At 44.9% G+C, this 72,089-nt stretch overlaps 1 long non-coding RNA gene across 1 annotated transcript; it reads right to left on the reverse strand.

Annotated features, from left to right (window-relative positions):
- Positions 1-21,011: 21,011 nt before the first annotated feature.
- On the reverse strand, positions 21,012-40,722 carry LOC115460193. The gene is made up of 4 exons (XR_003940404.1): positions 40,711-40,722; positions 35,755-35,759; positions 32,945-32,949; positions 21,012-21,095 (listed from the first exon to the last, which is right to left on the reverse strand). It is a non-coding gene; the product is annotated as an uncharacterized LOC115460193 (long non-coding RNA).
- Positions 40,723-72,089: the final 31,367 nt, after the last annotated feature.

The following is a 72,089-nucleotide window of genomic DNA, read 5'->3' on the forward strand; positions in this document are numbered from 1 at the left end:
TGCTTACCTCGTGTAATGGAGCCGGCTCGCCCCGAAGAACAACCGGCTTGCAAGATCTGTCAAAATTTAACAAGCGGCTCTTGCGAGCCGGTGTGAGCCGGCTCCAGCACACCACTGAGGATAACGCAATTAAGGATCTGTACAAAAACATTGCCCTGCATAGGCACAAAAGTGGCAGGTGGACACATACTGCCCTTGGCACCTTGCCAGTGTCTTCGCCATGGCTGAAAGTAGATCACAACAGTGTGAAGGTGTTAGTGAGTAAGTTATAGTGCTCAGCAGCTATGGCACTCATTTTCAAAGCAAATAGACATCTGAAAATGCCAAAAAAGGTCTATTTGCTCAAAACATCAAAATTGCAATTTTGGAACTGCAGAATTTGAATTCCCTACACTGCAGTGCATCCAAATAGCAAGTGGGCATGTTGTGGGTGTGTTTTGGGAGGGACTAGGGAGGGCCCAAATTTAGGGCAACTAACAAAAAAAAAACAGGAAGAAATGTCCATGGCTAAAAAGAAGGATATTTTTATTTAGACCTGTTTCAAGCACATCTGGGGTACAAAATGTTGCTCTGATTGAGCAGCTGACCAATGGAGGGATAAAAGCATGACCCTTCATGAATTCCCCTGTGGTTATTGACCCCTCCCTCACCCCTGAAAGTGACACCCGAAAAGGAAACTAGGCTTTCTGACAACATCAGGTATTATGGGCATTCTGAATACAGCAGCAAGCAGGTCTGAAGGGTAGTCTAGTGGTCAGTGCAATAGACTGTAAACTTGGACACCCAGGTTCAAATTCCATTTTGATTTTTTTTTTTTTTTTTACCTTTATATTGAGATCCCTCCAGAGCCAGAGATACAACTACTGTACTTAAATATTAAAGACACCTGAAAGCCTGCGGGCTACTGAGGTGATGTACATTGAGGTACAGTTGGTATTTCCCTGGAGGGCTCACCATTTAACATAACAGTTGCAGTGGAATATGAACCTGGGTGCACTGGATGAAAGTCCACTGCACTGATCACTAGGCTGCCCTTCTGCTCTGCAAGGATGTCTGTATGGCCATTTCTGTACAAATGCTGCCAGACAGACATCCTTGCCCCTGATTTTTTGGCATTCATAATTTGAACGTTTTATTTTGGAAAATGGCTGCTCATTTTGGATGTTCTTACATATTTTCAAGCAGGAAACCTCAACATTTTTCCTGTTCAAAATGGCTGTAAAATAGATGTTCTTTTTGGGACATTATGAATGGAATGACTCTATTCTGACTTGGATGTCCTTGTTGAAAATGCCCCTTCATTTGAGGATCTACTAAGTGCTGGAAAAAGGTGATAAAGGGAATGGGACTTAATATACCACCTTTCTGTGGTTTTTGCAACTGCATTCAAAGCAGGGGCGTATCTGAACTGCGGCGGTAGGGGGGGCCAGGGCCAGAGTGAGGGGCACATTATAGCCCCCCCGCCGCCGCCGCCACCGCCGCCATTGCCGATCCCCCTCCCCCTCCCGCTGCTGCCATTGCCAACCCCCCCCCCCCCCGCCGTTGCCGTCGCTGTCGCCTACCTTTGCTGGTGGGGGACCCCAACCCCCGCCAGCCGAGGTCCGCTTCCTCCTGCCGCTGCCGACTGCCTTTAAAAGAATTCCTTCAGCTGGCGGGGGACCCCCAACCCCCACCAGCCAAGCCAAGGTCCTTTCATTTCTTCCACTGTAGTCTGCAAAGCTGGCGCCGAAAGTTTCTTCTTCTGAGTCTGACGTGGCTGCACCCTAGAGGTCAGTGTGGTGGACTTCAGACAACGCTCCCACATGCATTGCTCCCTTACCACGGGTGCTGAGCACCAAACCCCCCTCCCCCAAAACCCACTACCCACAAATGTACAACACTACCATAGCTCTTAGGGGTGAAGGGGGCACCTATATGTGGGTACAGTGGGTTTTGGAGACCTCCCATTTATCAGCACAAGTGTTACAGGTGGGGGGGATGGGCCTGGGTCCACCTGGCTGAAGTGCACTGCGGTACCCACTAAAGGTGTTCCAGGGACCTGCATACACGCAGGCCTCTAGGACTTGTTGCTGCTATATAACATTGGCACACCAGTTGACACCTGAAGACTAATCTCTCCGAAAACATCCTTTATTGGAATAAGCACGCTTACTCACAGTTAACTGCAGATCAGAGGTTGTGCCCCACTGGCAACGAGTCTCCCTGGTACTGAGATGAGCAGTAGGTCAGAGCTGGCAGAATGCTGTACAATGCCCTCTTTCAGCCACATTCAAGGTAAGAACTAAGTTCTGTAACGTGGCTAACACGTGAAAGGGATCTAAAACTGGCTTACAAAAATGGCCACTACCTCATGGACTACCGGAAACAAAACAGGGCACACTCTGACCCAGTAAGCAGGGGGAAAAAACACCATGGGAGTAGAGCCTACCAACTACCAACATCGTGAGCATGTGGCACAAGCTAGTGGAATCACAGAGCCCAATACCCTACACCCACTACAATGCATTGCTGATGTGACTCTGCAGTGCGCATAACAGAAAAGGTGTCACACTCAACCAAGAGCCACATCAGAACCAGGGAAAGGCTGTCACTGGATAGAACACATTCTGCTGTCATGGAGGTGGGTACGGCATTTGAGGCTGGCATAGAGGCTGGAAAAAAAGTTTGTAAAGTGGAGTTTTTTGGTGGGAGGGGGTTAGTGACCACTGGGGGAGTCTGAGGAGGTCATCCCCGATTCCCTCCAGTGGTCATCTGGTCAGTTGGAGCACTTTTTGGGGACTTGTTTGTGAAAAAAAGGGTCCACAAAAAGTGACCCAAAATTGCGGTAAAATGCCTTTTTTTTTTATTATCAGCTAAAGATACCCATCTCTCCTCGGCCGATAACCACGCCCCAGTTCCGCCTTCACTACGCCTCCGACACACCCCGTCAACTTTACCCGTTTCCGCGATGGATTGAGTTGGAAACGCCCAAAATCGGCTTTCGATTATACCGATTTGGGCGCCCATCTCCCGATTTGGGTCGCAATATAGGCATTTTTCTCTTTCAATTATAAGCAGGTTAGTCTTCCAGTAAAAGCTAGTTTATTATTAAGCTTTTCCAGTAAATACTAATCAACGCATTACCATAATCAATCAGTGTTAACCATTACATTAGCATATATCCAATAAATGGGATTATTGTCAGAATGACCTGTTATGTTAATGAGCGTATATAAGTGATTGTACTTCCTATTTCTTTGGAGTGAGACAGTCACAGCCAGCACCTTTGTGCAAGCAGGGCTGCTCTCTCACATGAGAAACCAATCAATTGGGAAGTAATCCTATTGCATCTGAATTGGCAAATAACCTTATTGCTTTCTCATAAGTATCCTTGAGTCTTTCATATCTGTAAATTGGCTTTAGCTGGTAATTTGGGGTGAGGGTGGAAAAAAAACATAAAGTAAAGCATTATAAACTCAGACACAGAGAACACCTATGTGTAGCTGTGGTACTGTATTCCCATAAGCAATTGATTGTACAAGTTGCTTGTATATTCTTTGGAGTCTCAGATATAGAGGTAAATTTTGTGTAGCGATGTTCTGTACTCCCAGTGAGATATCACTGATCTGCTAATTGTACAAATACTTGATAAGAAATAAGGTATCTAATAAAAAGCAAACTGATGCAGCCTTGGGTGATTTATTTCTTCCTAGGTATTGGTGGGTGAAACATCTTATTTGGGAGGATAAACTCACCCTAAAAATACAGTAGTTGCCCATCATCAGCATAGATGTAGAATTTTGTGTCCATTGACCGAAGCAGCTCAGGCAGAGGCTTGAGGTAGATATTAAGTAAAATTGGAGACAGTATGGATCCCTGTGGCACCCCACAGTCCAGTGCCCAAGGTAATGATGTGCTGTTGCTGAAAGGAACTGATTGTTGTCTATCTGACAGATAGAATTTGAACCAAGTTAATACTGTGCCACTGATACCTATTTCTGCCAGTCTTGTAAGCATGTCAAAGGCTGCTGAAAAATCAAGCAACACTAGTATCGAGGCACATCCCCTGTCATGGTTTCTGTACAGATCATCAAGAAGGGGACAAAAGAACTGTCTCTGTTCCATACCCAAGTCTGAAGCCAGATTGACATGGGTCTAAACAATTACTTTCAATTAGCCAGTCGTTGAGTTGACTGCAGACTGTCCTTTCCAGTGGCGTACCAAGGGGGGGGGGGCGGTCCGCCCCGGGTGCACGCCGCTGGGGGGGATGCCGCGGCGTGCGCCTGTCGGCTCCGAGTTCGCTAACTTCGCTCGTTCGCTGCAGCTCCCTCTGCTCCGGAACAGGTTACTTCCTGTTCCGGGGCAGAGGGAGCTGCAGCGAACGAGTGAAGTTAGCGAACTTGGAGCCGACAGGCATGCGCCGCGGCACCCCCCCCCCCCCCCAGCGGCATGCACCCGGGGAGGGTGTCATTTCGCTGGGGGGGTGTCATTTTGCAGGGGGGGGGCGCATTGGCGATCCGCCCCGGGTGCCATCCAGGCTAGGAACGCCACTGGTCCTTTCTATAAGTTTTGCCAGGAAAGGAATGTTAAAGACTGGTTGGTAGTTTTGGAGCTTTTTTCAGAGCTCTTTTTCAGAAGGGGGCACACCACAGCTCATTTTAGTGTTGTTGGCAGCTGTCCTTTCATAAGAGAGGAGTTAACAATTTTAGTGGTCCCTTCAATGAGGCCTGTGCGTGCTCACTGTACAATCTCTGCTGGGCAGGGATCAAGAGGGTAAGTTGTAGGCCATAGACCTTTCAGGATATTTTCAAGAGCTTCATCTGTGACCTGGTTGAATGAGTCCAAGATGGCTGTGTATAGTGGGAAAGAGGGAGTGTTCTCTTTAGTAGCTGGTAGGAGCTTTGATGGGACTGTCTGTAGGTCCTAATGGAGACCATTAATTTTGTTAGCAAATAAGTGGCAAAATATAGATCAATGCTAAAAAAAAAAATCAAATGATCTCAAATAATAACTATAACTAACAAATGATTAGAAAAAAATAGTTCTATGTTAAAAATTATGAAATGGCAAATGTTAACATATAAACAAACAACCTGGACATTTATCAAAACTTGATATCAAAAATAATAAATAAATAGACTACTACTACTACTACTTGACATTTCTAAAGCGCTACTAGGGTTACGCAGTGCTGTACAATTTAACATAGAAGGACAGTCCCTGCTCAAAGGAGCTTACAATCTAAAGGACAAATGTACAGTCAGTCAAATAGGGGCAGTCTAGACTTCCTGAAAGGTATAAAGGTTAGGTGCCGAAAGCAACATTGAAGAGGTGGGCTTTGAGCAAGGATTTGAAGATGGGTAGGGAGGGGGCTTGGTGTAAGGGCTCAGGAAGTTTTTCCAAGCATAGGACGAGGCGAGGCAAAATGAGCGGAGCCTGGAGTTGGTGATGGTGGAGAAGGGTACTGAGAGGACGGATTTGTCCTGTGAGCGGAGGTTACGGGCGGGAACGTAAGGGGAAATGAGGGTAGAGAGGTAATGAGGGGCTGCAGACTGAATGCATTTGTAGGTAAGAAGGAGAAGCTTGAACTGTATGCGGTATCTGATTGGAAGCCAGTGAAGTGACCTGAGAAGAGGGGTGATATGAGTATATTGGTTCAGGCGGAATATAAGACGTGCAGCAGAGTTCTGAACAGATTGAAGGGGGGATAGATGGCTAAGTGGGAGGCCAGTAAGGAGTAGGTTGCAGTAGTCAAGGCGAGAGGTAATGAGAGCGTGGACGAGAGTACAGGTGGTGTGCTCAGAGAGGAAAGGGCGAATTTTGCTGATGTTAAAGAGAAAGAAGCGACAGGTCTTGGCTATCTGCTGGATATGTGCAGAGAAGGAGAGGGAGGAGTCGAAGATGACTCCGAGGTTGCGGGCAGATGAAACGGGGAGGATGAGGGTGCCATCAACTGAGACAGAGAGTGGAGGAAGAGGAGAAGTGGGTTTTGGTGGAAAGACGATAAGCTCGGTCTTGGACTGCACTTTTTGTCCTTTAGATTGTAAGCTCCTTTGAGCAGGGATTGTCCTTCTTTGTTAAATTGTACAGCGCTGCGTAACCCTGGTAGCACTTTAGAAATGTTAAATAGTAGTAGTAGTACTAAATACACATAAAGGCACATTTAAAATCCCCAAAAGACTGTTATACATACCCAGAATGGTGTTTAAAAGGGATTCACCACTAAGGTGAAAGCATTAAAAACTGTAGGAGATGAAAGTAAACAACTGGCAGACTTAACCAATCTCTCTTGCTTCAAGCAGTGAGCGTTGTCATAGTAATCAAGTTTAGGTGATGAAGCACCTTGCTTTTGAGCCAGAAGTCATATGACAAAACAGCTTGAAACATAAATATCAAAAAACATAATGAAACCATTCTAGAAGACACATAAAATAATGGGAATATTGCTAAAAGTGAGATGGCAGTCTGTTCTGTTTTAAAAATCTGAAAAATAGTAAAAATGAATGAAAATGCATTAAATACTGACTAGATGCTAAAAACACAAAGGGTCAAAGTTTTCACATGTTCTTTGCCCGGTCTGCTTCTTTTCACCTTCTGCCAGTTATGGCCAGGGTACACAGGCAAAGGCATGCCAAACTGGCAAGGGTCTAGAGCAGGCAAGCAAGATGGGACTAGGGTTCACTTCATGGTCTAAAGGACCTACTTTAATTAAAGATCTGGTATTTAAGCCCTGTCCAGTGCATCCCAGGATGCACCAGTCACGGTGGGGTGCCACCATTTTCAGGAGGCACCCACAGGAGAAGGGATCAGGACTTTGTCCCTCCTCCTCCAACTTTGAGGTAGGCAATGGTGGGGGGGAGCAGGGCCACTGCTAGGCCACCGGAGATATTCTTCAGGATGGGGGGTGGGCATGGCTGGGGTCCCACTGGACCACCAGGGTTAAAGTCCTTTAGGGGGTGGGGAGATCCCACTGGACCACCAGGTTTAGATGTTATTTTGTGGAGCAGGTGGGGCCCTGAGGTCCAGGCCCTCACATCCTTGGGGGTGGGGGCTGGAAGCATGCAAATGCAATGACCTCACAAACCTTAACACCAGCTCCAAGCTATTGTAGGGTTTGCTGCGGGAGCAGTGCCCTTGTTTGGAGCACTACCCACTGATCATTGAGGAGGAATATAAATGGCCTTGTTTAGCATGCATTTGCATGCTATTAGCGTTCAGAGCCAGAAAGCACGTTATTTCACGCGCTCGCCAGCTCTGAACATTTTTTGGCAGCAAATGCGGGTGCTAGTCCTGAGCTAATGGCCTCTAGTGCCCGCATTTGCTTCTAAGCATCTGGGCCTGAATTACTAGTCTCTGCCTAGAATAAGCCAACACTGAAACAAGCAGGCTTGAAAGTGTGCAGTCTGTAGGTAAAAATGAAAAGCTGATGCACAGCCAAATGTAAATCTAGTTGGTTGTGATACTAGGCAGAAAAACACTAAGCTTACGGTACACAGTGGTAGGTTTGAACTCTTCCTGGGAAATCCATGCTGCCCTGAAGGCCCATAAACATTGAACACAGCCCATAGTGCTGTACTAATAAGATTAACACATATACCACTCAAGCCAGGTTTGAACAGATATATATCCAGAGAGAAATTTAGGGAACAAAGTTCATAAGTTAGCATGTGTTAAAATTAGAATGCAAAATTATATAATGGGAGTAAAAATATTTCAACCCTAACCGAATGGTATATCAAATTTAATTTACCACTATAATTTCTGCTGTTGTAGCATGTGGTATGTTATTTTATAAGCAATGCCATCTGCTAGATCATTTACCAAATAATTGTTTATTTTTAGATCTTCCACAAATCTAATATCTGAATACTGTCAAAATCTAGTAAATATTTCATCTGTAGCTGGAAAATCTGACATGCAGCAATGCCCAGTTGAATAAACTGTATGAGAAAAAGACAGGTAGATGTAAAGTAATTTTATCTATGTTCTGTGACTTTAAAGTCTAGTATCTTCCGCATTCAATTGGGTAATATGTGAAATAACTAAAGTAGGTGGAATAAATTGGACATTAGCAAGATATATCTAAAATTATGCAGAGGACTTAGATAATGTTCCATTATTGTTAAAGTTAAAGCATTTTCCAAAGTTATTTGGATATGAGAAACATCTTAGCAGTTGAATATATTGAATGTTGGCAGAGTATTTTTAGAAGTATTCAGAGCTCTTGGATACATTTTCGCTTATTGCAAAGTAAAAGAAAGATTTTTCTATTTCTGATAAAAAACCAGATCATTTTGGATAAGAATGAGTGTTTGGATAATGTGGGTATTAATCAGAGGATTTCCTTAAAATGATCATTTCATTCGCTCTCTCCACTTGTCCTGTGATCTGAGAGTGATAGGATAATGACCTGTGAAATTTACTTTTCACACCTAAGAGCTTCCATATGTCCTTAATTACCTGCGTTGAAAAGTGACTCTTGGAGCCAGATGCACTAACTCCACGGAAAGAGCCCTTCCCTTACCGATCCCTTAGTGAATTGGTAAAAAACGGGCATGCATGAAGGAAATCGCATGCAAATGAGCTGCTCGCTGTTAGCTCATTTGCACGCGATTTCCTTCCTAAGGAGAGGAAGCCAGTCGGCCAGCTGAGCATGCGCAGAGCAGCCAAGCGCTATGCTGGCTGCTCTGCACATGTCAAAGATGGCCTGATACACGTCCTTCACTCAAAAAAAAAAAAAAAGGACGTCCCTGACAAGCACTTGGACATTTTTCCCTTCAGATTTTGTGATGGGCGTCCTTCTCTTGGACGTGTTTTTCTTACATGCCCGAAATGACCACGCCGGAGAGAATCGGGGATCGGGATGTCCCTTTCGATTATGCCCCTCCAGGTCACTCTCAACCAATCACAGCGTGTTTAGCTGTCACTGGTGTTAGGCACTTGAAAGGACGCCCCTGACGAGCACTTGGATGTTTTTTTTCTTCCGATTTTTGTGATGGGCGTCTTCTTCTGTATGGGTCCCACACAGCCCCAACGAGAGGTGCAGACCTCCTGTTAGGTTTTCCACGGTGCATGAGGTCGGAAAACGGCTGTGCGTCTGCCCTGCATACACATTATAATACTAATTAGCTCATTATAATGACCTGTAGATCATTTGCATTCCGTTTTCGTTAGCTGCTACCATGACAGGAAAATGGCTCAGAGAACCGTTTTTGCATGTCTTGTTTTACTACTTGCTCGCTAAACTGGCTTGAACTGGTTTAAAAACCACGTTGCTGGCTCGTTAAATTTAGTGCATCTGGCCCTTGGTCTGAATCCACTTATGGAGGGAAGCCCCAGTGACTGAAAAGTGTAATTTAAAAGCGAGGTGACTGTTGTCTCAGCAGTATTATTAGATTCTGTGCATGTTATAAAAGGACTTGAACATGTAGAATAGCATTTTAAATGCTCAAGTGTGATCTTATAAAATTGGTTAAGGGTATATGCATGTACAAAGTAGGCACACAGATATATAATGGAGGTCATTTTCTAAGGAGTCACCTAAAGTAAAGCAGCAAATATGCAAATAAATGCCTGAACTTTGGTCTTTTAGGTACATATGTGAACACATACAAGCATAAATGGCAATAATCCATGCTATGTGCTGCTCTGTAAGGGGGGAATTCAGAAAATGGTGCCCAAAATCAGGCACTAGGTTGATACATGCTAAGGGCTAGATTCTATATATGGCACCTGAATAATCCACGCGGAAAAAAATTACACCTAGGTGCAGGGGCGTAGCCAGACCTCAATGTTTGGGAAGTCTGGAGCCCAAAAGTGGAGGGGGGCACAGTTTGGCCCACCTCCCTGCCACAACCCCACATACCTTGGCTGGCGGGGGTCCCCAACCCCTGCCAGCTGAAGCCTTTCTCCAGCATTGTTCTCTGTGCATTACATAGTAATGTGGAGGGGAATAATCGAACGGCGCCAGCGAAATACATGGCAGGCGATGTATTTTGGCGGCGCCGCAAACAGCTGGCCAGACCCGTATTTTCGAAAAAGATGGCCGGCCATCTTTTTTTTCGATAATACGGTTCCGGCCAGCCAAATGCCTTGGAATTGGCCGGGGTTTGAGATGGCCGGCTTCATTTTTTAGCGATAATGGAAAGTTATGTCGGCCATCTCAAACCCTGGCCAAATTCAAGATATTTGGCCGTGGGAGGAGCCAGCATTTTTAGTGCACTGGCCCCGTGACATGCCAGGACACCAACCGGGCTCCCTAGGGGTCACTGCAGTGGACTTCAGAAAAGCTCCCACGTGCATAGCTCCCTTACTTTGGGAGCTGAGCCCCCCAACCCCCCCCCCCCAAAACCCACTACCCACAAATGTACTGCACCCACTAAAACTGCTCCAGGGATCTGCATACAGCCTCTAGGACTTATTGCTGCTGTATAACTTTGGCACACCAGTTGACACCTGAAGACTAATCTCTTTGAAAAAGTCCTTTATTTGAATAAGCACGCTTACTCACAGTTAACTGCAGATCAGAGGTTGTGCCCCACTGGCAAAGAGTCCCCTGGTACTAAGATGAGCAGTAGGTCAGAGCTGGCAGAATGATGTACAATGCCCTCTTTCAGCACCATTCAAGGTAAGAACTACGTTCTCTAACGTGGGTAACACAGGAAATGGAACTAAAACTGGCTTACAAAAATGGTCACTACCGCATGGACTACAACAGGAAACAAAACAGGACACACTCTGACCCAGTAAGCAGGGGGAAAGCACCAGGGGAGTAGAGCCTACCAACTACCAATACCTACACCCACCACAATGCATTGCTCATGTGACTCTGCAGTGCAAATAACAGAAAAGGTGTCACACTCACCCCATACAGAGCCACATCACAAGCAGGAAAAGGCTGTCAGAGGACAGAACACATTCTGCTGTCATGGAGGTGGGTACGGCATTTGAGGCTGGCATACAGGCTGGAAAAAAAAGTGTTTAAAGTGGGGGTTTTTGGTGGGAGGGGGTTAGTGACCACTGGGGGAGTACGGGGAGGTCATCCCCATTCCCTCCAGTGGTCATCTGGTGAGTTGGGGCACCTTTTTGAGGCTTGGTCATGAAAATAAAAGGACCAAGTAAACCCGGCAAAATACTGCTTAACACCGTTTTTTTTCCATTATCGGCGAAAGCCGGCTATCTGGTAGCCATGCCCATACCCGCCTATGTCCCACCTTTGCTTCACCGCCGACACGCCCCTTTGAAGTTTCGCCGGCGAGGCGACGGGAAAGCGGTGATGCTGTCAAAAAAAGCAGCTTTTGATTATACCGATTTCGCTGCTTTTCCGAGATCGCCGGCCATCTCTTGATTTGTGTCGGGAAATGGCCGGCGATCACTTTCGATTATGAGCTGGATAGTAACATAGTAGATGACGGCAGAAAAAGACCTGCACGGTCCATCCAGTCTGCCCAACAAGATAACTCATATGTGCTACTTTTGTGTATACCTTACCTTGATTTGTATCTGTCTTTTTCAGGGCACAGACTGTATAAGTCTGCCCAGCACTAGCCCCGCCTCCCAACCACCAGCCCTGTTTCCCCTCACATTGCCTAAATTTTATAGAATAGACAAATTTCCACACGGAATATAGAATGTGCCAAGTGGCTCGCCATGGAACTAACATTTGCTCATGTCCATTTAGACCATGATTTACTTGGTGTAAATTCCAACACCTAAATTAGGCGCAGATCGGGTATATTCTATAATAATGCGCATAGATTTTAGAAACACCCACGCTCTACCCATGGCCATGCCCCTTTTTCAACTATGCAACTTAGAATTCATGTACACCATGTTATAGAATATTAACGAGTTGTGCGCATAAATATCAATTAATGCCGATTAGTGCTGATAATTGCTTGTTAATATCCAATTAACAGCGCTGATTAGCTAGTTAACCAATTAAGTTATGTGCATTGCTATAGAATATGCCTCGGTTTCTGCACAGATTTTCGGGCACCATATATAGAATCCAGGGGTAAATGTGAATTCTGTAAAGGCAGGTCCACATGGAACTGCTTCAATAGAATACTACCTTAAGTGATTTTCACACCTACCTATAGGTACGAGCATTTATATCTGCCAAATGTTGGTGTAAAAGCTTGTGCCTAACTATTGTCAGTTAGGCACGGAAATGGAAATATTCTATAATTCAGTGCCTAAATTGTGGGAACACCTATGATTCACCCATACCCCTCCCTTGGCCATGCCATCTTTGAATGTGCAATCAAGAAGAATTAGGCACACAGGCTATAGAATAGGGGGACAGAGAGCAGATATGCTCGTAACCAGTAATTAGTGCTGGTTAAGGCCAGTTATTGATAATTATCATCAATTAAGACCCTATTCTAGAGCTGCATGCCCAATTGTGCTTCTAACTTTGGACACCATTTATAGAATTTTGGGGTACTTTGCAGATGGTTGTTCACATGGGCAGAGTCTGGGTACAGAGGAAAACAAAAAAAAAATAAACGGGAAAAATCCCTAATTAGAGAACAAAAAGAAAAACAAAACAGTACAGGTAGGCCACAAATCTCCAGCAGCCAAATATAAGTTTACAAGACTTTATTATCGAAGCACCTCACATAAAAAGACCCAACACAGGACCATGTTTCGGCAGAAAACTGCCTGCCTCAGGGATCATATACACTGTCAACTTGTTATGATTCTGCTGGATAGGCAGGGGAATGTTTGGGACTCGCTACTGATTGGCTTGTCAGGGGCTCAGCCAGCAGACGTCAGAAGCTTGATCCATTTAAGGCTGCCTTTCCCTGCAATCCTTGCTTTAGCGTTGATTGCTTTGTTTGCTCAGCTGAAGCCAGCCTGTGCTTGGGCGCTTGTGTTCACATTGGAGTTTAGCCTTTCTCCTCGGTGCTTGTTTATTCTGTGTGTGTGTGCTGGGTATTGCCAGCATGAGCTTGATTGCCTCACTCCCCTACATCTGGTCTGTTTTCTTCTGCTCTAACGCTGTGCTGTCTGTGGTAAGCTTGTGCCTTGTATTGTTCCAGTTTGTTTAGTTTTCTCTCTCTCTCTGTGTTTCCTTTGTTGTGCTGAGCTGTTGCTCTGCTTCCTGTGGTTCTGCCTCCGTTTGGTAGTCCCCCTGTCCTTGTATATTGCTCCTGTTTGTTGGTTTTAGTTCTCTTTGTTTGCTGAATCTGTCTCCTGTTTCCGGTCAGCAGTGCTCCTTTTCTGGTCTGTGTGTGTCAAGGCAGCTTCCTCTGTTTGCTTACTGTTCCCTTTTCCCTTGAATGTTGTGGGGCCAGCTTTATGTATTCTTATAGGTAGTTTTCCTTTTCCTTTGTGCGCTATATGGTACAGCCTAGTGTGTTCCTTGTAGGGCTTCCTGTATCTTTGTATGCTGTAAAGTAATGGTGACTTACCAAAAATGCAAGGAAGTTAAGGGTCCATCAAAGAAACAGCGTCTGTGGGACTCGAGCTTGGTTCCACCCCCAGTTGTTCCTGCTGCTTCCTTCTATTGGCCGGCTGACATCCTAGAACACCCATCTCCTTGAAGATGGACTCTGATTGGCTGGCTGCTGTCCCAACTCCTCCTCCCTGCAGGGCTTCCCTGATGACATCACTTTAGAGCTGTGAACTGATTGGATCCGAACTTCCTGGTGTCCCCCTCCACAGAAAGGGGCTAAACCAATTGGACAGCATCAGCCTGGGATGTCCCGCCCACTCACTACTGGAGGGGGACACCAGGAAGTTCAGATCCAATCAGTTCACAGCTCTAAAGTGATGTCATCATGGAAGTCCTACAGGGAGGAGGAGTTGGGACAGCAGCCAGCCAATGAGAGTCCATCTTCAAGGAGATGGGCATTCTAGGATGTTAGTCAGCCAATAGAAGGAAGCAGCAGGAACAGCTGGGGGTGGAACCAAGCCCTGATGCTGCTGATTCCTCAAAGAAGAGCGGAGAGCAGCAGAGCGAGGTTTTTCTCACTTTTTCCAAGCAGCCAGAGGCAGGAATCTGCAATACAGGTATGCCCATACAAAAAAAGCTCTTTTGTGTCTGCCAAAAAAAAAAGGGTAAATCTACTGCTATCATAGACGCAGCTTGTCTGCGTGTATGAGAGCCATCTGTAGCATGCGCAGAGCAGCCACGCATAGCGATTGACTGTTCTGCACATGCTCAGCTCACCGACTTGCTTCCCCCATATCGCATGCAAATGAGCTGGGTCGCAAAAGCAACAAGCAGCTCATTTGCATACGATCTTAGTGAATCCCTCTGTGTTTCTAAATCGGTAAATTTTTACCGATTTGGAAACGCAGACGGATCCTTAACGGGACCTTTGTGCATCTGGCTCTGAATGCTCTATCTCCAATTTTCTGGTGGTGCCTGTTAGCTGTTGTGTGTGTGCGGGACTTGGTGGCTGGGGTGGTGCATAGGGCCTCTTCAGTCTACCCTAGGCCTTGGCCAAAATCCTATACTAGGCCTCGGCCTGGTCTCAAGGGCTCACGTCCAGAATAACACAACTGCAGTAAAAATTAATGCTGGTGATTAAACACTACTGTAAAACATCAATGAAGATTCTCACCACGTTTGAAAGAAGATCTCCTAATCGTGGTCCAACTAGCACACGGGGGAAAGTAAAAAACCTATTGCACAGTTCTTGTGGGCATGCACCAGGCACGTTCCTTCCCCTTTAACTTCCAATGCTCAACACTAACAGCATGCATATAATTTGCATGTTAGTGTTGAGCATTGTACCGTAATTTTTCTTCAGTGTTTGGGTCGGTATTTTCCGGCTCTGTTCCCCATAGCACAAGAGTTCTGAGCATCTGGGCTCAGGTGCTTAAATGTAGACGCCCTTTTATAGAAGTGCCCTCCACATAACTGCTTTTACACAGTATAAGAATAATTTTATTAAGGCTTTTCCAAATATAAAGCCAATTTTATGAATAGAATAGGTCAGTGGTCTTTGCTAATTTCAATACGGAGGCCATTTGGGGTCCAAAAGGACTGAAGGAAGGAGAGCATTGTTCAGGAAGAAATGCATTTCTTTGTATTTCTCTGGTGTTGTACTGCATACAGACTCAGCATCTTAGGATTTTGTTTGTGGTCCTATATTTTAAGAGGGTTTATCTGTTTCTGCCTGTGTGACTGAAGCCAGGTGTTCTGGTGGGGATTGATAGGAAAGAACCTGCTTGAATCACTGCCAGGAAGAAGATTAATTTTGTAAGATGCCAGACTCGGAGAAGGAGGGCAGGCCAGAATGAGCGATTTCAGACCATGAGAATGAGCGAGAGAGAGAGATGGCAGTGTTCTTCAATGGAAAGCCTGCAGCCTGTATCCAGCAGTAAAAAAAAAAAAAAATTTAGGACTGTGTGGGCCACTCAAGAGGTCCCCAAGCACCACCACTGGCTCACAGGTCTTGCATTGAAGAATACTGGAATAGGTGTTTCATATAACTAAATGTCCATTTAATATAATTTAAACATGAGCATTTATATTCTGCTTTATTTTTCAGCTCAAGACGGATTTCAGTAAAAATGTAAATATATTTGCACACATATTTGTGTCTGCATCTAAAAGATCACATGTACTTATACACTTGATGCACACAGATGATCCTGGGACATAATTTGGGCAGATCAGAGGTGGAGTTGCAATGTACATATGTAGTTTATCAACTATGTGGATACATGCATAGAATACATGCACACATTTTGCATCAAATTTGAAGGAGATGTAACTATGTGGATCTGCTATTGATGATGGTTCTGGGATGCTGGTATATAAAGGCACATTGGTGCCTATGATACATTTATTAAGTGGCTTACATTAAGCACCTTTTTGGACTCCTCAGATAGGCAATATAAAATCAAATCATATATACGTAGGCACTCCTGGGGGTAGGGAATAGCTGGAGCAGGCATAGGATTGGCACTGCTCTGGTCAATATTCGGTCCAGCATTTTCTTAAACTCTGACCACCGTCCATGTGCAGAATTAGGCCTGGATATTCAATGCTGGTCCACGTCCGGCATCAGCACTTACTATCCAACGCTAATTCCAAACGAATTGGCTGCCTAAACTTATGCTTATTTGTACAATCCCAGTGAACATCAGCTGGGACCCACAAAATGGAATATCCAGGTAGAACCGGGGGGGGGGGGGGCTACAGGGGTGTAGGGGGTATGCTGTCATCTTGCTTCAGGGAGAGAGGGTATTAGGATGGTGGAGGGTGGTGATGTTCTGGGAAATTGGAACGGCGGGGTTGGGAGAGGGTTGTGAAGTTCTGGGAGATCAAGATGGGGGGAGGGAGATCCAACGGGTGGAAGGCAGGATCGAAAGGAGGCCAGCCAGAATTTCTCTGCTGCCACCCAGAGACTGACCAGGCAACAGCCAGTATTCAGACCGGTGCCCAGTTACCTCCACAGCTAAAGTTAGGATAGCCTCTTTGCTTAACTGGTTAGAGATCTGAATATGGTTGGTAACTGGTTAAGTCCCAGCTCCTCCCTGGCTCTGCCCAAACTCCACCCACAGGATGTGGTAACAGCAGTTAGTGTATCTGAGTTTAAAAAAGGTTTGTACAAATTCCTGAAGGAAGAGTCCATAGTCTGCTATTGAGATAGACATGGGAAGCAACTGCATGCTCTGGGATTTATAGTATGGAGTGTTTCCACAATTTGGGTTTCTGCCAGGTACTTGTGACCTGGCTTTGCCACTGATTGGAAAACAGGACACTGGGCTACATGGACCATTGGTCTGACCCAGTATGACTACTCTTATGTACCACCCCGCAATAACAAGGCAGTGCAGCAACAGTCTGTGGTGATTCAGCGGCCGTCTCCAGTTAAGTATGACTGAATATCAGTGCTCAGGCAGACATAGGCGATTTAACTGGACAGGAGCCTCTCTTGCCCGGTTAAATTGCTTTGAATATCAGGCAGTCTACCTCTACTTTATAAAAAATTCACATATAAAACTATTCTAACCAGTACATACATACACTAAATTACTCCTGTCTGAGAGCATATCAACCTGTAAAGGACAGAATTAGAGGGCCAATCCAGCCTTTATGAATGCTTGACTAGGGTATTGTGATTCCTTTCTTTGTAAAGAAACTGTATGACAGGGAAATAGGTTGCAGTCTGCAATAGCTTAGATTCTTTTGTGTATGGCTTCTCATCCTGATACATATGGAGTAAATCTGCTATTTGCTGTAATGCAGTAAAAGTAATTCTGTCATTTCTCTGTTCTGACCAGGGGTTTTCATGTTGTCACATGATTCCTTGATGGGACCAAGGCACTATTCAGTGTGTGTAATACTATGTTTATTTACTCAAATCAAACAATTCTTTGAAATTAGAACTTCTTGAAGCACAAAGGCTGTAGCTGACACTCCACCATTATTAAATGTTTTCACTGGGATTCTGCATATAAATATAACATTTTCCAGTTACAGGGTCCTATTTTTCTGCAATAACCCCTTAATTCTAGAAAGTTGAGCACCCAGATTTCTGTCTAGCACGTGCAATTTATAGAATTTATAGAAGAAGGTCAATTGCACACATAACTTATATAGGGGCCCTTTTACAAAGTGTCAGTAAGCCCAATGTGGGCTTACCACACACTAACCCAGAACTACTGCCAGCCCAAGGCGGCCACTGGCGGTAGTTCCACCATGAGTGAGCACCATTTCCGGCATGCAGGAAAAAAGTGTGGCGCTAACCCAGTATAAGCAATTTTTTTAGGGGCTTTTTACCCACTGTGGTAAAAAGGGCCCTGTTGCGTGGGAAAAATGGCCCCTGCCACTACCACAGGGCCCTTTTTCCAACAGCTTAGTAAAAGAACCTCATAATAATTAGCTGTTGATTGGCCTTAACAACCAATTATTTGCTATAATTGGTGCTAATTGGCAGTTATACGCATAAACTGCCCTTAGTATTCTATAAGTTACCTACTTATATTACAGAGTGCACAAAGGGGTGTAGGCCTGGGAGAGACATGGGTGTGTTGGGGGTGTATCTGGCAGCTACACACATGGATTATAGAATATTAACATCCACTTAACTGTCTACAGTTAGGTTCATGCATTGACGCCAACCACTGAGCTAATGTTAAGTGCTCATGCCTAAAGTTAACTGTGTAAGTGCAAACTTACTCTATTATTCTATAATGGCATTACACACACAACTGTCCTTATAGAATTTGCACTTCACTTGCATCATCTTGGTACTTAATTAGGCAATGTATGGAGGATCATCCCCTTAAGGGACAATTCTGCGATGACCCACCTCTATTTAGGTGCCCTGAGGACATATGCTAAGAGTTTAATCTATAATGGCATCTGAGTATCCTGTATAATCTGGTATTGGCACACCTTACATTTTTGCACCTAGCTATAGACCTGGTGTAAGTGTGGGCCCTAAATGTGCCAGGGACGCAGATGAAATTTAATGTGGACAAATGCAAGGTGATGCACATTGGAAAAAATAATCCAAATCATAATTACCTGATTCTAGGGTCCACCTTGGGGGTCAGCACTCAAGAAAAAGATCTGAGTGTCTTTGTAGATAATACACTAAAATCTTTTGCTCAGTGTGCGGTAGTGGCCAAAAAAGTAAACAGGATGCTAGGAATTATTAGAAAAGGGATGGTGAATAAGACCAAAAATACTATAATGCCTTTGTATCACTCTACGGTGCGTCCGCACCTTGAATATTGCATTCAGTTCTGGTTGCCATATCCAGTGCTTTTTTTGTAGAAAAAAAGGTGCCGGTACTCATTATGGGCGGGGTCACCACATATGGCTCCACCCCTATGATAGCCACACCCACATTAACCACACCCCCTATACCAGCCATGGCGCATATAAACAGACATCATTGAAAATATTATAGTACTATAGGAGAAAAAAATAACGTGATTTTCTTTTCATGATAAATAATCTCTGTAAGCTCTTACAGCTCCAGTATACCCAGTGCAAAATAAGACAACCAATGTAAATTCTCAAATTGGACATATTACAAACACTAAAATGAAAATAAAATGATTTTTTTCTACCTTTGTTGTCTGGTGACTGTTTTTCTTTCCATATTGGTCCCAGTCTGTGATTCTGCTTTCCTTTGTTTTCGCTTAACTCTTCTGTGCCATTTGTCATTTTTGTCTCCTTTTTCTTTGCTTTCTTCAATATTTTTCAGGCTCTCTCTCTGTCCAGATTTAATTCATTCTTACTATCCATTCTTTAATTTCCTTCATCTACCTGTGGCTTTTCATCTTTTCCTCACCCTTGTTCTCCCCATGCCCCTTCCTCTTATTCTCCAGTCTTTCTCTATTCCCCTTTTCCATCCAGCAGCTCTGCTTTCTCTCCCCATCCTTCCAGTGTCTCCCCTATTTCTTTCTGCATTCTTCCATCCAGCGTCTTCCCTCTTTCTCTCCCCATCCTTCCGTTTTCCCTCTCTCTCTCCCCATCCTTCCATCTGTTTTTCCCCCTCTCTCTCCCCATCCTTCCATCTGTTTTCCCTCTCTCTCCCCATCCTTCCATCTGTTTTTCTCCTCTCTCCCCATCCTTCCATCTGTTTTTCCCCCTCTCCCCAATCCTTCCATCTGTTTTTCCCTCTCTCTCCCCATCCTTCCCTCTGTTGGTTTCCCTCTCTCTCCCCAATCCTTCCCTCTGTTGGTTTCCCTCTCTCCCCAATCCTTCCTTCTGTTGGTTTCCCTCTGTTGGTTTCCCTCTCTCCCCAATCCTTCCCTCTGTTGGTTTCCCTCTTTCCCTCTCTCCCCAATCCTTCCCTCTGTTGGTTTCCCTCTTTCTCTCTCTCCCCAATCCTTCCCTCTGTTGGTTTCCCTCTTTCTCTCTCTCCCCAATCCTTCCCTCTGTTGGTTTCCCTCTTTCTCTCTCTCCCCAATCCTTCCCTCTGTTGGTTTTCCTCTTTCTCTCTCTCCCCAATCCTTCCCTCTGTTTTTTCCCTCTTTCTCTCTCTCCCCAATCTTTCCCTCTGTTGGTTTCCCTCTTTCCCTCTCTCCCCAATCCTTCCCTCTGTTGGTTTCCCTCTTTCTCTCTCTCCCCAATCCTTCCCTCTGTTGGTTTCCCTCTTTCTCTCTCTCCCCAATCCTTCCCTCTGTTGGTTTCCCTCTTTCTCTCCCCAATCGTTCCCCCCCCCCCCCCCCCAGCGACACTCCGGGCGAGTCCTGCACTTAGTTTTTTTTTTTTAAGACTCAGAACATGCAAACGATGCAGCCGGCAGCGATTGAAAGAGGCTGTCTGGGCTGGCGTCTGCGTCGGAGCTTCCCTCACCCTCTGCGAGTCCCGCCTTCGTTGTTACAACTTCCTGTTTCACGGGACTCGCAGAGGGTGAGGGAAGCTCCGACGCAGACGCCAGCCCAGACAGCCTCTTTCAATCGCTGCCGGCTGCATCGTTCGCACGTTCTGAGTCTTAAAAAAAAAACTAAGTGCAGGACTCGCCCGGAGTGTCGCGGGGGGGGGGGGGGCAAAAAAAGGTGCCGTACCGTTGCATACCGGCACAAAAAAAGCACTGGCCATATCTCAAAAAAGATATAGCAGACTTAGAACAGGTTCAAAGAAAGGCATCCAAAATGATAAAGGGGATAGAACTCCTCTTGCATGAGGAAAGGCTAAAGAGGTTAGGGCTCTTCAGCTTTGGAAAGAGATGGATGAGGGGAGATATGATTGAGGTCTACAAAATCCTGAGTGGTGTAGAACGAGTAGAAGTAAATCAATTTTTTACTTGTTCTAACAGTACAAAGACTAGGAGACACTTGAGGAAGTTACATGGAAATACTTTTAAAACAAATAGGAGGAAATATTTTTTCACTCAACGAATAGTTAAGCTCTGGAACTCTTTGCCAGAGGATGTGGTAACAGCAGTTAGCATATCTGGGTTTAAAAAAGGTTTGTACAAATTCATGGAGGAAAAGTCCATAGTGTGCTATTGACACAGACATGGGAAGCAACTGCTTGCCCTGGGATTTGTAGTATAGAGTGTTGCCACAATTTGGGTTTCTGCCACGTACTTGTGACCTTACTTGGACACTGTTTGGAAAACAGGATACTGGGCTAGATGGACCATTGGTCTGACCAAGTATGGCTACCCTTAAGTTCTTATGTACTTAGAGTATGTAAAATGTGTCTCTTTTATACATGTTTCCTGTTGATCTTGTAGTTCTCCCTTTTGATTGAATGTTTTTTTCACAGTCTGTACATTTAAGTAGTGTCTGTTCAGTGTCACATCTCTCTGGTAATATCTCTGCTAGGAGGACAGCTATGGGTTCACTATCCTGACACTCTTCTGGTAGGCTACATACAGTTAGTACCATGGCTGTGTGATCTGCATAGACTTTTAACATATTTACATGAAAGGTACGCTGCTTTCAATCTTGAGAGTCCATAGGTATATCACAGTTTGTATCATTCTGGCGCCTTATAACCTTGTAAGGTCCTGCCCAATTAATCTGAAGTTTATTCTGACAAACTGGGATTAAAACAAGTACCTGCTGGCCCTCATAAAACTCTCGGTTTTGGGACTTATGATCATACCAGGTCTTTTGCTTAGTCTGCTTCCAAGTTATCTCTGACAAAGCCCATAAGGTCTTCTAATCTCTGCCACATATTAACTACATATTCAATTACAGGGGTGTCCCAATGTTCTCTTATTAGGTCAAGGGGCCCTCTTAACCACCAGCCATAAAGAAGTTCAAATGGAGAGAACTCAGTGGATTCCTGAGGTACCTCTCTGTATACAAACAGTAGGTAGGGTATTTTTTCCAATCTCAGTCTGCTTTCTCCACAAAAGCTTTTAACATATGCTTTAATGTCCCATTAAATGTATCCACCAACCCACTAGTTTCAGGGTGTTATGGTGTGGTACATATAGATTTTACTCCACTGTGTACCCACAGATTTTGGATCAGCTCAGACATAAACTGTGTCCCTTGGTCTGAGAGTATTTCTCATGGATTTCCTACCGGGGAAAATATTTCTAGCAGAGCAGTGACAATTTTCTCTAATTCTATGGAGGATAAGGCTACCATTTCACGGCATCTGGTAGCAAAGTCCACCACTGTCAATATATATCTTTTCCCAGACTGGCTAGGGACAGCTAGAGGACCCACTATATCCATAGCTATTCTTTCAAAAGGCTCACTGATAATGGGTAAAGGTTTCAGGGGAGCTCGGGGGTGATCTTAGGTCTTACCCACTCTTTGGCATGTATCACAGGTTTGACAATAGTCAGCTATGGCTCAAGATACTCTTGGCCAATAGACGTTCTGTGTCAATCTAATGCATTTGCGTGTCACCTCCTGATGTCCTGCTAGTGGAATATCATGTGCAATCTGTAGGAGTTGTTTTCTGTATGCCGTGGGCACTATAAGCTGCCTGCCTACTGTCCAGAGCCTATTAGGATCAACAGGATCAGTCTCTCTATACAACAAGCCCCCTTTCCACAGGATACAATCTTTACAAGTCTCACTGATTGGTTGACCAGCCCTCTGCCTCAGGGCTTCCAGGTCAGGGTCAGAGCTCTGTACTTCCTGATAAGTATGTCTCTTTTCTATATCAGTAACTATATTTGGAAGGCTCTCTGCTGGTGACTCTGACAAATCAGGATCAACAGTCTGATCAATAGGTTTGTCAGTTAAGTCAGGCTGTTCCCATACTTATGGCTCCGGTCACCTCAGGAACTGATGTTGCTGGAAGCACTGGCGCGCCTCCACCTGACACTTGGTCAGCTGGTTCCACTTGGACTGGCTCAGGATCCGGAACTGAAGAGGTTATCTCTGCTGCTTCTGCTTATTGGGCCACCCGGGCCTGACTACGGGTCACCATAGTGGAAACGCTGACTCCATGTCGACCCATGTCGGTCCCACACTGCATTGGTACCGACATGTTTTTCATTATCCCTACTTCTCTGTATCCAGGCTTGCTACCCCAATCCAGGAATACTCGAACAATGGGTACAGTCTCTCTGGATCCATTGGCTAACACTATCTCTGCAGTGCACCCTGAAAGAATTGCATCTTCCTGCACTAGCTCTGGTCGTAATAAAGTCATGCTAGAGCCAGTGTCCACAAGCCCAGCCACATGGCTCTGATTCACAGTTACTGGGGTGCTGTAGTGTTGTGGAGACCCATCTGCTTCCTTGCTTGTTGAATGACCAGTAACTTTCTGTGCTGCAGCAACTGTGTGGGCCTCCTTCGTGGGACTGGAGCCACCACAAAAGCTACCAGCTTTGGTGCAGGACCTGAACTATTTTTTAGTGCAGGCTTGGGATTATCTGGGCAATCCGCTTTGAAATGTCTTGTATGCCTAAAGTCTTTTAAGTTTTTGAGGAACACTGGAGGGTTTGCTGACAGTCTCCAAGGTAACATGGATATTTAGCTTAGGGCCCTGGCTGCCCTTAAATCCTGGCTGCTGTGGATAAAGATGGCTTCTCTTTGCCATCCAGGTACGGTTAGCCAAAAAAGATATCAGCCAACTCAGCCGCTTTCTCTGGAGTATGGGGCTGGTGATCTTGAACATGTTCCATCACCTCTGGACTACAACGCTAAAGAAACTGCTCCAGGACCATCAGGTTTTGGCAGTCTTCCAAGGTTTTAACCTCAGCTCCACTGAGCCACCACTGATGCTGGTATCGTAGCTGAATCACAAGCTCGCTGTGAGTATCATCCATCCCCTTTTGCAAAGTCTGGAACTTTAGTCTGCAGGTCTCAGGGGTAATGGCTTTGCACACTTCCTCAAACTGGGAGCATGTCTCCATGGACAGTCCTTGAAATGCCTCAAGTACTCTACTAGTGAGATTTTGTAATATCTTTTTTCCCTCCCCAAGTAATAAATTACTAATTACCCATCGGCTAGAGTGTCCACCACTCCAGATAGCGCACCCAGTCTTTCTGAGGAATCTCATTGAGGTGGCACATTTTTCAAAGGTAGTTAGATATCCATCAATGTCACCTCGGGTATCATCAACTGTGCAAACAAGTTGAGTCCGATGAGGTCTGTGGATCATGCCTTGGGCCTTGGCATAGGGGTTGGGCTGGAACTATGGATACGAGTCACTTCCATCTCCATCTTTAGTTTCTGCAGCTAGAACTCCTACTCCTCACGCTGCTAATCCCGCTCTTCTCACCACTATCACTCTTCCTGTTCCTCTCACCACTGTCACTCTTCCCGTTCCTCTCGCTACTGCTGGAATTCAAGGTCTTCACACTTTTGTTCCTATTCCTGTCACTGCAGTTGGTCTAGCCACTGTCGCTCTAGCATGTAGATCTGCCAGATTTCAACTGCTGTGGCACCCTGCCCTGCCAACTCACGGGCTTCTGCCCACAAGTGGTCTGTTCTCCCCCAGGAGAACTCTGCGCAGGCTGGTCTTGCAGCTCCTCCCCGCTGAGGTTATCCGGTTGCTCTTGTGTTAAACAGGCATCTCCAGTGTCTTCTGGCTGCTGCTGCCAGTCACCATCAGCACACTGCTAATCTCCTAACACTACCCCCCCCCCCCCCAAAAAAAAAAAAACTGAACAGAAAAGGGACCCTGTTACTGCTGCATTCATTCACTGTGCTCTGTGTCTGGAGGTTACAGGTTAAAAAAACCTCTGAACCACTCAGTGGATGGTGACCCTCACGCCACACATGGAGCGTGACAATTCCACTACATTGTCACAAAAAAAGAAGGACAAAGGTCTGTCACAAAATGCCTAGCCACCCACCTGGGGATACTCCGCGGCCACTTAGAAGGTCTATCCCCAGTATAGCTCAGGTCTGCCTGCACCTGTCACTTATGCTCTACCTTAGCACCCTCCTCCCACCAGCTGTGTCACAACTGCCTCTGGGTGACTCTCCCACTCTCAAATTATCCCAATTGATTTCTAGGTTACTGGGGCCACATGCCCTGTGCTTCCACAGTTCCTAGAAAGCACTCACAGACCCAACACACAAAACATCAAGATTCTTAATCAGTCCAGACAAGCAGAGCCAATAAACTAAAAGAAATGTTTATTGTCTGAAAAATTAGAACAATGAACAGAAAAGGTGTGATCAGCAAAACAATAACAGGTAACTGAAATATGGATCAATTATAACACTAACTAAACATTTGTTTACTATCTAAATAGTACCTGGGAAGATCAGGACATATAGCTGTTCACAAGTTATCAAATTTAAGTTCTAACAGGGCTTCAGCAAAAAGACCTCTCTCTCTCTCTTCTCACTGACTGAAAGTGGAGCAAAAGCCAGTACCTCCTGGGTAACTTCAAACTCCAGGTCAATCAGAGCCCAGAACAACAACAGTTGAAAATATCTAGCCACATCACTGCAGGCACTTCCTCTTCTTTGCAACAGCTTAAAACATTCACCATCTGCTGGCGAAACTAGAGAAATACAATGCAGGAAAATGTCAAAACAATTATCACAGGCTTAAAAACCCACTGTTCTGTTACATTTGCCAAATTTGCCAGCTTTCCTAATTCTGTAAACATTTCTGTATCTGTTCATTCTGCCCTGGTGGATGGTAGTACAGCCCTACAAAAGTACTCCTTCCCTTCACACGTGGAATTTCTATCCATAATTATTCAAAGCTGTTATCTGTTTCTTGTAGAATGTTTATTTTGTTTGACTCCATTCCCTCTTTAAAGCGAATGCTACATACCTGTAGAAGGTATTCTCCGAGGACAGCAGGCTGATTGTTCTCACTGATGGGTGACGTCCACGGCACCCCCTCCAATCGGAATCTTCACTAGCAAAGACGTTTGCTAGCCCTCGCGCGCCCATGTGCACCGCGCATGCGCAACCGTCTTCCCGCCCGAACCGGCTCGTGTTCGTCAGTCCCGTATGTAGCAAGACAAAGACAAGGGAAAACACAACTCCAAAGGGGAGGCGGGCGGGTTTGTGAGAACAATCAGCCTGCTGTCTTCGGAGAATACCTTCTACAGGTATGTAGCATTCGCTTTCTCTGAGGACAAGCAGGCTGCTTGTTCTCACTGATGGGGTATCCCTAGCCCCCAGGCTCACTCAAAACAACAAACATGGTCAATTGGGCCTCGCAACGGCGAGGACGTAACTGAGATTGACCTAACAACTTATCCAACTAACTGAGAGTGTAGCCTGGAACAGAACAAAAAATGGGCCTAGGGGGGTGGAGTTGGATTCTAAACCGCAAACAGATTCTGAAGCACCGACTGCCCGAACCGACTGTCGCGTCGGGTATCCTGCTGCAGGCAGTAATGAGATGTGAATGTGTGGACAGATGATCACGTCGCAGCCTTGCAGATCACTTCAATAGTGGCTGACTTCAAGTGGGCCACTGACGCTGCCATGGCTCTAACATTGTGAGCCGTGACATGGCCCTCAAGAGCCAGCCCAGCCTGGGCGTAAGTGAAGGAAATGCAGTCTGCTAGCCAATTTGATAAGGTGCGTTTCCCCACAGCCACTCCCCTCCTGTTGGGATCAAAAGAAACAAACAATTGGGCGGACTGTCTGTTGAGCTGTGTCCGCTCCAGATAGAAGGCCAATGCTCTTTTGCAGTCCAATGTGTGCAGCTGACGTTCAGCAGGGCAGGAATGCGGACGGGGAAAGAATGTTGGCAAGACAATTGACTGGTTCAGATGGAACTCCGACACCACCTTCGGCAAGAACTTAGGGTGAGTGCGGAGGACTACTCTATTATGATGAAATTTGGTGTAAGGAGCATGGGCTACCAGGGCCTGAAGCTCACTGACTCTACGAGCTGAAGTTACTGCCACCAAGAAAATGACCTTCCAGGTCAAGTACTTCAGATGGCAGGAGTACAGTGGCTCAAAAGGAGGTTTCATCAGCTGGGTGAGAACAACATTGAGATCCCATGACACTGTAGGAGGTTTGATGGGGGGCTTTGACAAAAGCAAACCTCTCATAAAGCGAACAACTAAAGGCTGTCCCGAGATCGGCTTACCTTCTACACGGTAATGGTATGCACTGATTGCGCTAAGGTGAACCCTTACAGAGTTGGTCTTGAGACCAGACTCAGACAAGTGCAGAAGGTAGTCAAGTAGGGTCTGTGTAGGACAAGAGCGAGGATCTAAGGCCTTGCTGTCACACCAGACGGCAAACCTCCTCCATAAAAAGAAGTAACTCCTCTTAGTGGAATCTTTCCTGGAAGCAAGCAAGACACGGGAGACACCCTCCGACAGACCCAAAGAGGCAAAGTTTACGCTCTCAACATCCAGGCCGTAAGAGCCAGAGACTGGAGGTTGGGATGCAGAAGCGCCCCTTCGTTCTGGGTGATGAGGGTCGGAAAACACTCCAATCTCCACGGTTCTTCGGAGGACAACTCCAGAAGAAGAGGGAACCAGATCTGACGCGGCCAAAACGGAGCAATCAGAATCATGGTGCCTCGGTTTTGCTTGAGTTTCAACAAAGTCTTCCCCACCAGAGGTATGGGAGGATAGGCATACAGCAGGCCTTCCCCCCAATTCAGGAGGAAGGCATCCGATGCCAGTCGGCCGTGGGCCTGAAGTCTGGAACAAAACTGAGGGACCTTGTGGTTGGCTCGAGATGCGAAGAGATCTACCAAGGGGGTGCCCCACACTTGGAAGATCCGGCGCACTACTCTGGAGTTGAGCGACCACTCGTGAGGTTGCATAATCCTGCTCAACCTGTCGGCCAGACTGTTGTTTATGCCTGCCAGATATGTGGCTTGGAGAAACATGCTGTAACGGCGAGCCCACAGCCACATGCTGACAGCTTCCTGACACAGGGGGCGAGATCCGGTGCCCCCCTGCTTGTTGATGTAATACATGGCAACCTGGTTGTCTGTCTGAATTTGGATAATTTGGTGGGACAGCCGATCTCTGAAAGCCTTCAGAGCGTTCCAGACCGCTCGTAACTCCAGGAGATTGATCTGTAGACCTTTTTCCTGGAGGGACCAGCTTCCCTAGGTGTGAAGCCCATCGACATGAGCTCCCCACCCCAGGAGAGACGCATCCATAGTCAGCACTTTTTGCGGCTGAGGAATTTGGAAAGGGCGTCCCAGAGTCAAATTGGACCAAATCGTCCACCAGTGCAGGGATTCGAGAAAACTCGAGGACAGGTGGATCACGTCCTCTAGATCCCCAACAGCCTGAAACCACTGGGAAGCTAGGGTCCATTGAGCAGATCACATGTGAAGACGAGCCATGGGAGTCACATGAACATCTGCCGAGCTGTGACCTGCTGGGACGCTCGCACCCGGGAGACGAGGGACAACAGATTGTTGGCCCTTGTCTCCGGAAGATAGGCACGAGCCGTCCGAGAATCCAGCAGAGCGCCTATGAATTCGAGTCTCTGTACTGGGAGAAGATGGGACTTTGGTTAATTTATCACAAACCCCAGTAGATCCAGGACTCGAATAGTCATCTGCATGGACTGTAGAGCTCCTGCCTTGGATGTGTTCTTCACCAGCCAATCGTCGAGATAAGGGAACACGTGCACTCCAAGCCTGCGGAGCGTTGCTGCTACCACAGCCAGGCACTTCGTGAACACCCTGGGCGCGGAGGCGAGCCCAAAGGGTAGCACGCAGTACTGGAAGTGACGTGTTCCCAGACGGAATCGGAGATACTGTCTGTGAGCTGGCAGTATCGGAATATGCGTGTAAGCATCCTTTAAGTTCAGAGAGCATAGCCAATCTTTTTCCTGAATCATGGGAAGAAGGGTGTTCAGGGAAAGCATCCTGAACTTTTCCTTAACCAGATATTTGTTCAGGGCCCTTAGGTCTAGGATGGGATGCATCTCCCCTGTTTTCTTTTCCACAAGGAAGTACCTGGAATAGAATCCCAGCCCCTCTTGCCCCGGTGGCACGGGCTCGACCGCATTGGCGCTGAGAAGGGCGGAGAGTTCCTCTGCAAGTACCTGCTTGTGCTGGAAGCTGAAAGACTGAGCTCCCGGTGGGCAATTTGGAGGCATGGAGGCCAAATTGAGGGCGTATCCTTGCCGGACTATTTGAAGAACCCAACGGTCGGAGGTTATAAGAGGCCACCTTTGGTGAAAAACTTTCAACCTCCCCTCGACCGGCAAATCGTCCGGCACGTACACTTTGATATCGGCTATGCTCTGCTGGAGCCAGTCAAAAGCTTGCCCCCTGCTTTTGCTGGGGAGCTGTGGGGCCTTGCTGAGGCGCACGCTGCTGATGAGAGCGAGCGCACTGGGGCTTAGCCTGGGCTGCAGGCTGTCAAGAGGGAGGATTGTACCTACGCTTACCAGAAGAGTAGGGAACAGCCCTCCTTCCCCCATAAAAATGTCTACCTGATGAGGTAGATGCTGAAGGCTGCCGCTCGGCAAGGGGAGTCCGCAATCCGCTGCTGGATCCTATTCTCCAGGTCGGAGGCACGCAGCCATGAGAGTCTGCGCATCACCACACCTTGGGCAGCGGCCCTGGACACAACATCGAAGGTATCAAATACCCCTCTGGCCAGGAATTTCCTACATGCCTTCAGCTGCCTGACCACCTCCTGAAACGGCTTGGCTTGCTCAGAAGGGAGCTTGTCCACCAAGTCCGCCAGCTGCCGCACATTGTTCCGCATATGGATGCTTGTGTAGAGCTGGTATGATTGAATCTTGGCCACGAGCATGGAAGAATGATAGGCCTTCCTCCCAAAGGAGTCTAAGGTTCTGGGGTCTTTGCCCGGGGGCGCCGAAGCATGCTCCCTAGAACTCTTAGCCTTCTTCAGGGCCAGATCCACCACACCAGATTCATGAGGCAACTGAGTGCGCATCAGCTCTGGGTCCCCATGGATCCGATACTGGGATTCAATCTTCTTGGGAATGTGGGAATTAGTTAGTGGCTTGGTCCAGTTCGCCAGCAATGTCTTTTTTAGGACATGATGCATGGGTACTGTGGACGCTTCCTTAGATAGAGAAGGATAGTCCAAGAGCTCAAACATCTCAGCCCTTGGCTCATCCTCCGCGACCACTGGGAAATGGATGGCCGTAGACATCTCCCGGACAAAGGCCGAGAAAGACAGACTCTCGGGAGGAGAAAGCTGCCTTTCAGGGGAGGGAGTGGGATCAGAAGGAAGGCCATCAGACTCCTCACCATCGGTATCAGACACAAGTCCATGAACCTGTGCCTGAAGCCTAGCCCGTTCCGACTCCGTGGAAACACAGCCACGGTGGGAGCGTTGAGAGGTGGACTCCCTGGCCGGCAGCGGCGAAGCTCCTTCCCCCGACGTCGTCGGGGAGTCCACCTGGGAGGTAGCCGAAGCCGGTACCGCAAGCGGTACCGGTACCGGGGACCTCACCCCGGGCAAAGGGCCAGCAGTCGCCTCACTCGACGGCACCGGTGGCACAGGCACCCCCGGTACTGGAGGAGAAGGACGTAACAGCTCTTTCAGGATGCCTGGAAGAACGGCCCGGAGAATCTCGTGCAGAGTGGCTGTGGAGAAAGACTGAGAAGCCGGTGCAGGCGTCGAGGTCAGAATCTGTTCCGGGTGCGGAGTCGGTACCGGGCTGTCCGGGGTAGAGCGCACCGACACCTCCTGGATGGAAGGTGAGCGGTCCTCCCGGTGCCGATGCCTGCTGGGTGCCGACTCCCTCGGCGACCCAGAGCTCCCAGTACAAAGTCGGGAAGGTGACCGGTGACGATGCTTCTTCGACTTCTTCGAGCGAAGATTATCACCGGAGCTCCCCGGTACTGATGAGGAGGACGTTGAATCCAGACGTCGCTTCCTCGGGGCCGGGTCCGAAGATGGTCGATCCTGGGGGGGCTGTACTGCAGGAGCCCTCAGGGCAGGAGGAGACCCACCCGAAGGCTCACCGCCACCAGCAGGGGAATGGACAGCCCTCACCTGCACTCCAGACGAAGCACCACCGTCCGATGACATCAGCACCAGCGGGGGTCCCGGTACCACTGACGCCGACGCACTCTTCCGAAGTCTCGGTACCGTCGATGCAGGAGGAATACGCCTCAATGCCGTCGACGCCGATGCACTCCCCGAAGACTTCGGTGCTGCCGACGCCGTTGCACTCGACGAATCCCGAGATGCTGTTGCCGTCGAAGCGCTGGAGAACAGAACGTTCCACTGGGCTAATCTCACTACCTGAGTCCTCTTCTGCAAAAGAGCACAAAGACTACAGGCCTGCGGGCGGTGCCCAGCCCCCAGACACTGAAGACACGAAGCGTGCCTATCAGTGAACGAGATTATCCGGGCGCACTGGGTGCACTTCTTGAAGCCGCTGGAAGGCTTCGATGACATGGGCGGAAAAATCGCGCCGGCGAAATCAAAATTCACGATGATGACAATAGGCACCGAAAAAAAAGGGGAAAAACCCGTACGGGCGGCCAACAAGGCCGCTCCCGAAAGCGAAAGGACACTTACGCTGGGAAAAAACTAGAAATACGGGAAAAAAGGGGAACCTCTTTTTTTTTTTTTAAACAAACACAGGAAAAAGTAGAAAACGCGAAAGACACGCGAGGTCTTCTGAGGGGCACGAAACGGCAGCAAAACACGACCGTCCCGAACATGGACAAAAGAAGACTGACGAACACGAGCCGGTTCGGGCGGGAAGACGGTTGCGCATGCGCGGTGCGCATGGGCGCGCGAGGGCTAGCAAACGTCTTTGCTAGTGAAGATTCCGATTGGAGGGGGTGCTGTGGACGTCACCCATCAGTGAGAACAAGCAGCCTGCTTGTCCTCGGAGAACATATAGCACAACCACCCTCCAATTTGATTTCCTCAGTTATTGTGATATAATGTGTACTCTGTTAACACAGTGCCCCATTGATTGTCCTCCTTCCACCAAGTCTCTGAGATGTCTATTATATCTACTTCACCAATTAGTGGTATGTACTCTAACTCTCCCATCTTATTTTGTAGACTTCTAGCATTTGTATACAGGGACGTCAAACTGTGTTTTTTCTTATAAGTTGACGGGGATATTCATCCTTTACCCTGCTCTCTACTTAAACACACCTGGCTCTCTTTCACCATTATTGAAACCTCTATATTGGGATTCCCTAAATTTCCTATCCTTGAAGGATACTGCATACCAAACCATGCACTCCTGATTGACTGTTGGCTCCCCCCCCTCCCCCCATTTTAGCTTAATAGCTGCTCTATCTCCTTTTTAAAAGTTAGCACCAGCAGCCTGGTTCCATCCCGGTTAAGGTGAAGTCCATTCTTTTGGAACAGGATCCCCCTTTCCCAGAATGTTGCCAAGTTCCTAACAAATCTAAACCCATTATCCCTGCACTGTTGTCTCAACCCTGCATTGAGCCTTCCTCTTGGGACCTGTGCGTCGAATGGGGAACACTTCTGAAAATGCTACACCGGAGGATCTGGACTTCAGCTTTCTACCTAATAGCCTAAATTTGGCTCCCAGAACCTCCATACCACATTTTCCTATGTCATGTACCAAGACAGTTGGCAGCCGGCTCCTCCCCAGCACTAAAATCCTATCTAGGTGACACGTGAGGTCCACCTCCTTCGCACCAGGCAGGCAAGTGACCAGACAATCCTCACATCAACCAGTCACCCAAATATCTACATGCCTAATGATCGAATCACCAAGTACAACAGCTGTCCTAACCCTTCCCGCATGGGCAGTTCTTGGAGATATATCCTTCGTGCAAGAGGATAGTGCATCCCTTGGTGGGCAGGTTCTGGCTACAGTAGTACTTCCTATTTCACCAGGATGATGATCTTCTTTTAGGAAACTTCCCTCTTCCAAGGTAGTATAGGAGCTGCCAGACTGGAGATGGGACTTCTCTATAATGTCTATGTATGTATCTTTCTGTCTCCTTCAGCTCCTCCAAGTCTGCTACTCTAGTCTCAAGAGAATGGACTCTGAGAGCTAGGAACTTTTTGTATAGTTCAATATCTGTACCACAATTTGATGTTAAATATTGCATGGTAATATTAGGAAAAAAAACACTCGCTAGGGACTCTGAGATTTTCTGTAGTACTACCTGCATATCAACCATTATCTTCTTTCCTCTCCTAGGCATCAATACACATTGCCTAGAAGAGTGAGTTCAGTGGAAAATAATAGCATAGTTGCACACCTAATTATTAACTGTGTGTTGTTTCCTGACTGAGTGAGAATAAAACACTAATTTCTCATTCATGCAAAATAAATCCAGTAGAAAGCAGCAGTCCAGTAGCTGGGCTTTCTGTATGCAGAACCAAGTAAAATATTATCTATGAAATGGACTTCTATCTTTTCAGTGTAGTCTAGAAGATAATTCAAGATCTGCAAATAAATTAAATCAGATGTTGAAAGCCTGCAGCACAGAACACACTTGCACACAGTAAACAGAACTGCTGAAAGATATGAGGGAATACTGAGGTTCAGGTTAATATTTATAGATATCTCAAGTAAATATACAACATCAATCTATATCAAAGAGAGAGAGGCAATGCCAGGAACCACTTTAAAAGTCTAATTTCCATTTGATTTCAGTTTTAATCAGTTGATTGTATTTCTGTAAGCCATTATGCAGTATATTGGGATTATATATAAAAAAAAAACTTCCTAGTACCTTTCTTTTCACTTTCACGTCTTTCACCTGATACTATTTGTTCAGCCACAGCTCAGCGTTGCTCAATAAAAAAATATAACGTGCACAGAAAGAGGAAATGGAACAGACCAGCAGAAAACTGCTGAAGCAAATCACTGTGCCCTTTAAATTCTATTTATTTATTTTTTTACAATTTATCATTTGTATTGACAATAAGACATAAAGGTGGCTAATAAATCCCAATAAATAAATAAAACAAATGTAAACAGAAATGCTCCAGCAATGATGACCCAAACCACATAGCCTTAATACAGTTATCTAGACTACCTTGTGCCCCAATACAACTTTTTTTTCTACCCACTCCCTTCTCCCTTCTGCTGCCCACACCCATTTTCCCTCCACATTGTTTCTTCCCTTTGAAATCTGCACCACAACTGAACAGGGTGTCGCTGGCCCATGGTTGGTCCTTCCACTGCCCCTTCCCCTACTTAACAATACCATTACAATCCTTTAAACACTCTCCCCACCACCTATCTTTTCCCTCCCCCCTCCCCTTCTTCCCCCCCCCCCCCCCCCCCCCCGCCCCACGTCCCCCTTCCTATGATTTGAGCCAATCTGTATCCCTTGGATGAGGGCATGCAGCGATAGATTGTAAGATCCTTGAGCAGGGACTGTCCTTCTATGTTAAATTGTACAGCGCTGCGTAACCCTAGTAGCGCTTTAGAAATGTTAAGTAGTAGTAGTAGTAATCACTTCCTGATCTAGAAGCCAGTGGGTGCCAAATGTATAAGTACTTTAGTTTACATTTTGCTGGATGGAGAATGCAATAACTCTTCTGGTTAATCTTCACTGCAGTCTGACAACTTTCTCATACTTTATTGATAAGTTGTAAGATCCATTTTGAAAGTGAAAATGAAAAACACGCGCCGATGCCAGCGCAGGCCCCCTTTTGTCACAGCTTGGTAAAAGGGGCCCCTTAGCATTTAGTGTGTGCTAATTGTTAGCACACGCTAAATCTGTTAGTGCACATTAGTAAAAAGACCCCTTAGAATTTAAGCCCTCCAGGGACAGGGAATACCTAGTGTACCTGAACGTAACTTATCTTCAGCTACTACTGGAAAATGAGGTATGCTTCATCCAAATGCAGTGGCATATACACAACTCTTTTTTATGAGTGAGCATTGTTAATCGGCGCCTTCTTTTGTGCATATATGAATATCTGTGCAGGCACTTACGTATTTTATGAAAGGCTGAGCTCTCACTGAGCCTTTAACTATTTCTCTAGGATTATACAGATGGTACCTACACATCTTATAAAAATTTGTCTTCCCTCTTAATGCATACAAAAAGTATCACCTGCAACTTGTTTGGTGACCCTTATTTTACCTTTCTTATTTCTACATTAATATGGCAACAACAATTCTTACAGAAATCCACAGGAGCGGAGAACTCTACGGTCTCACGAGGATACACAGGCAACAGGAAAAAGTGGGTGATGGACCACGGGTTCCAGAGACAAGAGAGACAGTCTTAAAGTTGAAAAAGCTTATTGGTAAAAGACTCAGCATAATGCTGTGTTTTGGCCACTAGTCCTGCTTCAGGAGTCTTAATTTAAAATATCTACTATAATAAAACTCACCCTCAACGTTCTGAAGACAACGTTCTGAAGTCACTCAGTCACTCACTGAAGGGTTCATGGATTCATGGTGGTGAAGCCACAACACTGACCATGTCTCTCTGCCCCGCCCTCGCATGACGGACCAATCAGAAAAAACACCCTCAACATTCTGAAACACAAAGGACCATCACAACACCGTTCCCAGGCAACACTAGGCAACGTAAGACGGAAACTACGTGACAATAAGGGAGGAGCATTCCCCAGCAGAATGGCTCATTAACTGTGCAGCACGGAGAGCACAGAACCACCGCTGGAACGAGAGAAGAATATTCCTGCTGTGGGTATGTGCAAAAATAGACCGGGGGAGGGGGGGAGAAATTTTTAAATGCCTAATGCCAGTACTGAAGAGTGCCAGAGGGCCTATAGCACAGACTATATTTGGGATCGCTTGACATGGAGTCAGAGGAGCCGGAAAACAACGTGCCCGTCACCATCTGGGACGTGGGCGAACAGGACAAGCTGCGGCCCAGCTGGAAGGATTACCCGCGACCCAGCCAGCAGCAAACAGCGACCAAGGAAGGGGGAGGAGTACTCCTTCCCTGCCTAGGAATCGCTAGAGACTGGCTGCCAAACTAACGAAACAACCGCACACCGACACACCACCTCCATCATTCGAAAGGCATCCACTCTTTCTTCAACAGAAATGCAAACTAATAATACAAAACAAACAAAGAATACATGGTTTCTCAGGCGGCTGCAGGTAACTCCCCACCCCCTTCCTCTTCCCCTTCCCCTTTTGCCGAAGCGGCCAAGGACATGCCCAACCATCCCCAGCCTCAGGCAAGCTGTCTCCCACCTCGGGGATTCCCCGAGCACCCGGAAAAAGACGGCGCTGATTCCTGCAGCGCATAAATGTTCCAGCATTCCCCTGCAGCCGGCCTGAAATGGACCAAACATACCGGATCACCCCCTGAAGGCCCGAGACCGTGCTCTTCTCCCTTTCGCCAACTTAAAACAACCATCCCCGTCCTCAGGCAAGCCGTCACCCACCTCTAGGATGCCCAGAACCCCAGCCCAATGGAAAAAGATGGCGCTGCTTCCAACAGCACATTTCTCTTCCAGCATTCCCCTACAGCAGCCCTGAAACGGCCAAAAAATACCGACAGAAAAAGAACGTGCTCCTCTACCTTCCGCCCATCTAAAACAACACTGCTGCCTCAGCACAACACAAAAAAAAAACATGGAAAAAAAAAAACAACACTCAACAAAGGCTGACCCCCCTACAACCACATTTACATTTCACCAACAGAAAGACCCCCCTCCACAAACCTCCTTGACAGACAAAACCACACACACACAATACAACAGAAACACACCCTCAAAGCCACACACCAATCCAACCCACTTTGCCAGCACAGCACAGCACATCCCCCAACCCCCAAGCAAAAAACAAAACAAAAAAAGACACACATCAACAACCTGCACACACACCGCACCCTCACACACTCACACACACACACACACACACACAAAAAATAACTCTGTGACACATACACACACACACAAAAAAAACCACATGCTAGCGCCCGTGTCATTGGTTTCGGAAACGGGCCTTTTTTACTAGTATATATATAATGAACTTCAGAATTCCAGATGTGAAGCACTTCCAAGTAGATTGGCATTGTGTTGAGTCTTTTACCAATAAACCTTTTCAACCTTTAGATTGTCTCTCTTGTCTCTGGAACCCGTGGTCCATCAACGACAATTCTTAGCCAAAAAAACAGAGAAGATGTGTTTGTTTTAATTCCCTAGGAGAAATGAGAGGGTCCGAAGTACATCAATCAAACAGAGCACAAAAAGACCTTCAGGAGCAGAACAATGGGAAATTCTTTATTGGAAAGACCCGGCACGGGCCATGTTTCACCGACTATACGCCTGCTTCAGGGATTGCAAGAGTTTATCAGAGCATTTTTTTCTGACGTTTTCCACAGACTAAAGCATTTACCTTTTTCATACGATTCTAGAGCACATATTCTGATATTTGAAGTGGAAATGCATTGCAGTGCCCTTTTAGTGGCAGATCTGCAACTGCTTTACCAAGAATTCTGCAAAATCTTGCGACCCCTGATGCAGGTGAATAGTCATCAAAACACGGCCCGTGTCGGGTCTTTCTAATAAAGAATTTCCCATTGTCCTGCTCCTGAAGGGCTTTTTTATGCTTTTTGTTCTGCTCTGTTTTAATTCCATATCACTAATCTTATTTGTATAGTCAGGTATTTAAAAAGGAAACTTGTCAAGTGACCAACAGGTGATAGCTATCATAGGCAAAACTTTTCAAGGGGTCCTTTTGCTAAGCTGCAGTAAGCACTAATGCATTCTTACTGCAGATTAAAATGCCTTATGGAGGGGTGCGCTCAGACGTCCCATAGTAGCTTTGGCATCAGTCTGTGCTTCCCATGCACTAAAAAAAATAGATTCTATTTTTTAAAGATGGAAGTGGGTCAGAGTGGAGAGTAAGTGTGTTCTGCGCTAATTGGTTAATGCAGCTACATTGCCAAACGCTAATCGATTAGCATGTGGTTAGTGCGTGAGCTCTTACCACCTACATAATGGGTGATGATAGGGGCTCACACACTAATGGCCATTCACTAATGAGAAAATTAGGGATCCTTTTATGAAGTGGCGGTAAGACCAATGCGGGCTTACCACTCGCTAAAACAGAAGTATTGCTGGGCTACCGCAGCAGCCCGGTAGTTTCCCCAGCGTGCTACAAAAATATTTATATTTATATTATATTTATATTTTTGTAGCACCAGTGTGTACCCAGCGGTAATCGGGCAGTACTGCGTGCTGCCAATTTGCTGCCAGGTTAGCATGGGAACCCTTACTGCCACCTCAATGGGTGGTAGTAAGTGCTTCCCCAAAGAAATGGCTGGGGCCTCAGTGTGCATCAAAACACACACCAACACCAGCTCAGGCCCCTTCTTGTCGCAGCTTCATAAAAGGATCCCTTAGTGCATGGCTATTAACAGAAAAATGCTAAAATTTGGCCATTTTACCCATGCAGTAAAAATGACCTTAGCACATGCACTGAGGCCACTTTTTATTGTAGTTTGTAAAAGAAAAGGGCCCCAAAATGCATTTGCCAATTTTAGAGAAACCCTCGGTGGTGACTCTTGACTCCCTTTGGGTCTTGGTCTCCCAGATGACTCACTCACAATTTCAACAAACAAAAGCACTGACCTGAATATGGAATTGCTGCTAGACATCTTTGTCACAGCATCACCCACACCACACCTCTGACATGCTTTCTTCCTAGATGTTAATCTACATTGAAATTATGGCATTTTAAAATTGGCAGCTTCAACATGGATACAATATGAACATGGATAAGCCTGCATATGATCGTGTATATGGCATTTGGAGTACCACTTCTACACTGAATGACACTTTTTACTTAAATTTAAATTTTAAGTAGTTCATCAACTTCTTTAATGTTTCTTCTTCTTTTGGGTTCCTCATAGCAACTTGTCTGTCCATCTGCTTTGCAAAATTTAAAGCTTACTATTAACATGAATATATCCAACTGAAATTTAAGGGGTCCTTTTACTAAAGTGCCAAAAAGTGGCCTGCGCTGGTGTAGATCCGTGTTTTGGACACACACTGGTCCATTTCCTGAGCATGCCTGGAAAACAGGGGATTTTGTAATGTGCTGGAAAATGGATGTGTGGTAAAATAAAAACCAGTGTGCATCCATTTTTGGCCTGAGATCTTAACGCCATTCATTGACTGAGCAGTAAGGTCTCACGCACTAACCGGGCAGTAAGTGTGCAGGACACGCCAACTGCTGATTACCACCGGGTAAGGACCCCGCAGTAGAAAATAGAAAATATTTTCAACCTTGTGTTTTGGGCACGTACCAAAAATAGAATTACCGCCCAGTGAACGCGGTAGCTGGGTGGTAGTGTCAGTTTGACACATGGTTGCGCATAGATGCCTACATCCCTTTGTAAAAGGGCCCCTGAGTATTTTGGTCACTTTTATTTAAATAGTGAAATAATTTATCTTTATTGTAATTTATCAGCAGAAACTTGGCCACATCTGTATATTTGACTGACTCATTTGATGAAAGTAATACAATTATATCATCAAGGTAATTCTTGGAGATGGATTCACTATGTACTGCATACTTCACGTCTGCCCAGATAATACATTTCTTCTTTCCTAAAATTATCTTGAATTTCATTGTTGCAGGGGCTTTGACGCACTAGGCATTGCATTAACATTATTAATATGCTGCAAAGTACCAGCAAATTAAATAAGCAATTTAATCACAGTATGTCTGTTACAAGAAAGAGCTATAGTTGTGATAAAACCATCATCCCCTTGTTCTCAAAATCACCAAATGAATAGTGGAAAATATCCACAATTATGGGTCACTTGTTTGTTATTTAAGTCTTCCTTAAACCCTTGAAGTTTATTCCTTGCAGTCCTCAATATTTGTCGTTGTCTATGGTTATCTGCAAATCCAGTGGCTTAAAAGATATTTATTTTATTCAATTTGAACCTACCCATTCACCTAGGCTCTGGGCAGTATGCTCCCAGTATTCCCAAGTAAATCAATGACCTTAAGATCTAACGTGGTTTAGGTCTATCCATTTGGCTTAAAAACTGAAATTCTATTCTCCTAATCAAAAATTATGCTCCTAGGGGAAAAATAGCCTATTTGGAAGTCCTAGAAACAAAGTAGATATCAGTTAGGGTTCCTTTTATTAAGCTTCAGTAAGCACTAGTGCATGCCAGGGGCGTAGCTAGGTGGGGCCACGGGGGCATGAGCCCCCACAGATTTAGTTCTTCCCCCTCTACTTTCAACCCCCCCCCCATGACCCTCCCCTGCCACTTTTGACCTGCTGCCGCAAGGTACCTTTTGCTGGCGGGGGTCCCCAACCCCCGCCAGCCTTAGTCTTCTTCAGCGCCGGTCTCTGGCACGTTCACTGATCTGTGCTGTGAGTCCTGATGTCCAGTATGTCCTGAATTGGGGACCCCTGCCAGCAAAGGTACCTTGTGGTGGCAGCGTGGGGGGTAGAAATTGGTGGGGATGGGGCGGCGGCAGCAGGGGGGTCAAAAGTGGCAGGGGAGAGGCGGCTCAGCAGGCAGGCTAAAATATGCCCCCCCCCCACCTTGGGCTCTGGACCCCCCTCCCACAGAGGTCTGGCTACGCCCCTGGTGCATACTTACCTCAGCTTAAAAGGGCTTACTGTGGGATGTACTGAGGCGTCCCACAGTAAATTCTGAATGTCATGTGCAAACTTGAAACCATGCGCTATATAATTTTTCTGATTTTTCTCAGAGGGGGCATGTCTGGGGATGGAGAATAAGTGTGACAGTGCAAATCAATTAGTGCAGCTACATTGCTGTACACTAACTGATTAGCACGGCTTTAACGCCTGAACCCTTACTGCCTACAAAATGGGTAGCAGTAAGGGCTTATACACTCATTTTGTTAATGGCTGCATGTCAATGGCAATATTAGCACATGGCCATTAATTCAAAAAATGGAAAAATGGCCCTTTTCCGGCTGTAGTAAAAAGATCTTAGTTGCGGGAAAGACATGCATAAGGGAACACTAAGGCCATTTTCTACTGCAGCTTGGTAAAAAGGACCCCTTAATCTGCTGAAAAAAAAAGCGTTTATTGTTGTAGCACCATTTTGTTGAAACAGCCTCTTTCAGAGCAGCAGACTACCTACTAGTTTTTTTCTTTTGTTTTGTTTTTTAATTAAATGACTATGAGATCCTTTTACTAAAGCTTAGCATGTGCTAACAGAATTAGCACACACTAAATGCTAAGAAGCCCATTTTATACCTATGGGCTTAGCATTTAGTGCATGCTAAAAAAGCCCATATCAGAATAAAACTCAAATAGGCTTGTGTATAGAAGTCTTGTATATGGAAGACAAGCAGGCTTATTTTCAAAAGAGAAGGACGCCCATCTTTCGACACAAATCTGGAGATGGGCGTCCTTCTCCCAGGGTCGCCTAAATCGGCATAATCGAAAGCTGATTTTGGGTGTCCCCAACTGCTTTCCGTCGCAGGGGACGACCAAAGTTCCCGGGGGTGTGTCGGAGGCATAGCGAAGGTGGGTCATAGGTGGGTCTTGGGCGTGCCTAACACATGGGCGTCCTTGACCTATAATCGAAAAAAGGGCGTCCGTGAAAGGACTTGGACGACTTTACTTGGTCCTTTTTTTCTTACGACCAAGCCATAAAAAGGTGCCCAAACTGACCGGATGACCACCGGAGGAAATCGGGGATCACCTCCCCTTACTCCCCCAATGGTCACTAACCCCTCCCACCCTCAAAAAAACTTTTTAAAATATTTTTTGCCAGCCTCAAATGTCATACTCAGGTCCATCGCAGCAGTATGCAGGTCCCTGGAGCAGTTTTAGTGGGTGCAGTACACTTCAGACAGGTGAGACCCAGGCCCATCCCCCCCTACCTGTTACACTTGTGGTGGTAAATGTGAGCCCTCCAAAACCCACCAGAAACCCACTGTACACACATCTAGGTGCCCCCTTCACCCATAAGGGCTATGGTAGTAGTGTACAGTTGTGGGTAGTGGGTTTTGGGGGGGGGGGTTGGGGGATCAGCACACACGGTAAGGGAGCTATGCACCTGGGAGCAATTTCTGAAGTCCACTACAGTGTCCCCTAGGGTGCCCGGTTGGTATCCTGGCTTGTCAGGGGGACCAGTGCACTATGAATGCTGTCTCCTCCCACGACCAAAGGGCTTGGATTTGGTCATTTCTGAGATGAGAGTCCTCAGTTTCCATTATCGCCGAAAATCAGAAACGACCAAGTCTAAGGACGACCATCTCTAAGGTCCAGGGTTGCCAGGTGGAAAATTTTTTTCCAGCCCACTGGAGCCCAAAAAACAGCCCAAAAACTGCCCAAACACAAACCCCGCCCCTGACACCCCCACCCCCGCGTCATCACCCCCGCCCCCGCCGTCATAAACCCCGCCCCCGCCGTCACCGGCCCCGCCTCCCACGTCACCGGCCCCGCCTCCCCGTCATCGGCCCCGCCTCTTACGTCATCGGCCCCGCCTCCCCGTCATCGGCCCCGCCTCCCCGTCATCGGCCCCGCCTCCCACGTCATCGGCCCCGCCTCCCACGTCACTAACCCCGCCCAAAACGTCATTAACCCCACCCAAAAACGTCACTAACCCCGCCCCCCCGCGGCCGAAAAAACCGCCCGAAGCACAAAAACCAGCCCAAAAAACCGCAACCCGCCGCGGGCAAAAATTTCCCGCGGCGGGTCGCGGAAAACCGCCCAATTGGGCGGTAAAACCGCCCACCTGGCAACACTGCTAAGGTCGACCTAAATTTCCAGATTTGGGCGTCCCCGACCGTATTAGCGAAACAAAAGATGAACGTCCATCTTGTTTCGATAACATGGGTTTCCCCGCCCCTTCACGGGGACGTCCTGCGAGGACGTCCTCAGAAAAACTTGGATATCCCTTTCGATTATGCCCCTCAAGGAGTATTAGTTTTAGTTTCATAGTTTTAGAGATAAAGTATTGTTTCATGACTCTTTGGGATCTGCATTGATTTTCTCCAGATATTATTATGGTTACTTTGTTACAATGGGAAAGATCCCCAATATATATGATGTCATTGACTTTTGATTGGCTTAAAATTAGTATAACAAAGATCAATGAGATTATGAGCATTAAATAAAGAACATAGGGCTTGAATGTTAACTACTTACACCAATAAAAAACAAAGTCCATAAAATTTCAAATAATGATGTTCCATTCAATCATATCATTGAGACTTCCAGTGTTACCGAACCAAGTTCAAAATATCCAATACTGTTCCATATTGGATATTTGAACTTGAACATAGTTGGACATCACATAGTTTCGGGCAACAGCTAGTTCTTCAGTTCAGTACCCAAACTAGGGCCACAAACAAAAGTTTTAGTCTTACTGAGCTGGGCATAGGCTGGGGATCCCAGTAGGCCATAGGGTCTTAAGCCACACTTTTACTTTTCTTTCTCAGTCAGGGAGCAAAATTACTTCACTCTCACTCCAAAGAAACTATTCACTCCAGGATTTGTATTTTATGCAAACCAGAACTTTACCGGAACACTGGTTAATATTTAAGCCTTATGTTGTCATTAGTGCGCAGCCATTTTTAAAAAATTACTATGAGAGCACTTACCACCACCTATTTTGTAGGTGGGAGGGCTTCCGTTTTGCAGTAATGTAGATGCGCTAACTTGTTAAGACAAGAATGCCCACTCTCTGCCCTTGACATGCCCCCTAAAAAAAACTCCCAAAAAATATTGACTATGTGGTTAGTGTGCACACATCCCAAAACTAAAGTGGGGCGTTTTAATACGTCCCGTGTTAGGCCTATTTTGCTGCATTAGGTGCATGTTAGCTCCTAGCACAGCTTAGTAAAGGGACCCCTAAGTTTCTTAGCTCGAGGAAGAAACTGTCCTGTGCTTCTGAATGTGCTTATGAATATGGACTAAAAGTATTACATTCATTTGAGCATTAATGTTGCTTGAAAAAGTTGTCACATGCCATGTGCTGACCATACCTGGGCATCGTTTGTCTGTTTAACCACTCTACCATGAGCTATTTAGCTTGTCAAGTTCTAACTAAGGATCTTCCCCACAGCAGACTGAGCTTATTTCTCAATATCAGTTATGCCTTGCTGAGTTTTATTTTCAGTTTTTTATGTTTATGTATATTTCCTCTAGCATGCTTTTACAGTAGATGTATTCAGGAGTAATTTAACATAATGAAAGTTGAAACCATTCAACCCCTAGATAATGCTGAAAGCCTGCAAATATGCTGATGAATTTCAGATCATAGAAACATGATGTATGGTTATATCCACAGTATGTTTTTTTTTAAATATAATTTGTAGATTATTTCCCAGTTGGATATAATGAAGTGATTGGTTAATCGCTGGCAGACTGTGAATGTTTTTATTAAAGCAAATTTAGTAAATGGAGCAAAACTTGGATGAACTTTATTTATAATACTAAAACAAGGTATTTTCAGCATGAGAAGCTCTGTTGACCTTATATGACATCCATAAAATCTATGGGGTGGTTTATCAGCAGGCATGGTAACTAGCTCGTCTATGCCTATGTTTATTAGTATTTGATATACCACTTTATCTGATGCACAGACCAAAGCATTGTACAATTAAAAGATAAAAAATACCCCTCCAAAGTGGTGGAGGGGCTTCTGTGTTTCAATGACTCAGAGGGCTATGCTGAAGGGTTATCCATATCAGACAGGCCTCTGAGGAGAAACCAGACAAAGAGTGTCCCAACTAGGGAGAGTGGAAAGTTGGCAACCTGAAGCTCGTATGCTCAACGGCCCAGCTAACCTCTGAAGTTCTGTCTTTGTTTACTTGAAATTTCCTCTCTGCCATTGCAATTACCTTAACTGAGAGGAAGGGGATAATCGGGGGTCAGCCGCCGATGGCCAGCGTTTTGTCCCCTGTGCAGCAAGTGTGGGACCGCTGAGTGATGAGCTGCCCACAGATGACTGGGTTGGTGAGTCCTTTGATTAGCACCGGTGAAGGAGCGTCGACGCTCTTGGACCTGGAAACAACTTCATCGCTCCTGAATCATTTAATCACCATGTCCAAAGGAGTGGAGGAGTGAGTTATGAGTGTATGCTGAAACGGAAGTCATTTACAGCTGAACCCGTGTCGGCAGTGCCACTCCTAAACCCGCAAGAGCTAACAGCTTGGAGTTTTTGGCTCCCGTGGAGGTTACATTGAATATCATCTGGAAGGCGCTCCAGGACCTAACGGTGGTAGTAAATAAGTTTACTTCCGATATAATCTTATTAGTGAGCCACATGGATAATCTAATCGAATCCTTTGAGAATGGAAAATTGATACAGTAAATGAAGTTCTACAGGAGTAGTAAATGGTTAAGATTTTGAAGATGATAATAGACTAGAAAAATTTGAATAAAATCAATATTATTACTACAGATGATCAATATCGAGATTGTTGTTTTCCCAGAGTTCCGGGTATGATTCCTAAAGTTTTTTCCTCTGAAATGATTCCTCTTAGTATATTTATTCAAAAGGAGTGAAGCCTGTGAAACTGGGATTACCTTAATCAGTGGGAATTGGATTAGAGACTCAAGTGTTTGTATTGTTAAATAATTTCTGGTTTTAAAAGAGAAAAAAAAGAAATCAGTTGTATTATTTCCACTAATATTGGACAATAAGTATGTTTCCAACGAAATATATTGACTATACATCATTTTGGGTTTGAAGAAGCCAACTAGACGATCAATGTGGAATAATGATTCAGATAAATAATAACTGGGGATAATCAGGTTAATACCACGTTTTCTTTGTTTACTGTTGTTTAATTGATCTCCTTGTCTTGTTTCACTCTCCCTATTTTGTGGTCTAAGGAAGAGTATAGAATTACCTGATTGAAATAATTCTTGTATTATTTTGTCTGTATTTCTGGCAAGTTATTTTAGTGCTTGTAAAATTAAATTGTTATGGAAAAAGAAGCCAGCAGATCAATATAACATCAGAAAGATTTTATTAAAGATACCGCATGTAAACAAATTGCCTGACACAGGCCGTGTTTCGCCCACCAAGGGCTGCGTCAGGGGCTACAATAAAAAAACAGATTGAATTATAATAAATAAAACATCAAATTTAAAATATAAAAACAACATACTTAAAATATAAAAAACAACATACCACCATAGTTTCTCATATATTCATGAACAAATAGATAATGTATAAGCTATAAAATGATAATAAAATGTTATACATACATGTATGTAAAATCTAAACATGAATAAATAAGTATGTGGTGTACATAGAAAGGACCACTTAATACAAATAAATAAATAAATCATCCCATCACAAAAAACGCATTATATGTATTTAAAAATTGTATATATATATATATATATATATATATATATATATATATATATATATAAGCATGTATACGATTCCCAACATATGTATAATAAATATCTATATAAGAACATATACATAAAAACAGCAAAGCAAGGGCACTGAAGTACAGCATTAGACCTTGAACATATATAAATATGTGAAAATATTGTGTAACATATTAAATAATAAAAATGGAGTGGTGGACAATATGGCTTGGATGCTGGGCTTGATGGACCTTTGGTCTTTCCCGGTATGGCAATACTTATGTACTTATGTACTTATAACTGTCTTCTCTAGAAGAATGAAGGCTTGTGAGCCACTAGAAACCAATTGTCCAATTGTCCAGGTACAGAAATACTATATGGTCTTGTTGGGAAGATATACAGCTGCCACCATGAGGCACACTCAAAAAGCTGATAAGAGGCTGAAGGGGAAGACAGTACTAGAAATGAATGAATAGAAGGGGAAACCTGAGATATTTCTTTTAAGAAGGAGCTGGTTTCTGATTTCCTATTAAATTAGTAATAAGACTATTACAGTTCATTATCCAGTTGTGGAATAGTTTTAGAAAGGATTGAGAAGCAGGTGCAATTACATCTTATTTATAGGAAGCCAAGAGTTAAAATTGTAATGCGGTATCCTGAAATTTTTACCATGTTGCTTAAGGAGAAGGCTTCTATATGTGCAATTTACCAATGCAAAAACTCTTAAATGCAGGCTGTTTTTTTCATGAGGAGGCTTTTACATTAAGATTTGCTACTTACAAAGAAAATATGTTAATTTAGGGGTAGATATTCAGTGATGTTTAAGCAATCAGGAGAGGTTTCTGTCTACTTAAACCACAATCAGTGGGTAGGGTCAAGGCAGACCCTGAAAATATATGAGCCCCGGCACTATTCCTGCCCCTCCTTTTCTCATGCTGGATTACCCTGATTTAAGCATATTTCAGCTGTCAGCACTGAAAGAGTGCAGTGGTTCTTCACTGCATTACAAAAAAAAAGTCTGTAAATTACTATAATTATCTAAACCAAACTCTTATTTAACCTTTACCTCAGACTGGGAAAGGAATCTGAACTTTTCTCTCTCCAAAAAGGAATGGGATCTATTTTGGACTAAAACTATTCTGCAGTATTGCTTCAGTCTTCATATTTTTGTCCTACACAAAACATACTGGACTCCAGTTAAATTAGCTAGGCTACCTCGCAAACCAACTGACCTATGTTGGTCTTGTCAGGCAGAAGCGGGCTCCCTTGCCCATATGCTATTCCACTGTTAAGAATTCAAACTCATATTCGCATACAATTTGGGACAAACTGCAAATAATATTTTCTCTTTCAGCCAATCACTCAAAATTTTAACACTGAAATCCTCCACTCCAGGTTTATCCATCCCACACAAGAATGCAAAACTATTCAACATAATGCTCTCGCTTGCCATTCACATAATTGTGATTAACTGGAAAATAATCTAAATGTCTCCTTTCATGAATGGTAGAATCTGCTATGCTCTTTCTGATGATATGAAGATATAGTTGCTTAAAAAAAAAAAAAAAGGTCACTTACTCTCCTTTCAAAGGACATGGTCTATTTTCGTTAATTATTGCTTATCATCCTCACCTCCTTGAGGCTTTTTCAGTCACTATTATCTCTCAGTACCATATCTAGCTTCTCTCCTATTATCCTCTCCCCCTTTTAATCCACTGCACTACCTCCTTCCTCTCTACATTTCATACCTTTACTTCTCCTCATACTCATCCAGCTAACTGTTTAAATGCTTATCCATATGCTTGTTATATTCAGGGCTTTTTGAGGGGGTACTTGGGGGTACTGAGTACCAGCACCTTTTTCATTGCCTGCTAAAATTGACCCATGGACCCCAAGTTTTAATGATAGAGGTCAGGCTTTACACACCAATTCTGCCTTGTCATATATTCTGTGACTGGTTGCAGGGGGCCTGGCTATTATGGGGTGGGTCCCTCAGTGATCACCCCACTCCTGAAGGGTGGCCTAGCTTTTGAGTACTGGCACCTTTTTTGCTAGAAAAAACACACTGGTTATATTTGCCTTACTGTTGGCTTTTTGCCGCTATGTTGTTACTTCCATCCTGAAGAAATATTAGTACTTATTTTTATATTAACATTTGTATAAATAAAATTGGGGAAAAAAGTGTTATTAACCCAATGAGTAATGTGTTATCCCTTTATGGCCACAGTACTGGTGGAGATAGCATTTGCATAAATATTTGCTTGTAAGGACTGTAATACATAGTGCTTTGTATTTCCCAAGTCACTAATGGTAATGTCTGCACTGTATGTAATGAGTGGGCTTTTATGTGTATGTGAGTGCTAGGATTTGAATCCTATTGAGAATAGGTAAATAAGTATTCCAGCCAGCATGCAAATGAAGTGTTGCAGAGATTGAAAAATGGTCAGAATTCTCGCACCTTTTTGCCCTTGCTTTGTTTTGATGTCACACTCTAGACGTGCACAATATGGCTTCCTGCTTTTTTCTTTTTTAAATGAAATCTACTTTGCAAGACCAAGAATGAATAATAAAGATCATGGATAGAATAATAAGGCTACTAATGCATTATGTGGCTTTGAGCCAGGGGAACCTCAAGTGCTTCATTATATGCTCAGTAGCAGAGTTATCTGGTGTTGCTCTGGAAATTCAATATTTAATAGTTTACATATTGGAAAGCAGGCAAAGTAAAATATACATTTTGGAAAATACATAATAGGTCAGATTTTAATTGCACAACATTGGGATGTACAATGCTTTTTGCTTTATAGTTAGGGATGAATGTGTACTCCCCTAAGTCTACAAAATTGGGTGCCAAACTTTATGCTTATTGCACAAAGTTTGGCGCACATCCAAATTAATTTAATTAATGACGGTTAATTGGAGTTAACTGTCAATTTTTGGCTTAAATTGGTGTTAGTTGGTACTAATTGACTTTAGTCGCTATTCTAGAAGCCGTGCGTGCAATTTCTCTCACGTGCAATTTCCATGGGGTATGGCAATGGGAGAGGTATGGGTAGGTCAGGGGTGTGCCTATGAGTTATGCATGCAGATTATGAAATATTAGGGGTTGTGGGCTATATTCTATATATCATGCCTAAAAAATCATCACCCCAAAAAATAAACCTAGGTGTATTTTATAAAGTATGCTCACATTTAGGCATTCTTTATAGAATATGCCTACATTTCTGCATGGTTTATAGACTACGCTGAGCACCTGTATGCATGATTTAAGTTAGTTATGGGCAGTTATGCTAAGTAAAATCTGGTGTAAATGCTGACACCTAAATTAGGCATGGAGTTGTATTCTATAATAAGGTGCATAGATTTTAGAAACGCCCATGACCTGCCCATTCTACACCCATGGCCACACACCCTTTCAACTATGCAACTTAGAATTTATACACATCATGTTACAGTATACGCTTAGACAGTTGTGTGCATAAATTCTAATTAATGACAATTAGTGTCAATAATTGCTTGTTAATCAGCAATTATTGGCGCTCATTGGCTTATTAACTAATTACGTTGCATGTGGAAATCCAGAATACAACTGGATTTGCATGCACAACGTAAGTCATGCTATATAGAATCTGAGGGTATGCTCCTATCTTCCAACCTGTTGCATGGTTGAAGTGTTTGCACCTAAGGTTAAGCATGAATCTGCAAACTTCACTGGTACTCTATAACAGCAATTCCATGCGGAATTGTCGTTATAGGAATTTGCACTCGGCATACTTCATCCTAGCGCCTAACTTTTGGCGCCATTTATTGAATTTACCCCACAGTTTTTTTTCAATTCTCACTTCTTAACATGCTACATAAAATTGGCTATGAGAAAAGCAAGGAGTCCTGAGGTTAATACTTGGATCATTAAGTGGCCGTTCTTCAACTTTCTTGACAGAAGGCGACTGGTGCTTTTCTGAGATAGAAATAAAGAAAGAAAGAGAAAAACACAGTTTGTAGCCTCTAGCTTGGAGAAGACTGGACATTTTTCCCTCTTGTTATAACAGGTCACCTAAAGTTAGGTGCCAATTGCGTGTGTAAGTTGTAAAATACTAGCACATATGCATATAACTGTTACTGGTATGCATGTGATAGCCGCAAATTTGCATGCAAAACTGTCTTAGCATGTAAATGCAAGAGGGTGTTCACAGGGGGGGAGGCATGGGCAGGGCATAGTAATGTCAAAATTTTATATGTGTAACTGTTACATTGAGGCATATGAATTATTTAGGGGTACTGATGCTGACTTAAGCTAAAGATACCGCTTCTAGTTTATAAAACCTGTACCTCTGGCGAACCAGCCTACTTATCCCATCTTCTCACTCTTATTGCCCCTCTCGCACACTCAGGTCTTCCCAACAGAGCCAACTTGTAGTCCCTTCCTTTTGTGAAATCAGATATACAGTATGTGACAGTCCATCTTCTCTGTTCAAGGCCCTGAGCTGTGTTCATCTGTGTCTATCACCGTCTATGGCTAGAACTGTCTATGCTGACTCCATGCTTTCCTATAAATATTGTATTTCATTCCCTTCCTCCCTCACTCTGCTGTCAATGCACTCTCAATCCCCTTTTCAACTCCCTCTATACTATAAGCCACTCAGATATTATTTGATGGGTGGGATATAAGACCCTAATAAACTTGGAAACTTGGAATTTTATAAGATCACTTGCACATGTAAGTGCTCTTATAGAACAAGCTCATGGCCCATATAATTTGGGCACCTAAGTTGTAGTACTCAGTTATAGAATTGTCTCATTTGAGGTGTAGATGCCTGCAGAACTGCCTACAGAGGTACTATTGCATAAAGACATGTAGACGCCTACTTGTCTTTATAAAATACTAGCATATGTTCACAGAACATGCCTTGAATGTAGGCATGATCATTCACACCTGCTCAAGAGTTGGTGTAAATGAAAGGGCGTATTTTGTGCACATACATGCATAGACATCCTTCCATTGGCAAGTTTGGTTGCATTTACATTAATGGTCCCCAACTGAATTTAAAAAAAAAAAACCTTTCAGAAAAATATAGATTTGTTATTGGCAATTCTCTGCTATTCAGTTTCCTGTACAGCCCTTACTTCCAATCAAATAGCAATTTTTAAAATGTATTTATTTATTTAATGAATGTATCATTTTCAAAACGAACATTTAAGAGTACATAAAGCAAGCGCATAAAGAACAGAAAGAAGTAATCCACAATAATAAGGTTGTACAGACCCCCCCCCCCCCCCACCCCGAAAAAAAAAATGTAAAAGCCAGGGCAGTTCTAGTGGACTCAAACCATAGTGACATCAAAGAAAATAATTCTCTGCAATTAAAAAAAAAGGTATAAACTTGTTTTAATGAGTTTAGATGAACTGACTAATTGTTAAACTGGCAGATTGGTTTAATTAATTTTATGTTTGTGTGTACTGTGTTTATATGTAATATTTCTATTATTGATGTAAATCAACATGTAACCCATTCTGGGCGTAATCAGTAGGACGGGCTATAAAACTGAAAAAATAACTATTTATGCACAACACCAAGAAGGACACACCAATGACACCTAATACATACCAAGGGAACTAAAGTGTGTGTTTTTTATTAACTGCTGCAGTTAACATGGGAGGAGGTGTAGAATGTCACAGAACGGGTGGAGACTAGGCCTTATGGCAATTAATGCATAAATAATTAAAACACCTTGTAACAGCTAACATGGTGTAGCTAACTGCATTGCATTATCTGCAGTGCTGTTAACATGGGGTAATGACATTTCTTCCATGTTAACCTAATGAGAAGCTGCTGGGAACAGAAGAGGGTTTGTCCTTATCACACGCTGATTCAGTGGCGTAGCCAGAAGGCAATATTTGGGTGGGCCAACAGGTTGGATGGATGGGCACTAGAGAAACACCTGCCACCTGATATGCCATGCTCACGGCACTACTCCTACTGCACACCTACCCCACTCCCAATAACTTCAATGGGAGTAGCAGTGCTGACCTCAGTGGCTGCAGGCCACATTGAGATCTAGGGGAAATATAAGAGGGTGCACTTTTCATCCTCCACTGAGCCATGGTCCACCAACACACACATATGCTTCCCTCAAATATGCCCTAAATATTACAATGGGGCACTAAAATATCAATACATCTATCAAGAAAACTGAACAAGCCAAAGTATTATAGAATACTACATAGAAAATTGATGCTAACAGAATACTTTGGTCACACACACAGAACACAAATTCCAAATACAGAATAAGTGACCACAAACCATAAACAAATTAAATCAAAATCTCAAGAGGCCAGACCTTGCATTTAGCACAGCACAGAGAAATACAAAGAGATGCATTTTCTTCTATACTGTGCAAAATATGATAGCACATGCAAGAGACAGTGTTAGAGGAGGTACAATTAGGGCAACTGTGTTTGACCCCCTAGCCAGAGAGAACCCCAGGCCAGCTGGAAGCTGAAGAAGATGCAGCCTGTTAGTAAGCTTTGGGGTCCTAAATATCTGCCTTGCGCCCCAGCCATATTCTAACACCAGCTCTGGCAGAATGTACATTTCAAATCTGACATATTCTAGTCACAAAATAGAAACGGAGTGGCCTAGTGGTTAGGGTGGTGGACTTTGGTCCTGGGGAACTGAGTTCAATTCCCACTGCAGGTACAAGCAGCTCCTTGTGACTCTGGGCAAGTCACTTAACTCTCCATTGCCCCATGTAAGCCATATTGAGCCTGCCATGAGTGGGAAAGCACCGGGTACAAATGTAACAAATAAAATGAGCAGACAACAAAAGGTGGCTATGCTATTATAACTATATAATGTACCTGATAAAACTTCTTGTCAAGCAATGTTTTATTGTGTTATATTTTTTTTACAATTTACACACTAAAAAATGTTTTGTGCAACTTTTAAAGGGTAACTAAATAAATAATTGATCTATAAAAGCTATTTTATAGAAACATAGAAACACGACAGCAGATAAAGGCTAAATGGCCCATCCAATCTGCCCATCCACACCATCCACTGTCTTCTCCTCTCCCTAAGTGGTACCACATGCCTGCTTTAGGATAAAGTATTGTAGATGTGTTAAATGTTTATAATAGAACATGTAAATAAGGTAATCTTTTTATTGGACTAATTTTAATACATTTTGACTAACTTTCGGAGAACAAAACCCCCTTCCTCAGGTCAGGATAGGATACTGTAACAGCACTATACTGTACTGACCCGAGGACGGAGGTTTTGGCCTCTGAAAGCTAAATGTATTAGTCCAATAAAATGGTATTATTTTACTTTCTATATTTGTTTTATTTCTATTTGTTAATTTGTAAAGTGGTGATTGGTACTTGTTAGGTTTTTTTTTCAAATTTACATCTGCTGTCTTTATATTTTGCACAGTACTAGGGGACAGTTTCTGTTTCTGTGGTGTTGCATTGTATGCAGAGTCTGGCATTGGGGGTTCAGTTTAATTTTTGTCTAAATAGAAAGTTTATGATTACTTATTCTATAGTGGATTAGGGTGTATCTGTGTTTGTGAAAAAGACATGGCTTTCAGTTGGCATTAACTGTGCAGGATCTACGATCTGTACTATTCTGTCTGGTTTCGTTTTACAATAGGTGAATTGATGTTCTAGTGCTCACTGTAGTGTTTAAGATGCTTTCCTTTTCCTTGTGTGACTCGTAGAAATGACTGCTTATGGTATGGTAGAATTGCTCTATAGGTCCTGAGTGTTTTGTATTCTCGGCATGCCTAGTACTGGATTTGGGGGGGGGGGGTGTTAAAAAATGACCGGCCCCGGGTGTCAACTACCCTAGGTATGCCACTGCATGCCTGTTCCACGTTTTCTTGAATTCAGATACAGTCCTTGTCTCCACCACCTCCACTGGAAGGCTATTCTATGCATTCCCCACCCTTTCTGTAAAAAAGTATTTCCTTAGATTACTCCTGAGCCTATCACCTCTGAACTTCACCTTATGCCTTCTCATTCCAGAGTTTTAATTTGAAAAGGGCTCACTTTATTTACATTAATGCCACAGAGATATTTAAATGGAGACACATAGAGAAATATAGACAGATACAAACTATATAGCCTATCCAGTCTGCTCATCCATGCCATCTACTCTCCCTATCAGTCCCTTAAATATCCTATGTACTTGCCCTAAGCTCCCTTTCAATTCAGATACTGTTTTTGTTTCCACCCTGTCCATCGGGAGGCCATTCCTGAATTCACCACCCTTTCCTTGAAGTATTTCCTCGGGTTACTTCTGAGTCTGTCCTCTTTCACCTTCATCCTATTCCTCCTCATTCCACAGCTTCCGTTCATTTGAAAAAGACTTGCCTCTTGTACATTTATGCCGCAAAGGTATTTAAATGTCTCTACCATATCTCCCCTCTCCCGCATTTTTTCCAAAGTATACATATTGAGATCTTTTAAGTTTGTCCCCATATGCTTTATGACGAAGATCACTGACCATTTTAGTAGCTGCTCTCTGGACCGACTCCATCCTGTTTACATCTTTTGGAAGATGTGGTATCCAGAATGGTACACAATATTCTAAATGAAGACTCACTAGAGTCTTATAGAAAGGCATCACTGCCTCTTTTTCCCTATTCACCATTCATCTCCCTATGTACCAAAGCATCCTTCTAGTTTTTGCCGTCACATTTTCTACTACATAGATCAATCTCAAGTGCCACTCCTCTTTCATACACAATAGTTCTTCTACTCCTAAACTGTATCCTTCCTTCAGGTTTTTGCAGCCCAATTGCATGACCCTTCATTTTTTTTTTTATTAAATCTGAACTACCATATTCTACTACTACTCATCATTTCTATAGTGCTACTACACATACATAGTGCTGTACACATTTTTCTGACCCTATAAGGCTCACAATATAAGTTTTTGTACCTAGGGTAATGGAGGGTTAAGTGAGCTTGCAGTGGGAATTGAATCCAGGTTGTTAGGATTAAAGCTCACTGTACTAACCATTAGGGTACTTCTCCATTCCAGATCACTCCTCTAGCTTTGCTAAATCCTTCCTCAAGTTATTCACACCATCAGGGATGCCTACCCTATTGCAGATTTTGGTATCATCTGCAAATCAGCAAACCTAACCAGACAGCCAACAATATTGCTTTAAAAAATGTTAAAAAGAACTGGCCCAAGAACAGAACCTTGAGGCACACCAGTGGTAACATCTTTTTCCTCAGGATGAGCTCCATTTACCAATACCCTCTGCTGCCTAACCCATACAGTCACTTTATCTCCCAAACTGAGGCCACTCAGTTTATTTAATAGTCGTCTATGTGGAACTGTGTCAAAGGTTTTGCTAAAATCTAAACACTCCACATCTAGCACTCTCCCTCGATCCAACTTTCTGGTCACCCAGTCAAAGAAATTAATCTGACAAGACCTTCCTCTAGTGAAACCATGTTGCCTCAGGTCCTGTAATCCATTGGATTCCAAAAACTTTACTATTCTCTGTTTTAAAAGCATTTCTATTCATTTACTTGTCACAGAAGTCAAACTTACCGGCCTAGACTTCCCAAACTTCTGCTTTTGTGGAGAGGGACCACATCTGCTCTTCTCCAGTTCTCCAGGACCACTCCCAACTCTAGAGAAGCATTGAAAAGGTCAGCCAGCAGAGCTGCTAGAACTTCTGTAAGTTCCTTCAGTACCCTTGGATGTATTACCATCTGGTCCCATCATTTTGTACACCTTTAGTTTAACCAGCTCCTCACAAATACAGTCCTCTGAAAATCGTTCAGGGACTACCACCTCTACATTCCTATTTGTGTTTGTGTTCTGCAGTCCTGGTCTCAGCCCTTCAACTGTGAACACAGAACAGAAATATTACTTAAGTACATAAGTGTTGCCATACTAGGGCAGACCGAAGGTCCATCAAGTCCAGTATCCTGTTTCCAACAGTGGCCAATCCAGGTCACAAGTACCTGGCAAGATCCCAAAACAGTACAATACATTTTATGCTGCTTATCCCAGAAATAAACAGTGGGTTTTCCCAAGTCCATTTTATGGACTTTTCTTTTAGGAAGCTAGCCAAACCTTTTTTAAACCCCGCTAAGTTAACTGCTTTTACCTCATTCTCTGGCAACAAATTCCAGAGTTTAATTACTACATTGTAGCTTCATTGCATGCCCCCTAGTCCTAGTATTTTTGGAAACAGTAAACAAGCAATTCGCATCTACCCATTTCACTCCAGTCAGTATTTTATATGCCGCTGTCATATCTCCCCTCAGCCAGCATTTCTCTAAGCTGAAGAGCCCAAGCCATTTCAGCCTTTCCTCATAGGGAAGTCGTCCCATCCCCTTTATCATTTTTGTAGCCCTTCTCTATACCTTTTCTAATTCCACTATATATATTTTTTTGAGATGCAGTGACAAAAACTGCACACAGTATTCAAGGTGTGGTCGCACCATGGAGCGAAACAAAGGCATTTATAACATCCTCATTTTTATTTTCCATTCATTTCCTAATAATACCTAACATTCTATTTGCTTTCTCTGCTACCGCAGCACACTGAGCAGAGGGTTTCAAAGTGTTGTCAATGATGACTCCTAGATCCTTTTCCTGGTTGGTGACTCCTTACGTGGAGCTTTGCATCACGTAGCTATAGTTCGGGTTCCTCTTTCGTACATGCATCACTTTTTTTTTTTGTTTCATTTGTACCCAGCGCTTTCCCACTCATGGCAGGCTCAATGCGGCTTACATGGGGCAATGGAGGGTTAAGTGACTTGCCCAGAGTCACAAGGAGCTGCCTGTGCCTGAAGTGGGAATCGAACTCAGTTCCCAGCTCACATTAAACACCATCTGCCATTTGGATGCCCAGTCACCCAGTCTTGTAAGGTCGTCTTGCAATTTTTCACAATCCTTTTGCGATTTAACAACTTCGAATAACTTTGTTAAGCAATCCCGCATTATCTTTATCAGCTTCTACATATTCTTCCCCTTCACCTTTGAGTTTCACAATGCCACTTTTTCACTTCCTACTATCACTAGCATATCTAAAAAATGTCTTGATCCCATTTCTCTACTACTGCTGAATATGCAAGTCTAACTTTTTAAAGTTTACAGTTTTTTTCTCTTCATATCTTTATTACTGATTTGTGGTCCCTTTGTTCCTATTTGTTGAGGGCCTGTCTGTGTTTTGCATGTGTGACCAAGATGTCGTATTCTGCTAGCATATAGTTTCTGTGTGGAGATCTCTAGCAATCCTGTTTGTTCTGCTTTCTCACTTGATGACATATTGGTATTTTAGGGCCTGGTGTAATACAGTGCTTCCTTTTCATGGTTACAGTTCTTGTTTTTTGAGTCTTAGGAGTTAGTGCTACAAGTCTGTGCATAGTTTTTTAGATTGTGCATTGGCCTTACTGAAGAGACATGAAAACTTTATTATAATTTTAATTTGTTATAGAATCAGACAGCGTTTGTGAAAAAATCTTAGAACATATGGCAGTTTTTTTTATTTGAGATGGCAAACCTAGTGTGGACAGTTGGTTGTAGAGGGGTGGGTGAGAGAAGGGTGCAACAGTAGATGTGGCAAGAGACTTGGGGCAAGGCTATGGGGGTATGGGTAGAGCAAAGGATGCGCATGGAGCAGGGCAAATGTCGGGTTTTTCTCTGTCAAAAAGTTGGCAACCCTAGCTGAAGCCAACTGTGACAGCCAACAAAGATTTGAAACTGCCAGTGGCAAAAAAGGCAAGGGCTATGGTGATCTTCAGATGGACAGGCATAGGCTACCCCCTCGGTGTGGTGGAGAAGAAGAGAGGATCAAGCTACTGGTGAAGATGCTGGATGGCAGCCTTGTCAACTGTGAGGCGAAGAAATTGGGTCCTAGGTCTATACATCCTCTGATAAGGATGTGTTTTTTTGGCTCTCCTTTGAGTCCTGTGTGCCTCAGGCAGCATAGCCTTTGTAAACCATTTGTTCAAATAACTCGCCTGCACCCTGTGAAACCATCCACCTGTACTATAGCAGCTACCACACCAAAACACTCAGTCACTCACTAACACGCAAACACACAGAGCTTGTACATAATTTATAGAGGTTGTAAATGGGTACGTGCACATGTAAGACTTGTATTTTGAATTTTTGTACTTATATTACAAATTTTAATTACAAAATGGAGCAAGCCCTTTCTAAGCCTTAAGAAATCACAACCAAACTTTAAATTGGATCCAAAATTTAACTGGGAGCCAATGCTGCTGCATCAAAACCGGCAAACCATAAGCAAACTTCCTAAAACCCATGGTTAATTTAGCCACAGTATTTTATACAAGTGCAAATGCTGGACATCTCATTAAGGGACACCAAGCAATAATACTTTACAATAATCTTAATGCTGGAGAAGCAGTGAAGAAAAATAAAGGGGCCCTTTTACTAAAGCTTAGGGCACGCTAACGGACATTGGCGTACACTAAGTGCTACGTGGCTCATAGATATAAAATAGGACGTGCAGCATTTAGCATGCACTAATTTCTGTTAGCCTGTGCTATGCTTTACTAAAAGGGCCCCATAGTGCCTTGTGGGAACTAAAATAAATCCAAAGAACATTCCTATTTTTATTATTTATTCAAAAAAAGAATTGAACAGTAAAGGCCCGATATTCAGCACTAAATAATGCTTAGCTGGCTAACTGCTAATATTCAGCATGGGATAGCCAGTTATCTCTGCATAATATTAGTGCTTAGCAGCTAGCCACTAACTGGCTACGTTGCATGACTTAGCAGGCTAAGCATGAATATTCAGTGCTAAACCAGATAAGTTTAGCAGGTAAGATAAGCCACATAAATAGCAGGCCTAACTTTAACCGCTAAGCAGTGGCGTAGCCACAGGTGGGCCTAGGTGGGCCAGGGCCCACCTACTTAGGGTTCAGGTCCACCCAACAGCAGCACACATTTAGTGGTAGCTGGTGGGGATCTCAAGCTCTGCTACCTGAAGACTTCCCCCTGATGGTAACAAAAACGCTACTGTCCAAGATACTGGCACCTGCACATACTCAGCGAATGCCTGCTGCAGACTGCCAAGGTGGAAAGAAGTGTTTTCCTACCAGCTGAGATATTTTTTTGGTGGTGGGGGGGGGGGGGGGGGGAGGGAGGAGAACACTTGGTGCCCACCCACTTCTTGCCTAGGCCCACCCAAAATCTGTTGTCTGGCTACGCCCCTGCCGCTAAGCACTTAAATGCTGAATATAGGTTTAACCGGTAAAGTTGCCGCAGACAAAACTGAAACCAGATATTCAATGCTGGGTCAACTTTGGTGTGCTGGCAGCAGCCAACCACATTGCCTGCTGCCGGCTGAATATCGGAGAGTAAGTATCCTTGTGCAAAGTATGTGAACTCTTCATTCAGTAACTGCTGACACCTCTTTAGTGATCCATAATATCATCAAAACTTTTCTCTCACATTGCCCACAGGGAATTTTGTTCCGTTCTTCCCTATCCAGTTATTCCAGTTCATGATATTTGAGGGCTTTCTTCAATAAACAGCTCAATCCAAGTCTTGCCACAAAATTTCACTAGGATTTAGGCAGGGCCGCCGAGAGGTAGGGGCAGGGGAGATACCCGGGCCCGGTCTCCAAGAGGGGTCTAGCCATAAGCATCGCTAGAGGGTGGCACAAATGGGTTTGTCATCCCAGTTTTACATGCAGACAGATGTTTCTTCCCTCCCCCCCCCCCCCCCCCCCGCCCCTGCCTGGTTCAGTCTCTCTCTCTCTCTCTTCCTTTCCTCTTCCTCCAAGAGGGGTCTAGCCATAAGCGTCGCTAGAGGGTGGCACAAATGGGTTTGCCATCCCAGTTTTACATGCAGACAGATGTTTCTTCCCTCCCCCCCCCCCCCCCCCCGCCCCTGCCTGGTTCAGTCTCTCTCTCTCTCTCTCTCTCTCTCTCTCTCTCTCTTCCTTTCCTCTTCCCCTCCCCAGTGTTCCTGAAGGCTACTTGCAGCATCTAAAACAAAAGCAGCCTACCACCAGCTGGCCTCAGAAGTGTTCCCTCTGTTTTGTCTAGCCTTCTCTGACACAACTTCCTGTATCCATTCAGGCAGAACAGGGTAGAAGAAACACTTCAGAGGCAACTTGTTTTATGCTGCTGGCAGCTGGTAGGAACACTGCTGAGGGCAGGGAGGAGGGAAAGACGCAGTACATTTTTACTAGCAGAAACTGTAATGGTATTCAAATGCCAAGCTGTCTTTCAGTGTGGGGTAATTATTCCACAATAGCCAGGCTCCCTGCACCCAGCCACAGAATCTATGGAAAGGCAGCATTGGTATGCAGAGCTTGAGCTCTTTCATTAACACCTGAGGACAATGGGTCAATTTTAGTAGGCAAAGGAAAAGGTGCTGGAACTCAGTACCCATGAGTACCCCCTGAAAAAACGCCCTGGAAAGACGAGAGAGATATTGAACCAGGTAAGGGGGTGGCAGCAGTGGGCAGGTGAGGGGGGTACATTGTTTGTCCTAGGTCTGGCTTTGTCTCTCAGCGGCCCTGGATTTAGGTTGAGACATTATTTTGGTTAGTCCTAAATGTAGCCTGAAACATCATGTATCTTGAGTATTTTCAACAAACCAAGAGACATGAAAAAGAGAAAGTGCTCATCTAAACATTTTAATTACTGTAATTGTCTGTAATTTTTTCATTTAAGTAGTATAATTTGTCATAAAAGCAGCAGAGAAGGCTTGACGAAAGGGATAATTAGCCACTGATACTACTGTATATATGATATTCAAATCATCATAATCACTGGCAATATTTGAAAATAATAGTTGCCTAATCACATAATCGTCTTAGAACATTAAAAGCTTGATTTTACATAGAAGCAAAAAGGCCATCCTAATTTAAGTCACATAGAGGGGCATTTTTGAAAGGTCGTCCAAGTATGAATTAGGACGCCCTTGTGAAGTCGGCCAAAATCAGGTATGTATAATCGAAAAATAGTATGGACGTCCTTAGACATTCCATTATCGCAGTTCAAAATGCCCAAATCAGGGACACCCAAAGTATAGTAAAAAGGACGCCCATCTTCCAGAACCGCGAAAAGGACATCCCTAAAACATTCACTGTACTTGTCATATCAACATCCTTCAGCGGTTCAACTAGAAAGACGTCCTTATTACTATACTTTGGACTTCTCTGATGTACCTGGTTGTTCCGTAAGTACAGTGCATGTACAGTGGCGTACCGAGGGCGGGGCGGTCCACCCCGGGTGCAACTCATTAGGGGGTGCTGCCATTCATTGACGTCTTCCCCCTCCCCCAACTGATGTGATGTTGCTGCGTGTGGTGCTGCATGGGGTGTCCCAGCATCTCCCCCCCCCCCCCCCGAACTAGTGTGGTATTGCTCTCCCCCTCCTCGCTCGCCCCACTCTGCTAGTCTTTAAACTTCTAAGCCTCCGGCAGCATCACAATGTGAGTGCTGCCGTCAGTCAGCCCTGGAAGCATTTTCTGTACAGCGTCCCACCTACGCGGGAAGTTGTATAGAGGAGGATCCGGGGCAGGCAGAAGGCAGCACATTCATTGCTGAGATGCTGCTGGTGGGCCTGGAAGCTTGGAGGCATGAAGGAGCTGAGTGGGCATGGAGTGAGTAGGGGGAGTGCAATACCGCACTAATCGGGGCACCGGCGCAGGCTCTTCCTGTAACACCACCACCTGCCCCCCAGGACTGTGTCCATTAGAACATGGACACAGATACGACAAAGGCTGGAAAGGTAAGTGCTTTTTTTCACCCCCCACCCACCCATTGTTCCTGGGCTATCAGGTCCCCCTCCTGTAGCACCACATTTAAGAGCTCCCTCAGCAATGTAAGAACTAACTGTAGTCTGCATTCAAGGGTAATCAGTGACATGTGCACATACACATTAATAGAATCTATGTACTAGAAAGGAAAAACATTCCCACATCCTTACAATACTGCACACAAATGGTACTCTCTGTCCTCATGTACACTTCAATGACATCACCTGTACCAATGTAATGCCCCCCCCCCCCCCCAATCAGTGTTGTGTGTGTCTCTACAATTTGGCTACCAAATGAATTTGTGTTGTGAAAGCAAGAAGGGCCATCCACTGACTCCTGGTGTACAAACTTGTATCTTGCGGCCATTTTGGAATTCGGAGGGACCTGGAGTCCCTGAAACGCCAGTTCCGGCGTATACGGCGGGACAGCCCCAATCTCATTAGGAGCATGTGACAGCGCCTCAGGGCTCGACGTAAGTATTGTAAACAGGGCACCTGTACTCATTTGTAAATGTATTTACATAATAGATGACGCAAATGTCGTGTACAATATCAGTTTCTATGTGGCTAATAGGCAAATAGTAAGTCATAACACCTGTGTCCCAGATCAAAGCCTGAGGTTGCAGCTACCCTCCCATGAGTGTGGCTGTGACTTCCAACTAACCTCCTCTGAGATGAATGAGATGACATGCCTCACTTCTATATCCCCCTTTCTGGGGTGGATACTGTTTCATGGTATTCTTGCCTGATGTCTTGCTCTTAGTGGATGTCATAGCATGATTTGAAAGTAATGTAAAGAAATAGTGCTCCCCCCCTCCTCCCCCCCAAAAAACAAATGGTCATCCTACCATAGTCACAACTCAAAATGCTAACATGCTGCTGAGGAATGAGTGTTCCCTGCCAACACATCTTATAGTGTACTCCTTTTTCAGACCAGCTTACAGGGTTCCCTGTCATGTCATGTCATCTCATGCATTTCACACCCCATGTGTCTAGCCCAGGGCTCACCACTGACCCCACCATTCCCCATTCCTGCCTCATGCCAGCCAGCCAGCTCCTGTACTACGCAAGCCATGTTGAATGTGCTGATCTCAAGGACAATCCTTTTACATACACAGGGCACCAGCAGCAGGAGGAGGAGCAGAAGGAGGAGGAGCAGGACTGCCTGCAGTGGTGGTGGAGCAGGAGGAGGAGGAGGAACCCTGGCATGACATGCCTCTCCTCAAGAAGCAGGGCCCAACACCTTCAGCCTTCTCCGCACCAGCTCCATCACTATCTCCAACCCCAGCACTGCGCCTTCTGCAGCAACTGGTGAATAGCCAAAACCAGTTGCTGCAGGAGGTGTCAGCAATGAGGCTGGAGGTGTCCGGCAATGCGGCAGGCTAACGAGCAGCACTTCAGGGCACAGAGGCTGCTCGTTAGCCTGCTCGCCTTGCAGGGACGAGGATGTGGCCTCCCGTGACGGACTTTGGGGGGGGGGGATGCAGGGAGCAGGACGTGACCTCCCTTGAAGGACTTTGAGGGGGGGAAATTGTACATAGTTCTATATTTTTTCTTAAATACACGTTGGATATTTTTTCATATAACAAGGTGTGTGTCTCTACTTTGTGCACTACATATTATCAAATGCTGGGGTTGATGTGAGAGGTGTCGGCAAGCTGGGTTGCATGACAGGTGAAGTGTGACAGAGAAACTTTGGTACATATGTGTTATAAGTGTGGCCATACAGAAGGCCACCTGTTCCTTTCAAACTGCATGGATGTATGGTAAGGTTGGGGAGGCTGGGTGGGCATTTCTGTTGAGGAACAATAGAAATCAAACAAAATAAAACATGGAAAAGAAAATAAGATGATACCTTTTTTATTGGACATAACTTAATACATTTTTTGATTAGCTTTCAAAGGTTGCCATAAGTACATAAGTACATAAGTAGTGCCATACTGGGAAAGACCAAAGGTCCATCTAGCCCAGCATCCTGTCACCGACAGTGGCCAATCCAGGTCAAGGGCACCTGGCACGCTCCCCAAACGTAAAAACATTCCAGACAAGTTATACCTAAAAATGCGGAATTTTTCCAAGTCCATTTAATAGCAGTCTATGGACTTGTCCTTTAGGAATCTATCTAACCCCTTTTTAAACTCCGTCAAGCTAACCGCCCGTACCACGTTCTCCGGAAATGAATTCCAGAGTCTAATTACACGTTGGGTGAAGAAAAATTTTCTCCGATTCGTTTTAAATTTACCACACTGTAGCTTCAACTCATGCCCTCTAGTCCTAGTATTTTTGGATAGCGTGAAGTCGCTTCACATCCACCCGATCCATTCCACTCATTATTTTATACACTTCTATCATATCTCCCCTCAGCCGTCTCTTCTCCAAGCTGAAAAGCCCTAGCCTTCTCAGCCTCTCTTCATAGGAAAGTCGTCCCATCCCCACTATCATTTTCGTCGCCCTTCGCTGTACCTTTTCCAATTCTACTATATCTTTTTTGAGATACGGAGACCAGTACTGAACACAATACTCCAGGTGCGGTCGCACCATGGAGCGATACAACGGCATTATAACATCCGCACACCTGGACTCCATACCCTTCCTAATAACACCCAACATTCTATTCGCTTTCCTAGCCGCAGCAGCACACTGAGCAGAAGGTTTCAGCGTATCATCGACGACGACACCCAGATCCCTTTCTTGATCCGTAACTCCTAACGCGGAACCTTGCAAGACGTAGCTATAATTCGGGTTCCTCTTACCCACATGCATCACTTTGCACTTGTCAACATTGAACTTCATCTGCCACTTGCACGCCCATTCTCCTCAGATCGGAAATAAGCAAATGTGCTAGCTGACAGTGTATATAAGTGAAAACATTCAAGCATTACTATGACAGTCTGACAGGGTGGGAGGAGGGGGGTGGGTAGGAAGTATGCATGGGGACATCAAAGCATATCATTGATATTCTAACAGGATGGGTGTGGCTAGGTGAGGGGAGGGTGATCAACAGAGGCATACAGCTTTATGGTTTATAATGGGCTAGGAACCCCAGATCCTTGTTAAGTCCTTTCTGTTGGGTGTTAAAATATTCAATCATTCTGACTTCAAAGGTCTTACGTTCTTGTATGGTTTTAAAGTTACCTTTCAGGATTCTCACTGTGAAGTCACTGGTACAGTGTCCTGGTCCTGTAAAATATTGACCAACAGGCGTGGGAACCCTGCTGGCACCAGTATTGTTCATATGATGTCTATGTAAATTGAATCTTGTCTTAAGCATCTGGCCTGTTTCTCCAATATAGCATCCTTCATTACATTTTTTACACTGAATGATATATACCACATTGGAAGATGAGCAAGTGAAAGATCCCTTTATGTTGAATATCTTTCCTTTGTGGATGACTTTGGGGTCCTGTGAAATATTTTGGCATAGTTTGCAACTGGATAAATTACAGGGAAGTGTGCCCTTCTGTTCCTTTTCAGTCTGTGATGGAAGTTTACTTCTGATTAGCTTGTGTTTTAAATTGGGTGGCTGTCGGAAGGCCAGTACTGGTGGGGATGTGAATATCTCTTTCAGTAATTCATCCTCCTGGAGTATAGGTTGTAGATCTCTTATGATTTTCCTCAGTTTTTCCAGCTCTGGATTGTATGTCACTACAAGCGGGATTCTGTCTGTGGATTTTTTCTTTTTGTACTGTAGCAGATTCTCCCTGGGTGTTTTGAGGGAGGAGGCAATATTCTTGGAGATTATTTTGGGGTTGTAGCCTTTCTGTTTGAAGGATTCAGTCAGGCTTTTAAGGTGTCTGTCTCTGTCCCCTGGGTCAGAGCAGATACGGTGGTATCTTGTGGCTTGGCTGTAAATGATGGATCTTTTTGTATGTGAAGGATGGAAGCTAGAGTTGTGGAGGTAGCTGCATCTGTCTGTGGGTTTCTTGTATATAGATGTTTGTATACAGCCATCACTGATTGAGACCGTAGTGTCCAAAAAATTGACTTTTTCTGGGGAGTAGTCAATTTTGAATCTGATTGTAGGATGGTATGTATTGAAGGCAGAATAAAATTGTTTCAGAGTTTCTTCACCCTCCATCCAAATCATTAAAATGTCATCGATGTACCGGTAGTATTTTAGAGGTTTGGTCTGGTGTGTATTCAGAAATGTCTCTTCCAGCTCAGCCATAAAAAGGTTGGCATATTGGGGTGCTGTCCTGGTGCCCATCACAGTGCCCATTATTTGCAGATAGATATCATTGTTAAAGTGGAAGTAGTTGTGAGTTAAAATGAATTTGATTAATTTTGTAATAGTTTCTGGTGAGTATTGATGGTCCAGTGTGGATTTTTTTAGGAGTCTTCCACATGCAGCTATGCCATCCGCATGTGGAATGTTGCTGTATAGTGATTCTACATCCATCGTGACCAGAAGGGTGTTAGGTGGTAGTTGCTTGATATTTTTCAATTTATTCAGAAAGTCTGTGGTGTCTTGTATGAAGCTGTTAGTTTTGTGTACGAGAGGTTTCAGAATTCCCTCTATGAATCCAGATATTCCTTCCGTGAGTGTGCCAATACCTGATATGATTGGTCTGCCAGGGTTTCCCGGTTTGTGGATCTTGGGTAGCATATAGAATGTGCCCACGGAAGGTTGATTTGGTATGAGTTTCTTCAGGTGAGGTTGCGCTTGTGTAGGAAATGTTTTGATAAGGTCTTTCAGCTGTTTTGTGTAATCCTGTGTGGGGTCCTCAGTTAGTTTCCTGTAGTATTTATTGTCTGAGAGCTGTCTGTGCCCCTCTTCAATGTATTTTTGTATGTCCATAATTACCACTGCGCCTCCTTTGTCTGCGGGTTTGATGATAATGCGTTTGTTAGTTTGTAGGGTTCTTATGGCCGCTCTTTCTGGTGGGGTAAGATTGTACAGGATTCTCTTTTGTTTGTTGGAAAGTTGGGATTTCACCCTATGTCTGAAACTTTCTATGTAATTATCCAGCTTGTAGTTTTGTCCCTCCTTTGGGGTGAAATAAGTGTTCTTTTGTTTAAGACTGTATTCCGGTCTGTTTGGTGTCCCTTTATTATAGAAATGTGTTTTAAGGCGCATTTTTCTAAAGAATTCCTCTAGGTCTGAGTATAGTTGGATTACATCTAGTTCCCTGGACGGGCAGAATGAGAGCCCTTTGGATAGCACCGAGACCTCATGCTGTGATAATTGATGGTTCGAGAGGTTTATTATCCCCATTTGGTTTGCATCTGTAAAGGTGTGATCAGTATTCCCTGGTTTGTTTGGGCTCTGATTTTCACATGCCTCAGATGTGTATCCAAGTGTCTCCAAGGTGTCTGGGGATGTTGGTTCTGCAGAGTTATAGCTATTCAAGGATAAGCAGTTTCTCTCTCTTTGATTTTGAAGAAGAGAATATAGCTTTATTTCCTTTTTGCGGATAGCAATGTATTGTTTTTCTCCTTGTTGAGGAACAGAAATGCCCATCCAGCCTCTCCCCCATACCATAGAGCCCCACAGCACAGAGTTGTGTAAATAATAGGTATGTTGTCTAGCACTAGAGATCTGCCAAGTACAAACTTGCAGATAACCATAGGTAGCGCATAGATGATGTTTGCTCTCTGATCACCAGACACTCTTACCCACAACCAAACCACATTGGTGAGGGCCAGGAAGGAGATACAAACAGCTGGGTCATCTTTTCACATTGAATGTATCAACAATGGTATATAGTGCTGAGGACAAAAGGGGAAAACAACGGTAAAAGCATTAGATGGATGTTTACTTCATCACAATTGCAATATAATACATCAGGTACAGAAGGGCACAGGCTAGGGGAATTATATAGGCACCGGGCTGTAGCCACCTGCAGGTAATTCACAATAGGAACTTTATGTTTCAACGTTTTTATTGATGACATTACAGAACATGAATCAATGTACATTTTTTCAATATGCATGGCTTCAATCATAGGAACTTTAACCAGAACCCTTCTCTCTCACCATGACTTAAGGGCTCAAGGCCGTGGTAGGCATGAACCTGTGGTCACCTTGAAATTAATTTGCAGGATAGAATTTAGAAATGTTGTTGTTCCATAACTACGGAGGATTCTAGGACTGTGTTGAATAATGTGGAAAAAACATTCAGTGCAAATATGCTTCCTCCCCACCCCCAGCAACCTTGAGAATGGGTGAGCACTTCATAAAAGAGGACTGGGGTTCACCACATAAAGAAGGATGGAACCTAGCGGGGATACACATGAGGTGGAAAGCGGTAGAAAAACTTCCTGCTGTGGATACCCGTGAACCTGGTGAAAATAGAAGTAAGATTTGAATACAGAGAACATACAGAGAATGGGGAGCCCTTGACCATGAGGGATGCACACATTCATTCTCAGGGCCTCTTCCCCTCCCCCTCCCCTACCCCTCCCCACAGGCAGCCACAACTGAGTGTGTCCAATAGAGAACAAGACATCTGTACAATGAACTGGGTAGAGACAATCATGGCTCTCAGAGACCAGTGTATTACAGTCCACTGCTGTCTCTTGCAATCCTCTTGACCAGCTGTACTGTAAGATGCAAGAAGTGTTTCTTTAGCACCTACATAGCAGAAAGAGAAGAGGTGACTGAGAGGTATGAGCTTACCTTGAACTTGTGGTGCAAGAATCTGTTGGCTCCAAGGGACCACAGGCTGCCTGCTTCAACAAAGGAGAGAGAGAATGGGGGGGCAGTGAGGGAGCACATCACAGACAGCAAGGAGCTCCTGGAGGGTAGAGAATGGAGAGTTGGTCAGATGTAGAAAATGCAAAGTATATGCTAAGCTACCAGCTAACACCCAGTCTGAAACAAAGCCCACACACCAGTTATCTTTCAAGAATTGGCCAAAACGTCCCCCCCCCCCCAAAAAAAAAGAAATAAACCCAAAACACAAACAGGTATACAAAAGCGTACAGTGACAAAAACAAGGTTTACTATAACTGAAGCTAAAACGCTTTGAAATACCACCCCATAATCTAAAGAAAAATCTCTAAAGTGCAAGCACAGAGAAAGCCGTTTTAAAGAGGCGCCAATAAAGGGAATGCAAACTTCCAAATGGGAAGAGCAGCTGAGGACGTTTATTATTATCATCCATAATCGAAATGAGGACGCCCAAAACACAGAGCAGCTAAGGATGTCCATAGTTTTTTTTTTTTTTTTGTTATATTTGTACCCCACGCTTTCCCACTCATGGCAGGCTCAATGTGGCTTACATGGGGCAATGGAGGGTTAAGTGACTTGCCCAGAGTCACAAGGAGCTGCCTGTGCCTGGAGTGGGAATTGAACTCAGTTCCTCAGTTCCCCAGGACCAAAGTCCACCACCCTAACCACTAGGCCACTCCTCCCTACCTATAATGAAAATGAGGACGCCCAAATCGCCAGAGCAGCTGGGGACGTTTAGGGATTTTATCAATAATCGAAACTAGGACGCCCATCGCATTCTTACATGGGCATCCCTGGGATAATGTTTAAGCGCCCTTCTCTGTATTTTTGATTCTTTGCATCGCATTAATACAATGGCACCAAAGCAACCACCCACCCGCAAGGGTAATTTCAGTGACCCAGAAATTGAACTGCTGGTTCAGGACATACAGAGGAGGCACATGCATCTCTTTGCTCCCACGGACCAGAGGCCTGCTGCTACAACGAAGCAGAGAGAATGGGAGGCAGTAAGGGACCGACTCAACGCAGTCTTCCACAGTGGCAGGGATGTGGAAGACTGCAACGAAAGTGGCGCCGGCTGAGGCGTGATGTGAGGAGGAAGGCTGGTGTCAACCCCCCAGCAGATGATACCACTAACTTGACCCCCATTGAGCGCATCATTCATAGGCTCTTGTCCCAGGAGGGGATCCATGGCATTGGGTCCCTTGACACATCAGCACAGCCTGAGGGTTCAGGTAGGTTGACCATTCGGAAGCTGGGGTATCTGTTGTGCTGCACTACACTCTGTTTTACACAAGTGGGGATAGTGTGGTGCTCCTCAGTAGGGGAATGGGTGAGAACGCCACATGCAATACAAATCACTATTCATTACAGACCATGACACAGGGAGTAACAGGGGTGAAGGAGAGGGGGGAGGATTTCCAGCAATGTGTGTGTAGGCTACCAATGTTTCACAGCTTTGGGGGCCTTCCCCACTCCCTCCTCTTTTCCCATCACCAAACTCCTTCCCACACCTCTGTCTGTAGCCACTGTGTCCTCTGCACTCCTTCCACAGTTCTATATCTACCCACCTGCCTGTGTGGCTGTCTTCCACATCAGTCTCTGTAGTACATTGCGCTCCTCGTCTCCAGCTCTGTACCATGTACAATGACATCTGTGGCTTGCCTGCCAATCCCATTCCTCACCATCTCTTTGCTGGGTATTTGCGTGTGAGGCTATGTATATGAATGCTGAAAAACAAAAGTGGGTTATTTTGACCAACACACTTCCTCCCCTTTTGCTATGCAGGTGATGACAGCCAGTCAGAGGAAGAAGCTGGCCCTAGTGGCCACCAGCCCCAGCACACAGAGCAGCAAACCAGTGGCACTGCACAAGAAAGCACACAGGACCATGGGGTGGAACCACAGGACCCAGCAGCAGCAGCGCCAGCTCTCCCTCCTCCACCTGCAGAAGAAGAAGATGCAGAAGGGAGGCACCTCCTCAGCAGAGGCCATCCAGCCACAGGAGGCAGCTACTGCACCTCGCCACACAATTGCTGAGCCAGAATGTGCACATGGAAGATTATCCAGTGCAAGAAATTAGAGCTGCAACGGGAAGCGGTACAGGCCCAACATGAAGTGGTACAGCAGCTCCAACAGGCCTGCTGCTGTGGTGGCTGTGGCTCTTCTGGGAGGGCCTGTCCTCTGCGCATTGCCAAATTATGTAGCATGCAGCAGGCCAGGAATATCTTTGCCACCTTTTGGGGGCTGTACAGGAGCTCCCCTCCAGAACGGTCCAGACATCGGACCTGTTCTTAAGTTGTCCAAAGGTGTGCTCGATGATGCCACGAGTGGTCCAATGTCTACTGTTGTAGTTCTCCTCCGACCCGGTTTGTGGGTGCACTATGGGGGTCATGAGCCAACTCCGCTGTGGGTAACCTCTGTCACCTTTGGGGAGAAGCAGGATGAGAAAGATGAGTGTGTATTGTTTGGAGCGGGTACCGTGTGGAGGTGGGGGGGGGGGGAATAGTGGGTTGTGGAGGGTTGCCCAGTGGAGGGGATATAGTTTGGGCAGATCCATGCTGCACTTACCTAGGAGCCATCCGCCGGTGATCTCCCCTTGGTCAAACCTGCAGAAGATTCCTGAGTGCTGTAATATGTAGGCATCATGGGTGGAACCTGGGTATCGGACACACACGTCTAGAATCTCCCCTGGGCGTTACACACAACTTGCATATTGAGTGAGTGGAATGCTTTCCTGTTCCTATAAGTGGCTTCTCGTGCCCCGGGGGGGGGGGGGGGGGGTCTGAGTGCGACATGTGTGCAGTCAATAGCGCCTATGACCAAGGGGAAGCAAGCTAAGGCGTAGAAGTCAGCCATGTTGTTCTGCGGGGCCTGGGGGGTGGTGGGGAAGGTGATGTACTCAGAGGTGTGGGTAAGGAAGGCATCAAGGAACTGGGTGAGGCAGTTAGAAATGGAGGCCTGGGTGAGACCCGTGTTCACAGATAGGACAGACTGGAAACTCCCAGTGGCCAGAAAAGATAGACAAGCAGTAATCTTTAGGTGCACAGGGATGGGGTTGCTCCTATGTGTCCTGGGCTGCAGGAGGGGTTGGAGCTGGTCACAAAGGTGCTGAATGGCAGCCCTATCAAAGCGGTACCTAGTGAGACACTGCAGGTCAGTGAGGTCTGGGAAACTGCTACGGGGCCTGAAAACTCTGGGGCATGAGTACCTCCTGCGGTGCCTCCCCTCTTCCTCCAACATGTAAGCCACCTATGCATTTAGTGCCTCCATTTCTCCACACTACAGGTGCAATGCAGTGACACCAGTGCTCACCTCTCCCTACCAACTTGGTGAAACACAGCAGCAACAAACAGAAGCTGACACTCACTCTCCCACCACCTACAAACAATGCGGTCACACACAGCAGAGCCACACTGCAAGCACTCTCTGACCCAGTACAAACTCTCCTGCCACACCCTCTAGCCACTCAGCAGTCTTCACAAACACACTGCAGTAGTACACAGGACAAAGAGACAAACAGAAACTACAAACAGGTAAGGGAATGAAATATGAACTTGGGGACAGTGAATGGAGAGGGATAGGGGGAGGGGATGGGGAGATAGAGGAAGGAGTAATGG

Source organism: Microcaecilia unicolor, chromosome 1 (assembly GCF_901765095.1).
Source record: "Microcaecilia unicolor chromosome 1, aMicUni1.1, whole genome shotgun sequence".
NCBI lineage: Eukaryota > Metazoa > Chordata > Amphibia > Gymnophiona > Siphonopidae > Microcaecilia > Microcaecilia unicolor.